The sequence below is a fragment of the Lepidochelys olivacea genome (assembly GCF_965140295.1).
Source record: "Lepidochelys olivacea isolate rLepOli2 genome assembly, chromosome: 14".
NCBI lineage: Eukaryota > Metazoa > Chordata > Testudines > Cheloniidae > Lepidochelys > Lepidochelys olivacea.
In genome coordinates this window covers 29,328,736-29,400,824 of record NC_140424.1, presented here as the reverse complement: position 1 = coordinate 29,400,824, position 72,089 = coordinate 29,328,736, and the positions used below count along the sequence as shown (strand labels likewise).

The 72,089-nt window shown below is 45.9% G+C and overlaps 1 protein-coding gene across 9 annotated transcripts; it reads right to left on the bottom strand.

Moving 5' to 3' along the window:
* Positions 1-30,522: 30,522 nt before the first annotated feature.
* On the bottom strand, positions 30,523-54,397 carry LOC311531242 (uncharacterized protein). Of its 9 annotated transcripts, XM_084648483.1 has the most exons (9): positions 53,988-54,397; positions 51,035-51,346; positions 50,839-50,958; positions 50,660-50,752; positions 50,483-50,580; positions 50,292-50,403; positions 40,024-40,196; positions 36,960-37,061; positions 30,523-32,450 (listed from the first exon to the last, which is right to left on the bottom strand). In XM_084648483.1, exons 6-9 carry the CDS (start codon positions 50,342-50,344, stop codon positions 31,426-31,428), a joined length of 1,353 nt encoding a protein of 450 aa, XP_084504609.1. In that variant the 5' UTR covers positions 50,345-50,403; positions 50,483-50,580; positions 50,660-50,752; positions 50,839-50,958; positions 51,035-51,346; positions 53,988-54,397; the 3' UTR covers positions 30,523-31,425. The 9 variants fall into 9 exon arrangements, with proteins under 9 accessions (XP_084504609.1, XP_084504608.1, XP_084504613.1 ...); XM_084648482.1 differs by lacking the exon at positions 51,035-51,346; XM_084648487.1 differs by lacking the exon at positions 51,035-51,346 and having other exon boundaries at positions 30,523-32,447.
* Between the last annotated feature and the right edge of the window lie 17,692 nt (positions 54,398-72,089).

Genomic DNA, 72,089 nt, shown 5'->3' with positions numbered 1-72,089 from the left:
GCCGTGGTATGGCATCTGCACAGGTAACTCATGAAAAAAGGCGCGAAATGATTGTCTGCCCTTGCTTTCACGGAGGGAGGGAGGGAACAGGGGCCTGACGATATGTACCCAGAACCACCCGCAACAATGTTTTAGCCCCATCAGGCATTGGGATCTGAACCCAGAATTCCAATGGGCAGCGGAGACTGCGGGAACTGTGGGATAGCTACCCACAGTGCAACGCTCCGGAAGTCGATGCTTGCCTCGGTACTGTGGAAGCGCTCCGCCGAGTTAATGCACTTAATGCACTTAGAGCATTTTCTGTGGGGACACACACACTCGAATATATAAAACCGATTTCTAAAAAACCGACTTCTATAAATTCGACCTAATTTCGTAGTGTAGACATACCCTCAGAGTGTCCCAGCACTCTATTCTCCAGTATTTTATCCAGTCTGAGTTTCCAGTATCCCAAGCCCATGGGGAGAGGCTTCTCCAGCCCCAGAGCTCTTTTTGTTTTATAGATTCTTATATTCATGTTAAGGCCAAACAATGAATGACTGCTGCATCCAGCTCACTGACTTGTGCCTGAGCAGATCTTTCAGAAAGCGTTGTCCAGTCACAATTTAGACTCCAAGTGGTGGAAAATCTACCACATCCCTTGGGAAGCTGGTCCAATAGTTAAATACGCTAAATAATTATTTCCTGAGATTCAATCCACATTTTCACTTATTGTCATTGCATTCATCATCATTATTTAGGGGTGTGGTGGGTAAATTTTTTTCCCTCTGGTGTCCTCAGCTTTCAGGTATTTGCAGTATGTTCTCAAATCTCCCATGAGGTTTCTCTAGACTAGCAAGTGCGTTCCCCTATTTTAACTTGAGTTAATTTATTGCTATTTAGCTCAAGTTAACACACACACACTATTGTAAATGTTCATCTAGACACTTCACAAACATTTGTTCCAGGATAAAACAAACAATTTGTGGTTTACCCCAGAGCTCAGCCACAAATGTCTTGTCTAGACAATGATTTAAGATATGGGGTGACACATTTCACAACTCGGGTGTAAACGTGGATTTCAATAGGAGTTCAGTGCCTAACCTGCTTAGGTGCTTTTGCAAATTCCACTGGGGCTGGGAGTCACAAGGGGGACCTGTGTGCTGCAACACCCTGCATAGTGGAGCCGGATTTTTAAACACTCTGCTGCCTAGTGGAATACACAACCCTGAGTTAGGTGCCTAAAAATTGGATTACAAAAGCCAGTGAGCAGAGAGGGAGGGGCTATCTAGGCTGGCCAATGGGAAATGTTGAGGAGAGGGGTGTGTGGCCTAAAAAAGGTTCCTAAAAAGGGAGTTTGGGACCTAGGTCTGGGATGGAGTGAGGCACCTTTCTCTGTATCCTTCAGAGACACAAGTTCAAATCCATGCTCTACATCAGGCAGATCATGCAGGGTCATGTGCCCTCCCACCCCATATTTGCTGCTCAGCCATGCTCAGTAACACTGCTGAAGCCAGCTGCCTTCACTCTGCCCCGCCCCCCACTATCGGCAGGCACTGGTCCTCTCACTTCCCTGACTCTTTCCTCCTGCTCCCACTCAGTTCACAACTGCCGTGCAACAGACAAAACATGAGGAAACATGAACAGCGTGCCAATGCCCCACATCTCATGCTGAAGCTGATTGGTTTGTCATAAACAGGTTATGAAATCTTACCCCCACCTGTGCCTGAGGCAAAGAAGCATTTCTGTGGCTCCTCCAGAGCATTTGCAAAGCCTCATTCAGTGGTTTCATTCCAGGTGGTGAACTGCCTGGTCAATCACAGCTGCCTCGCTGCTGATGTGAGTGAAATTGCTGGATTCACTGTGGACAAAAGGTTCCATACATAGCCAATCAGACCAGCTTGTCTGTGATCTTTCAGGCAGGGCAATGTGTGATGGGAACAACTCTAGGGCCTGACCTATGCTGAAAAACTAGGTCAACATCGCTATGGTGCTCAGGGGTGTCCAAAATTCACACTCCTGCATGACGTAGCTATGGATTTCCTAACCCTACTGTAGACTCAACTAGGTTGATGGGAAAATGGTTCTGCTAGCCTAGCTATCGCTGCTTGGGAAGGTCGATCATGTACAACAACAGAAAAAACCCTTCAGCCATTGTAGAAAATATCTACACTATGGTGCTACAGAGGCATAGCTACAGTGCTGTAGAGCCCAAAGTGTAGACATGGCCTAAGACTCCTCTACTTCAGTTTCATCACGTTACTTATGGAGGTTCTGGATATGTTGGGGGAACTTCATGCCACACACTTTCATTTGGCTCCATGTCGTGTCTGGCTGCTGAAGACAAGTGTGGAAGTCCTGGGTCCTTTGACACCAGTGCTCTGGATCTGCACTGGCTGCCCACAGCCTTTCATGTGGAGTTTTAGATTCTGGTTTTGACACCGAGAGCCCTAAATGGCCTGAGACCGTCCTGCTTGAGAGACATTTCACTTCCCTTGCCATAATACTGCTCCGCTAGAGGTGAGTGAGGTCACTTGAGTTAGAGCCCCCTCCCCCCCTTGACATAAAAAAGGGGCTGCCGGCAGGGTGTTCATGGGTCTGAAATTGCCCGAATCTGTTGACCTTCTGGTCACACTGCAAAGCCTGTCTGTTTGGGCTGGCACTTGCAGACTAGTGGGGTGGGTTTGGGGGAGTGATGGGGCGATTTTGATTTGTAATATGTGTGGGGAGGAAAAATATGCTACAGTGTGGTGTGATGATTTTTATATTGCAGCCTCTAAAGGTTGGTGAGGATGGGGGTCTGCTTTACTGTTTTACATAAAGCCAAATAAATGGATACAATAGATGCCCATGAAATAATGAAACATCACAACCCGGTCAGTTAGGCTACGGGTGTTCTAGTGATGTGATTGCTTGGTCATCACATTTTTATCAGTGAGCCTGTGGGGTCTGATCACTGAGAACAGCCCAGTTTCATTTCTTGCTGGCTGTAGGAACATTTGCTCAGTGCAAATTTTCAAATGAATGGGCATTCAATATAGTTTTATCACTAAACCTTGTAAACCTTGTACTTTAGATATGGATGAAACTTTATGGGCATCATGAACTCTGGAAGCCAGGACTGTGCTCTCTTAACCAGGACTATAGTTGTTCCTCATTGCCCCAAAAGACAGAGTAAAAGGTAGTCTACCTAGAAAAGTCACAACAGCATAGCTGTGTCTCTGAGGGATGTGAAAATCCACACCCTAGAGAGGTGTAGTTAAACCGACCTAATCCCCAGTGTAGACAGCGGTAGGTTGATGGAAAAATTCTTCTGTCAACCTAGGTAACACTTTTTGGGGAGGTTGGTTAACTACGCTGATGGGTAATAAGTGTCTACCCTAATGCACTTCAACAGTGCAGGTGCAGCTGTGTCCCTGTAATGGTTTAAGAGTAGACATAGCGTTAAATAGAGAACCATGGAGTAAAGAGAGTTCTGTGTGGGGCTTGTTATCCCTCTTCCAGCACAGGCAATGGGGAAATACCTAATTAAATAGATTTAGAAAACATGCTGCTTTCATTCACATCCCTCTTTAAAATCCACTTCTTCTGTAAGGCCCTTGACATGAGATTATCACTTAAAGAATAAACCACATACCCACGCCTTGTTATGACTCTCCTGTGTCTTTTAGACTGCAGTTACCATTGTGTAATGGTTTGAATCTGCAAGTGACCTATGCCCCATGCTGCAAAGGCAGAAGAAAATCCACCAGGGGTTCTGCCAATCTGATCTCGGAGAAAAAATTTTCCTTACCCCAAATATGGCAATCAGACCCACGAGCCAGACACCTGGGACAGAATTCTCTTTAGTAAATCAGAGCCCTCCTCATTTAGTGTCCCATCACTGGCTGTTGGAGATATTTTCTGCTAGCAGTCACAGATCGGCTACATGCCATTGTAGGCAGTATCAGGATACCATCATCTTCATAAACTTCTCAAGCTCAGCCTTGAAGCTAATTAGATTCCTTTTCTCCCTCCCACCTCCTCCCCACCTCCCCTTGGAAGGCTGTTCCAAAACTTCACTCCTCTGATGGTTAGAAACCTTCATCTGATTTCAAGCCTAAAGTTGTTGATGGTCAGTTTATATTCATTTGTTCTTGTGTCCACATTGGTGTTTAACTTAAATAACTCCTCTCCCTCCCTGGTATTTATCCCTCGGATGTATTTATAGACAGCAATCATATCTCCCCTCAGCCTTCATTTGGTTAAGCTAAACAAGCCAAGCTCCTTGTGTCTCCTCTCATGAGGTAGGTTTTCTATTCCTCTGATCACTCTAGTAACCCTTCTCCAGTTTAAACTCATCTTTAACATAGGAGACTAGAATTGCACACAATATTCCAGATATGGGCTCACCAGTGTCTTGTATAATGGTACTAACACTTCCCTGTCTCTATTGGAAATACCTTGGCTGATGCATTCTAGGACTGCATTAGCCTTTTTCACGGCTGCATCACATTGACGGCTCATAGTCATCATGTGATCAACCAGTACACCCAGGTTTTTCTCCTCCTTTGTCACTTCCAACTGATAAATCCTGAGTTTATAGCAAAAATTCTTGTTGTTAATCCCTAAATGCACAACCTTGCACTTTGCACTATTAAATTTAATCCCATTTCTATTACTCCAGTTTACAAAGTCATCCAGATCTTCTTGTATGATATTCCGGTCCTCCTCCATATTGGCAATACCTCCCAACTTTGTCATCTGCAAATTTTATTAGCACACAACCACTTTTTGTGCCATGGTCAGTAATAAAAATGTTAAATAAGATTGGTCCCAAGACTGATCCCTGAGGAACTCCACTAGTAATTTCTCTCCAGCCTAACAGTTCATCTTTCAGTGTGGCCCATTGTCGCCTCTCCTTTAACCAGTTATTTATCCACCTTTCAATTCTCATATTAATTCCCATCTTCTCCAATTTAATAATTTTCCAAGTGGAACTGTATTAGATGCATTACTGAAATCCAGGTAGTTTAGATCTACTGCATTTCCTTTATCTAAAATATGTTATCTTCTTAAAGAAGAAGATCAGGTTGGTCTTGTATGATCTACCTTTTGAAAAAACATGTTATACTTCATCCCAATTACTGTTAACCTCTATGTCTTTAACTGCTTTCTCTTTCAAATTTGTTCAAAGACCTTGCATAAAATTGAGGTCAAACAACAGGCCTGTAGTTTCCTGGATAACTTTTTTTCCTTTTCTTAAAAATATATTAGCAATTCTCCAGTCGTAGGGCCTGACCCCCAGTTTACATATTAATTAAAAATCCTTGCTATTGGGTTTGCAATTTCGTGTGCCAGTTTCTTTAATATTCTTGCATGGAGATTATCTGGGCCTCCTAATTTAGTCCCATTAAGATGTTTGAGTTTCACTTCCACCTCGGATGGGGTAATTTCTACCTCCATATCCTTGTTTCCATTAGCCACCCTGCCACTACCTCTAAGCTCTTCATTAGCCTCATTAAAAACTGAGACAGTATTTGTTTAGGTGTTGGGCCATGCCTAAATTATCTTTAATCTCCACCCAGTCCTCAGTGGTTAGTGATCTCACTTCTTCTTTTCTTGTTTTCTTTTTATTTATATGGCTATAGAACCTTTTACTGTTGATTTTAATTCCCTTCAGAAGGTCCAACTCTGTCTGCTTGGCTTTTGGCATCTCAAAAATTAAGGAAATTAGTTAGGGAAGTGGATTGGACTGAAGAATTTATGGATCTAAAGGTAGAGGAGGCCTGGGATTATTTTAAATCAAAGCTGCAGAAGCTATCAGAAGCCTGCATCCCAAGAAAGGGGAAAAAATTCATAGGCAGGAGTTGTAGACCAAGCTGGATGAGCAAGCATCTCAGAGAGGTGATTAAGAAAAAGCAGAAAACATACAGGGAGTGGAAGAAGGGAGGGATCAGCAAGGAAAGCTACCTTACTGAGGTCAGAACATGTAGGGATAAAGTGAGACAGGCTAAAAGTTAAGTAGAGTTGGACCTTGCAAAGGGAATTAAAACCAATAGTAAAAGGTTCTATAGCCATATAAATAAGACAAAAACAAAGAAAGAAGAAGTGGGACCGCTAAACACTGAGGATGGAGTGCAGGTCAAGGATAATCTAGGCATGGCCCAATATCTAAACAAATACTTTGCCTCAGTCTTTAATAAGGCTAATGAGGATCTTAGGGATAATGGTAGCATGACAAATGGGAATGAGGATATGGAGGTAGATATTACCATATCTGAGGTAGAAGTGAAACTCAAACAGCTTAATAGGACTAAATCGGGGGTCCCAGATAATCTTCATCCAAGAATATTAAAGGAATTGGCACATGAAATTGCAAGCCCATTAGCAAGAATTTTTAATGTATCTGTGAACTCAGGGGTTGTACTGTATGATTGGAGAATTGCTAACATAGTTCCTATTTTTAAGAAAGGGAAAAAAAGTGATCTGGGTAACTACAGGCCTGTTAGTTTGACATCTGTAGTATGCAAGGTCTTGGAAAAAATTTTGAAGGAGAAGGTAGTTAAGGACATTGAAGTCAATGGTAAATGGGACAAAATACAACATGGTTTTACAAAAGGTAGATCGTGCCAAACCAACCTGATCTCCTTCTTTGAGAAAGTAACAGATTTTTTAGACAAAGGAAACGCAGTGGATCTAATTTACCTAGATTTCAGTAAGGCGTTTGATACCGTGCCACATGGGGAATTATTAGTTAAATTGGATAAGATGGGGATCAATAGGAAAATTGAAAGGTGGATAAGGAATTGGTTAAAGGGGAGACTACAATGGGTCCTACTGAAAGGTGAACTGTCAGGCTGGAGGGAGGTTACCAGTGGAGTTCCTCGAGGATCGGTTTTGGGACCAATCTTATTTAATCTTCTTATTACTGACCTCGGCACAAAAAGTGGGAGTGTGCTAATAAAGTTTGCAGATGATACAAAGCTGGGAGGTATTGCCAATTTAAAGAAGGACAGGGATATCCTACAGGAGCATCCGGATGACCTTGTAAACTGGAGTAATAGTAATAGGATGAAATTTAATAGTGAGAAGTGTAAGGTCATGCATTTAGGGATTAATAACAAGAATTTTAGTTATAAACTGGGGACGCATCAATTAGAAGTAACAGAGGAGGAGAAGGACCTCGGAGTATTGGTTGATCACAGGATTACTATGAGCTGCCAATGTGATATGGCCGTGAAAAAAGCTAATGCGGTCTTGGGATGCATCGGGCGAGGTATTTCCAGTAGAGATAAGGAGGTGTTAGTACCGTTATACAAGGCTCTGGTGAGACCTCACCTGGAATACTGTGTGCAGTTCTGGTCTCCCATGTTTAAGAAGGATGAATTCAAACTGGAACAGGTACAGAGAAGGGCTACTAGGATGATCCGAGGAATGGAAAACTTGTCATATGAAAGGAGACTCAAGGAGCTTGGCTTGTTTAGCCTAACTAAAAGAAGGTTGAGGGGAGATATGATTGCTCTCTATAAATATATCAGAGGGATAAATACCGGAGAGGGAGAGGAATTATTTAAGCTCAGTTCCAATGTGGACACAAGAACAAATAGATATAAACTGGCCACCAGGAAATTTAGACTAGAAATTAGATGAAGGTTTCTAACCATCAGAGGAGTGAAGTTTTGGAATAGCCTTCCAAGGGAAGCAGTGGGGGCAAAAGATCTATCTGGCTTTAAGATTAAACTCGATAAGTTTATGGAGGAGATGGTATGATGGGATAACATGGTTTTTGGTAATTAAATATTCATGGTAAATAGGCCCAATGGCCTGTGATGGGATATTAGATGGGGTGGGATCTGAGTTACCCAGGAAAGAATTTTCTGTAGTATCTGGCTGATGAATCTTGCCCATATGCTCAGGGTTTACCTGATTGCCATATTTGGGGTCGGGAAGGAATTTTCCTCCAGGGCAGATTGGAAGAGGCCCTGGAGGTTTTTCGCCTTCCTCTGTAGCATGGGGCACGGGTCACTTGCTGGAGGATTCTCTACTCCTTGAAGTCTTTAAACCACGATTTGAGGACTTCAATAGCACAGACATAGGTGAGAGGTTTTTTGCAGGAGTGGTGGGTGAAATTCTGTGGCCTGCGTTGTGCAGGAGGTCAGACTAGATGATCATAATGGTCCCTTCTGACCTAAATATCTATGAATCTCTCACTTTATCCCTGTTACCCGCACACTCTAGGGGCGCCCACCTTTACCCAGTTTCTAGGGATCAAGGCATAACCCTCTTAATTTAGGCACCCACCCTTACTCCATTCCTATGGCTCAGGGTGTAACCTTACACTGTATGGGTTTGTGGGGTCTTTTACCAGTGAAAGAGCATTACATGGTAATATCCTTATCTCTATTTATTAACAATCACCAAAACAGAATGCACATGCTAAGCATACAGTGCTCACCACTCCCAATAAGGCAAACAAACTTTTCCTGCTAGCAAGTCATAATCAGGTGTGACAAAGTTCCTCCTCTGCCTTGGGGGGTCCTGCGCTTATTGTTGGATTTGCTCGCCTCAGAGATTCATGGCAGCCCTCAGTTTGGCCACTTTTGCTAGTGGCTCAAACTTGCCGTTCACTCAGCTAACCTAATCACTGGCCAGCATGGGGAAAGGGAGGAGAACAATCCCTGCAGTCTCTGCAGACTCACCTAGTGGGTCTGGTGTCAGGCCAGGGACCTTCCCCTCGGGTGAGATCCACAATCCAGGTCAACTCCTCCTGTATCCAATAGGGAGTTGGGGGGATGGGGTGAACCTGGGCCCACCCTCTACTCCAGGTTCCAGCCCAGATCCCTGTGGATCACAGCTATCTACAGTGTTTCCCGTAACAGCTGTGCGACAGCTACAACTCCCTGGGCTACTTCCCCATGGCCTCCTCCCAACATCTTCTTTATCCTTACCGCAGGACCTTCCTCCTGATGCCTGATAATTCTTGTACTCCTCCAGCAGTACACCTTCTCACTCTCAGCTCCTTGCACACCTCTTGCTCCCAGCTCCTCGCACGCACCTCACTAACTGAAGTGAGGTCCTTTTTAAACCAGGTTCCCTGATTAGCCTGCCTGTCCTAATTGATTCTAGTAGCTTCCTGATTGTCCTGGAATTGCCCCTGTTTCCTTACCCAGGGAAAAGGGACCTGCTCCACGCCACATCCCCTGTGTCTCCTCCCTTGCCTGCAGCCTAGTGGGGAGGAGTGGTCGACCTGTCCCCTCCTTTCCCCTCCTCCCTCTGGTGTTTCCCCTCCCTCCCTGCTCATTATGGCGGGGGACACGGCGGGTGAGTCTCCTCAGGCGGATCCCACTGCCCTTTCCCCGCCTGTCCCTGCATTGTCCCCGCTAGCCTCTACCTCAACCGCTGCTGCCAGACCACCTGCTATTGCCCCCGCTGGGGCGCCGGCAGCAGCGGACACAGGGGTGACCTCTGCTGCTGCCACTTCCCTCGCCCCTTCCTATTCTGGGGGAGCCCCCGAGCCGGCAGGAAGGGCCAGGGCAAAAAGAAGGGGAAAGGCCCCGCCAAAAAGACCAGGCCCTCCATGGCAGGGGCTGCCCCCACTGCCACAGCCCTGCCACCGGCCGCGGCATCCCTCCCCGCTGCTCCCTCCACCAGCTCTGCGGGTGCCATTCCCCTGGCCCCCAGGGTGTATGCCCAGGTGGCGACAGCCCCCCCACCTGCCACTACATCATCTCCTCTGACCACCACCTCTGCTACCATCTATAGCAGCTGGGGCCCCTTCCCCACCTTGACCAGGAAGCACAGCATCTGTTGCCTCCTGGTGCCTGCCTCACCCCATGGAGAAACCTATGTGCGGGCATTGGCAAGGGTGGTGGGGCCCACGGCCATCATGGCAGCCTCAAAAATGTACAGAAAGGTCATGTTCTTCCTAGCATCGGAGGCCACCGCCCAGGAGGTGGTAGAGAAGGGCCTGGCAGTGTGTGTGTGTGTGGGGGGTGTTCATCCCCCTAGAAACGCTAGAGGAGCTAGGCGTCCGAATAGTCCTGACCTCTGTCCCTCCCTTCCTTCCCAGTGTCACCCTGTTACCCACCCTCTCTACCCTGGGGAAGCCCACCTCCATTGTCAGCCCTCTCCCACTGGCCTGCAAAGACCCCACCCTCCGTCACGTCCTCTCGTTCCGCCGGCAGGTGCAGCTTCAACTGCCGCTGGTGGCACGTGACAGAGAGGCGCTCGAGGGGTCCTTCCTGGTTCCCTACCAGGGGGCCCGCTACCAGGTGCATTATTCAACTGGGGAGGCCCGGTGCTACCTCTGCCGGGCAATGGGGCCCATCTGGAGGGACTGCCCCTTGGCCCAGCATGGAGGCGCATCCTGGACCCCCGAACCCTGGCAGGGCACCGGCCCTGTCATCACCGGTGCCCCGGCTGCCCGGCACCCAGAACCGCCTCTCCTCCTCTCCAGCTCACCACTGCTCCCGCTTGGGCCAAAGGGCACCTCACCCGGTATGCCCAGACGAGCAGGAGAGCCCCACCTCTGCTGCCTGCAATCAGGCGGGGCCTGTGGAGGAAGGTGCGGTGGGAATACCGCCGGGCATAGGAGAAGGCCCACCCCAGGGGGAATCTTCCCTCCCTCATGCTGCCCCACTGTTACCTCCCCGAGTCCCTGAGCCATCGCCCCTGCCCCCCAACCCGACCACTGCTAGCCAGCCCCCAGATGATGCCATGGAAGGCTGGGTCCTAGTACAGGGGAAGTGGGGCAAGTTGAAGGCTTGAGCTCCCCTCCTTCCATCAGATGCGGAGGCTCCCCGGAAGACCAGGAAGGGGAGCACCAACACCAAGCCTTCTGCTTTGCCCACGGGTGTGTTCCATCCACCGGTGCCGGCTGGAGAAGACGTGGCAGCACTGGGGAGAAGCGCTGCCCCTCCATAGAGCTGGGGTCTGCGGCGGGCCGTGTGGCGCCGACCGATTGGGCGCCACGTCGGGGGTCCACCCCTTGCCTGCCCATCTCAGTGGGGCTGTGCCAGGAGCCCCTCTGGAGGAAGGCTGGGGGCCAGTGACCCCAGGCCCCCATATGCTGAGAGAAGAGCTGTGGGAGTGTCTTGAAGACGTCCATGGCTCCCGTAACAAGGTGCAGCTCGCTCTCCAGCGATGGGGGGATTTTCATCAAATCCTTTGGGCTGCGAGGGCCCTTATGGAGGAGGGTAAAAGGACCGGGAAGCAGGCCACCACAGCCTATCAGAGGGTCCATGGCTTCCGTGACTCCTTGCTTACCTAGGGGGTAGATCATGGTTTGCTGTGCGGCCCAATGGGGACAGTGAGCATCCCTGCCGGCGAGGATCCTCCCAGCCCTCCTCATGGCACCCATTATCTTTGCAGCATTGAACACCTGAGACTGTAGGATGGGTTTCCCCAGGTGCCAGGTGCTCTCCTTCCTTTGGGGGCGGGGGGTACTCTGTGGTTTTCCTGCAGGACACCCATATGGATCCAGCCGCTGAAGACAGCTGGCGGCTGGAGTGGGGGGATAGGGTCTACTTTAGCCATCTCACAGTTTGTACAGCTGGAGTGGCGACGCTGTTCTCCTACAGCCCGAGCTGCTGGAGGTCACCGAGGCTGTGCCAGGCCACCTGCTGCATCTCCGGGTCCGCATGGAGGGGCTCATGGTCAACCTCGTTAACATTTATGCCCTGACATCGGGCCTGGAGCGGCTGCGTTTCGATCAGCAGGTGTCCGCCTTCCTTGACTCCTTGGATCCTCGCGAATGCCTGGTCCTGGGCGGGGACTTCAACACCATCCTTGAGGAGCGGGACCGCTCAGGGACCGAGCAGTGCCTGGCCGCCGCGAACATCCTCCAGGAGATTGTAGACCATCACTCCCTGTTGGACGTCTGGCGTGACCACCACCCGGACGATGTCTCGATGTTCACTTTTGTCCAGGTGGAGGCCCATCGGTCACACCACTCCTGGTTGGACAGCAGATACTTGTCGCACTTCCACCTTTCACAGGTCTGTTCCTCCAACATCCAGCCGGCCCCATTTTCAGATCACCATCTAGCCACCGTGATGACCTCTCTCTGTGCGGAGAGGCCGGGGCCGGCCTATTGGCATTTCAACAACAGCTTGTTGGAGGATGTGGGCTTTGTGGCATCCTTCTGGGAGTTCTGGCTGGCCTGGTGAGGGCAGAGGCCTCGGCACCGCGGTGGTGGGACGTGGGAAAGGTGCACACCCGGTTCTTCTGCTGTGACTACACCCAGGGCGCCAGCCAACGGAGGGATGCAGCGATAGATCAGTTGGAACGGGAGGTATTAGAGTTGGAGAGGTGTCTGGCTGCCAGCCCCGAGGATCCATCCCTCTGCGAAGCGTGCCGGGAAAAGCGGGAAGAGCTCCGGGCCCTTGAAGATCATTGGGCCTGGGGTGCCTTTGTTCGATCCAGCATCTGCTTCCTTCAAGAGATGGATCGTGGCTCCCGCTTCTTCTATGCCCTGGAGAAAAGGAGGGGGGCCAAGAAGCACGTCACCTGCCTTCTGGCAGAGGATGGAAACCCCCTCACAAATCCGGTGGAGATATGCGGGAGGGCCAGAACCTTCTACGCAGGCCTTTTCTCCCCAGATCTGACTGATCCTAATACTTGCAGAATGCTCTGGGATGGGCTCCCGATGGTCAGCGTGGGTAACCAAGACCAGCTAGAGCTGCCTCTCACTCTGGCTGAGTTCTCGGAAGCCCTCCGCCGCAAGCCCACCAATAAATCTCTGGGCATGGATGGGCTGACCGTGGAGTTCTACCGCGTGTTCTGGGACATTCTCGGCCCAGACCTAGTCACTGCCTGGGCCGAGTCCTTATAGAGCTGGGTCCTCCCTCTCGTGCAGGTGAGCCGTGCTCGCCTTATTGCTGAAGAAGGGCATCCGTCTTGCTCCTCAGCACAGATTACAAAGTCATAGCGAAGGCCATCTAGCTGCAGCTGGGGTCCGTGCTGGTGGACATGGTCCACCCAGACCAGACCTACTCCATCCTGGGTAGTACCATATTTGATAATCTGTATCTGGTCTGGTATCTCTAGGAGCTCGGGTGTAGGGATGGTCTGTCATTCACCTTCCTGTCCCTGGATCAGGAGAGGGCATTCGACAGGGTGGACCACGGGTATCTCCTCAGCACTCTGCAAGTGTTAGGCTTCAGACCCCACTTTGTAGGTTTTCTCCAGGTGCTGTATGTCTCCACAGAGTGTTTGGTCAGGCTCAACTGGACCCTGACCAAATCGGTCACCTTTGGGCAGGTAGTATGGCAGGCGTGCCCCCTCTCGGGCCAGCTGTATGCTCTGGAGATCGAGCCCTTCCTCTGTCTCCTCCATCAGAGGTTGACGGGTTGGTGCTGTGAGAGCCAGAGCTGCGGGTGGTCCTGTCGGTGTATGCCGACGACGTGCTCCTCGTGGTCCAGGACCCGGGCAACTTGGCACAGGTTGAGGCTTGCCAGGCCGTCTACTTGGCCGCCTCCTCTGCCCGGGCCAACTGGGTCAAGAGCTCTGGCGTGGTGGTCGGGGATGGGTGGCAGGCGAGCTCCCTCCCACCCGTGCTTCAGGCCATCCGGTAGAGCGCAAGTCTGCTGCTCTATCTTGGCGTTTACCTTTCTGCCATGCATCCATCTCCGCCGGAGAACTGATATGGTTTAGAAGGCAGGGTGACAGAGCGGCTCCAGAAATGGACAGGACTACTCTGGTGCTTCTCTCTTTGAGGGAGGGCACTGGTGCTTAATCAACTAGTCCCGTCCATGCTCTGGTACTGGCTCAACACCTCTGTCCCAGCCCTGGGTTTCCTGGCCAACTGCCGGATGGTGATTCTGGAGTTTTTTTGGCCAGGAGTGCACTGGGTCTCTGCAGGGGTCCTCCACCTGCCCCTGGAGGAGGAGGGCAGTGCCTGAAGTGCCTACGGCACTCAGGTCCATGTCTTCCGCCTCCAGACTCTGCAGAGGCTCCTTTATGGTGCAGGTAGTCCGGCATGGAGAGTACTGGTACACGCCTTCCTGCACTGCTTCCGAGGGCTCCGATACGACCGGCAGCTCCGATACGACCGGAAGCTCCTTTATCTCCATCCAAGAGGTCTTCCGCAAGACCTCTCCGGGCTGCTAGTCTTCTACCAGGACCTCCTCTGGACCTGGAAACTGTTCTCTGTGACCAGGTCCGTGGCAGTCACCTTAGGCTGGGGGGGTTGACCTTTAGCAGTGGGCAGGCTTCCACCTGCCCACTTCCTGGATCCCAATAGGATTACTCTCCTGTAGCCATCTGGCCTGACCCTGTCACACAGGTCATCCAGAAACTCCAGCTTTGCATCATATAGTTGGCAGGGTGTTGAGGTCTGGCAGCTCTGATATTGGGCTGTGTCCTGGTGCTGGTTCCAAAGAACTGCCTTTTGGACCCCAGTTTATATAGTGAAACTTGAGTCCTGCTTAGCTATTCCTTAACCAATCATTTTACTAAAGTATTACAAAATAATTCTTTGACCAATCCTAACATAATGAGAAACAATTCTTTACTCAATCGTACCCCACCACCTTAGTTGATTTACACCTTCTTACATAACTAATTTTGGAAGACAGAAACAATTACAGAACCCGACAAAAAACATACCAATAAACAATAGAAAAGTGGGGACCATAAAGACAAAACAATAAAGAAGTAGAGATTTCACACCCACAACTGTTGATAGGTGATGCCTTGCCAGACGGAATGCCATCAAAGTTTTCTTTAAAAATCTTAATATCTGCTTCTTTATCTGGTGATGGGTACTGTTAGGGCAGGATCCCCTTCTTAAGAGCCCGATATTACATTATCTTCATGTAATTGAGATGGAATGTGCAGATGTGACTTTCTGCTTCTCGGCTCATGTCTACTGCTCTCCTAATATGGCTGCAGGAAAAGGCCTCAGACTTTACATCCTGGCACTTTCTGACCTCCAAGAGGTAGTTTTCCTTGCATATCCCTCCCATCTTCTCTTCCTTGTTTGCTTTCTGCTTCTCTTCATCACCTGTTTGAGATGTTTGCTCATTCAGCTTGGTCTGCAGCCCTTCCCTATGAATATTTCCCCTTGCTTGGGACGCAGGCTTCAGAGAGCTTTTGCAACTTTGACTTAAAATAATTCCAAGCCTCCTCCACATTCAGAACTTGAGTTCTTCAGTCCAGTCCAATTTTCTAACTAATTTCCTTAAATTTTTAAACTGAGCCCTTTTGAAATCAATGACCCTAGTTACAAATCTATTTTTGTTTATCCTTCCATTTATTTTAAACTGAACTAGCTCATGATCACTCAAACCAAGCTTATCTCCTACAACCAGCTCTTGTATGAGGTCCTCACTACTCACCAATACCAAATATAAAATGGTATCACCTCTTGTTGGTTCAGCAACTATTTGGTGAAGAAATCTGTCAAATATCAAATCCAGGAAAATCTAGGCCCAACTATTATTAGTAGCACTTGTCCACCAATCTATATCCAGGAAGTTAGTCTCCCATAATTAACATAATTCCCAGTAGTATTTAATTCATATGAGAATCTGTCACCCAGAGATTTTAACCCAAATTAGTGGTAACTTAACTGTTTAATTCCAGGTGGTGTTAGCAATCAATGACAACATAGCATTTCTGGCTGATGAAAATGTATACAAATAAGCGTGCTCTTATCTAAAACTATTATTTATTAGATTTAAACATACAGAGACATAAGCAATAGGTTTAGGACATCCCAAATAATTACCTAAAATCTGAGATGGTATTGAGTAATTAGCAGCAGGTCAGCAATGGCCAGTCATTTCCGCATTGGGGAGTAAGGTGTCAGGAAACAAGTCTCTCAGGATAGCTTCAGAGAATTGCTCCAAAGTACACTCTATTATCTAGTCTTTTTATAACTAACTTTTACAAAACATACAGCTCATAGTGACCCCTACTAGGTCATCACTTCTCCAATCTTAAATAAACTACTCATCAATAAAATATTCCTAACAACCTTAACCATAATAAACTTCTATATCAAAGGTGCCCAAACTCAAGGTCTCCATCCACTTATTTTCTTTCAGTCTCATAATTTGTTGACTCTTTTCTCCCCTCCTCCATTCTGATTAGCAAAAACTGCAGGTCTGCAGCTAGTATTTGACCTTGCCTCCAAAAGCCCTGCTTGTCCAAATTAACCCTTAACTTGTGGTGTTCTATTTTATTAATTAATGGTGCCTCATACATATAATATGGCTGCGATTAGCTTGATCAATTTCTGGGGTAACAAAGCAATTACTTTATAATGCAATCTAATTAATTTTCTTTCTCCCAATTATCAAGTTTGATAATTGTTTGGTTCTTCTGGTCATTTTACTTTGAAAATTGCCTGGCATCCAACTCCTTTTTACCCGACACTCCTGTCATTCTGGGAGACAGCTTCCGAACCATTTTTCTGGATACTTGAGCTGTTTAACTATCCTCTAAGCCAGGAGTTCTCAAACTTCATTGCACTACGACCCCCCTTGTGTCAATAAAGTTACGACATGACCCTGGGTGGGGGCAGAGCCCAAGCCCTGCCACTCCAGGTAGGGGGAGAAGGGGCCAGAGCCTGAGCCCTGCTGCCCTGGGTTGGGGTGGAGCTCGGGCTTCAGCTTCAGCCAGGGGTCCCAGCAAGTCTAATGCTGGCCCTAGCGACCCCATTAAAATGGGGTCATGACTCACTTTGGGGTCCCAACCCACAGTTTGAGAACTGCTGCCATAAGCAACTGCAGATTGTCAGTAGAATGGGGGTTTGGAAGACTGAAGGGAAGGAGGAGAAGTTTCCTGACAAGGCTGGAGGCTGCTGAGCAATATCTGAATCTTGTGATAGGTGCTTGATATGTTTTGAAAAACACCTGTGAGAACCAGGGGGAGATCCTCAGTGATGGCTTAGGGGGAGCTGGGAGGGACTTTCTGTATGTTGTGAATGGCCAGACAAGGGGCCTCTACAAGGTACCTCAACTGGTTAGGGATGTGGGGCCGGTCAGGGATGTGTTGGGCTCCTACTTTGACGTCAGAGTGTAGTGTCTGAAAATGAATATCCTGTAACCAAGGACATGAATGCCATGTGTTTGTGTAAAGAAATTATTAATAATTAATGTTATTAGGGGGGTCTGTAGCTCATTAAATTTTTAAGATGAATTGTACATGATAAAACCTTTATTGATTTATTATAACTCAGGGCAAATTTAAAACCAATGGATGTGTGGCACAACACACCCAAAGTGCTGAGCGCACACATGGCTGTACTGATGGGCTCACAAAAATATGTAGGTGAAAACTATTCTCCTTGTCTTGGTGAGTGGAATGGAGTGGGCAGAGCAAAACGGGATCCTCCACATAGCATGACCTCACAGACACTGAACAAGTGAGGTTATACCACATCGAGGACACCATTTTGCTCTACAATATGGAATCCTCCATGTATCCTTGTGTGCACTGTACATCTGAGGTCACACCGTGTGGAGCAAAATGGCATCCTCCACACAGTAGGGATTGCTGTGACCCTCCACATGCTGATGGCACAACCCCGGCTGCTTGTGCATCACTCAACACCATATACGCAGCTTCTGCTTCTGCTGCGAGGTAGAGAGCCAATCAGAGGACCCATATCCCCTTTACCAGCCTGCTCCTGACATTGCCCTCTCGAATGTTAACAAAAAGGTGTTGGAGTCATCCTTCAGGCCTATTTTACACAGTCCCTTACCCACTTCCTGGTTATCACAGTCCCCTGCCAGGGGACTCATCTGTTCTTCCATGAGCTGTTGCTGCAACTATACCTGAAATGTAATAAATTGTTGTAGGAGCTGTTGTTCTTCTTGCCAGAATAGCCAGGTGTGACATACTTCCCCAGGGTACAACCTGGAACTGGGGTACCGCTGAGCCCTCTGTCTCACCAACCTGGGCCCCCTCTCACACTGATGTTGTGAAGAGCTGCAGACCCCCTTCTGATCCTTCACTTACACAAACATTTACAGACAGGGACATACCCAGGTGCAGTTACATGAATGCTTCTAACCACACGTGAACCAACAATAGAGAGGCTCTAGCCAGTTTCCCAAGCCTAGAACCCCAGAACTGTACTGACTTGCCCTGGTCAAAAGCCTGACCAGTGTACATTTTTAACCCCATCCACCCTTCCCTCAATGTGAAGAGGACCATGCACCAGCCCCTGTTCCGGAGCAGATTTCCCTTTGCACTTCAAACAACACACTGTTTTAGGTAAAAAATATAAAACAGATTTATTAACTACAGAAAGATAGATTTTAAGTGATTATAAGTTTTAAGTGTACAGATCAAAGTAGATTACCTAAGAAATCAAACAAAACTACAATTCAAGTTCTATAAACTAAACAAGATTTGAATCAAGCAGTGTTTCACCCTGATGGTACAAACAGTCCACCAGTCTTCCATACACAGGCTGGAATTCCTTCTTTCTCAGCTGGCACCCTCTCCCCAGCTCATTCCTTTGTTTCTAGATGTCTTTCCAGGTGTTGAGTTGTGGGGGGAGTGAGGCCAAATGATGATGTCACTTCCCCCTTTTATAGAATCATAGAATCATAGAATAACAGAGTTGGAAGGGACCTCTGGAGGCCATCTAGTCCAATCCCCTGCCCAGAGCAGGACCAATCCCAACTAAATCATCCCAGCCAGGGCTTTGTCAAGCCTGACCTTAAAAACTTCCAAGGAAGGGGATTCCACCACCTCCCTAGGTAATGCATTCCAGTGTTTCACCACCCTCCTAGTGAAAAAGTTTTTCCTAATATCCAACCTAAATCTCCCCCACTGCAACTTGAGACCATTACTGCTTGTCCTGTCATCTGCTATCACTGAGAATAGTCTAGATCCATCCTCTTTGGATCCACCTTTCAGGTAGTTAAAAGCAGCTATCAAATCCCCCCTCATTCTTCTCTTCCGTAGACTAAAGAATCCCAGTTCCCTCAGCCTCTCCTCATAAGTCATGTGTTCCAGACCCCTAATCATTTTTGTTGCCCTTCGCTGGACTCTCTCCAATTTCTCCACATCCTTCTTGTAGTGTGGGGCCCAAAACTGGACACAGTACTCCAGATGAGGCTTCACCAATGTTGAATAGAGGGGAATGATTACATCCCTCGATCTGTTGGCAATGCCCCTACTTATACATCCCAAAATGCCATTGGCCTTCTTGGCAACAAGGGCACACTGTTGACTCATATCCAGCTTCTCATCCACTGTCACCCTTAGGTCCTTCTCTGCAGAACTGCTGCCTAGCCATTCAGTCCCTAGTCTGTAGCGGTGCATTGGATTCTTCCGTCCCAAGTGCAGGACTCTGCACTTGTCCTTGTTGAACCTCATCAGATTTCTTTTGACCAATCCTCCAATTTGTCTAGGTCCCTCTGTATCCTATCCCTCCCCTCCAGCATATCTACCACTCCTCCCAGTTTAGTGTCATCCGCAAACTTGCTGAGGGTGCAATCCACACCATCCTCCAGATCATTAATAAAGATATTGAACAAAACCGGCCCCAGGACCGACCCTTGGGGCACTAGATACCGGCTGCCAACTAGACATGGAGCCATTGGTAACTTCCCGTTGAGCCCGACAATCTAGCCAACTTTCTACCCACCTTATAGTGCATCCATCCAGCCCATACTTCTTTAACTTGCTGACAAGAATACTGTGGGAGACCGTGTCAAAAGCTTTGCTAAAGTCGAGGAATAACACGTCCACTGCTTTCCCTTCATCCACAGAACCAGTTATCTCATCATAGAAGGCAATTAGATTAGTCAGGCATGACTTGCCCTTGGTGAATCCATGCTGACTGTTCCTGATCACTTTCCTCTCCTCTAAGTGCTTCAGAATTGATTCCTAGAGGACATGCTCCATGATTTTTCCGGGGACTGAGGTGAGGCTGACAGGCCTGTAGTTCCCAGGATCCTCCTTCTTCCCTTTTTTAAAGATTGGCACTACATTAGCCTTTTTCCAGTCTTCCAGGACGTCCCCCGTTTGCCATGAGTTTTCAAAGATAATGGCCAATGGCTCTGCAATCACATCTGCCAATTCCTTTAATACTCTCGGATGCAACGCATCTGGCCCCATGGACTTGTGCACGTCCAGTTTTCTAAATAGTCCCAAACCACTTCTTCCTTCACAGAGGGCTGGCCACCTCCTCCCCATGCTTTGCTGCCCAGTGCAGTAGTCTGGGAGCTCACCTTGTTCGTGAAGACAGAGGCAAAAAAAACATTGAGTACATTAGCTTTTTCCACATCCTCTGTCACTAGCTTGCCTCCCTCATTCAGTAAGGGGCCCACACTTTCCTTGGCTTTCTTCTTATTGCCAACATACCTGAAGAAACCCTTCTTGTTACTTTTAACATCCCTCGCTAGCTGCAACTGCAGGTCTGATTTAGCCTTCCTGATTTCATTCCTACATACATGAGCAATATTTATATACTCATCCCAGGTCATTTGTCCAATCTTCCACTTATTGTAAGCCTCTTTTTGTGTTTAAGATCAGCAAGGATTTCACTGTTAAGCCAAGCTGGTCGCCTGCCATATTTACTATTCTTTCAACACATCGGGATGGTTTGTCCCTGTAACCTCAATAAGGATTCTTTAAAATACAGCCAGCTCTCCTGGACTCCTTTCCTCCTCATGTTATTCTCCTAGGGGATCTTGCCCATCAGTAGCTTCTTCCATGTAGAGGGAACTTCATTGTTCCAGCCAAAGTCCCCAGCACAGTTTGTGGAAAAGTATAGGCATAAGATGGAGTCCAGTATCACACGATCTGGTCACATGCCCTTGCATGCTTCAATGAGTCATAGCAGCCATTATTCATATATTGGCTGCCACATCCACAGGAAAATTCCTCAGGTGAAGATAAGCTTCTTCCATTGCCCATTATGTTCACTAATAGGCCATTAACTAAAGACTATTCACAATGTGCTGGCTAGGCTGGATGTAAACTACTTTGTGGGAGTTAACAGAGGAGCAAACACATTTGAAATACAGGTACATACTTAATATTCATTACTTCAGATGCAAATATGATACATGCATAGAAATAGGAGAATCATATTCAGCCAACGATAACTTTTCAGTTGACACCTCACATGACATATTTTGTACAAGATACATCATAATCATATCACCATGGTGAAAATGGGAGTTCCAGGGCATTGCTTTGGGGTACAGAATGTCACACAAGGATGGTATCATTTGTCACTGGGTCTTCTGAAACTCTTGGAGGGTTTTCTGCAACTCCTTTTGCTGTTCTGCTACCCAGAACATCAGTTTCTCCCTGCTGCCTGGTCTGGCACTCCTTCTCATCAGCTCCCCTCTCTAGTCTTTCTCATCCACCACAGCATGCAACATACTGGGCAAGCCCTTTCTTGTAACAGGGTCAGGTTCCCTCATCCTGCTCTGCTTGTTGATAACAGCCCTCACACACTCCTATGGCAACGTCAACACCATGTTCTTTATTTACAATGTCCCATACGAGTGCTTGTCTCCCACACCATAAGGCTTTTACCATCCCTCCAGACACAGGATGCCAGGGAGTGTGGTGGGGTGGGAGGAAATCTCATCTCTTTGGGTATGTCTACACTGGCAGAGTTACAGTGCTGGCATTTACAGCACCGCCCAGAGTGTGCTGAAGGGAAACTGCTGTTGTGTATTCACACTGTCAGCTACCTGCACAATAGTGTGTTCACGCTTGTGGCACTTGCAGAGGTATTCGGAGTGGTGCACACTGGGCAGCTATCCCACAGAGCACCTTTTTCTTTTCTGCTGCTAAGAGTTGTGGGAAGGCGGAGGGGGTCACAGGGCATCCTGGGTCCTGTCCCAATGACCTGTGGTGCATTGCTTCGCATCTCAGCAATCCTTGTGCTTCTGTCTGCATTTGGCGCCATCTTTCAATGGTTTGTGTACTGTGTGCTCTGCCTCTTCAGTCTGCAGGAATGGATCCTGCACTGTTGACCAATATGCTGCTTGCTCTGACTAACACGTCATGAGTGGCAGTGGAATTAGTCCTTAAACTACAAAGACAAGAGGAGTGTGACATTGATTTTGCCATGCATAGTAGCTACGACAAGATATTAATTGTGGCGTTCGTGGAGGTGCTGACCACAGCGGAACACTGCTTTTGGGCTCAGGAAACAAGCACTGAGTTTTAGGATCACATTGTGATGCACATCTAGGATGACGAGCAGTGGCTGCAGAACTTTCAGATGAGGAAAGCCACATTCATAGGACTGTGTGATGAGCTCGCCCCAGCCCTGCGGCACAAGGACACGAGAATGAGAGCTGCCTTGTTGTTGAAGAAGCGCATGGTGATTGCACTGTGGAAGCTGGCTACTCCAGACTGCTACCGATCAGTCGCTAACCAGTTTGGAGTGGGAAAGTCAATCGTTGGACTCATATTGACGGAAGTATGCAAGGCTATTAATCGCACCCTGCTCCAAAAGACCATGACTCTGGGCAACGTGCATGATATTGTGGATGGCTTTGCACAAATGGGCTTCCCTAACTGCGGAGGGGCGATAGACGACATGCATATTCCAATTCTGACACCAGACCATCTAGCCACAAAGTACATTAATCAGAAGGGGTATTTCTCAATGGTTTTCCAGTGATGATATGGATCACTGTGGGTGTTTCACGGACATTAACACAGGCTGGTCCAGAAAGGTGCATGACGCATGCATCTTTCAGAACACTGGCCTGTTCAGGTAGCTGCAAGCAAGGACTTTCTTCCCAGACCAGAAGATCACTGTAGGGGGAGTTGAAATGCCCATTATGATCCTGGGAAACCCCGCCTACCCCTTAATGCTGTGGTTTATGAAGCCATATATGGGGCACCTTAACAGCAACAAGGAGCGGTTCAACAACAGGCTGAGCAAGTGCAGAATGACTGTTGAGTGTGCTTTTGGCCGTTTAAAGGCCCGCTGGCACTGCCTATATGGGAGGCTGGACCTGGCTGATGACACTATTCCTATGCATGCTGTATGCTCCATAATATTTGTGAAGGGAAGGGTGAAAGCTTCACTTAGGGCTGGAACACTGAGGGTCAGTGCCTGGAGGCTGCATTTGAAGAGACCGGGGGGCACAGCGCGGGGCCATAAGGATCAGGAGGCAGCAATTTGAAGCTGAAAGCTACTAATATTTGTTGCTCTGCTCGGGAGAGCAGTGCTTATAATGCTAGCAGGTGGTTGTGATTGGTGCAGATGATGCACTATGAAGGTGTAAGAAAATTGCCTGTTGCTTTGCAGGGCTCTGTTTGCTTTCAATGAATGGAATAAAGATGGCTTTCAGACCAAAACAATTCTTTTATTTAAAAACAACTGGACGAGAGAGACAAACAAAAAACCACATCAGCACTGAGGGGGATGGGGGAAGGGAGGGTCCCAGGAGGAGGTGGGGTCCCGGGACGGTTAAAGATTTGTGTATGTCCAGGTATTATATCCAACCTTCTTCTCTGGAGTACGGGGCAGTGGGTACTGTACTTTAGCAGGGCTAAACAGCAGCTGCAGGGGAGGGCGGGCGTGGAGCTGCTCAGTTTGCAGTGCTGGTAGTGCCTGGAGCATGTCCACTGGGTGCTCCATAACATTTAAGAGCTGCTCCGTGGCTTCCTCTGTGTTCTCCTTTCAGTCCCTCCTCTCGCTGTCCCATCGCTCCTTCAATTCTTGTTTTTCAGTCACGGAGTGCATCATAACATCACACAGAAAGTGCTCCTTAGTTCTTCTTGGCCGCTTTCTAATTCTGTGCAGCTGTTCAGCCGCCGATAACAAAGAGGGAGGCTGGGCTCCCAAGGTCATACCAGTGAAGGTCAAAATGCAACAATTTACAGAAGCAGTGTTGTTTGCAACACAGAGACCACTAATTTAAAACACATCCACTATTCACGTACCTGTTACTAACTGGCTCACCCCATGCAAGCACACATGAGCCAAAAGACCCCTAAAATGGTAACCACAGGGGCAGGGGAAATCAGTGTTCCAGGACCGTACTGTACATTGAGCACATGGCTCTTGGGGAGAGCCAGCACTGTAGGGGGAGCATTATAATCTTTGTAGTCCTCTTTGCATTGTGCTCTTTGTAGTCCTGTCCCCACATTTTCCACAGACTATGTTCATTATGGAAGATAGCTCACTGCTGAGGGAGAGCAGGGAATGTCTTCTCCAGGACTACAGCTTCCACCCTGGCTCTTATGGGGCTCGCCCATTTGCAGCAATGGTCCTGCTCATCCCCCCCAGTGATGGCAGAGTGGTGTGGGAAAGTTACCCTTAATTGCTCAAGAAACAAAGCAGCTCTGCTAAAGAACCTGCAGCAGCAGATTGCCTAGTATCTCCATGAGAGTTTCCTGGAGATCTCTGAGGCAGATTCCCATGAAGTGAGGGAGTCAATCAACACCCTGTTCCACCGCTCAGACTAGGCATGTGGTGGTAGGCGCATCATACAGACACAAGCCTGCTTTCTGCAGCCCTCCCGCCCCCAACAACTTGCTTCATCGATTCCCAAAATCAAAGCCAGGGGCCTCCTCTCCTGTTTACATTTCACCAAGATCCGACAGCTGTGACTGGCTAGCCTCCTCCATGGTAGAGAAGAGCTCCTGGCTGCATGCATCTCTGACCTCTGAGTCATCCTCTGCCTCATCCTCTGCCTCTGGGTTCCCCTCCCGCTCCACATCCTCATCCAAGATTTCCTCCTCCTGGCTCGGTCCACTCTCGACTGGCATGCAAGCTAACGAAGTGTCCACATTGCCTTTGCAGTGGAGGTGGGGTCACCACCTAGTATCACGTCCAGCTCTTTGTAGAACTGGCAGCTCGTGGGTGCAGCACCAGAGTGGCAGTTTGCCTCCCGTGCCTTGTGGTAGGCGTTCTGCAGCTCCTTCACTTTGACCCTGCACTGCGGTGTGTCTCAGTCATGGCCCCTTTCTGTCATGCATCGTGAAATCTGTCTGTAGGTATAATTCCTACGGCTGGAGCGCAGCTGGCACTGGACAGCCTCCTCTCCTGAAATATTGATGAGGTCCAGCAGCTCGGCATTGCTCCAAGTGGAGAATCGCCTGGTGCGTGAAGCAGGCATGGCCACCTGGAAAGATGCGCTGAGACCACTGCACGCATCACTGAGCAAACAGGAAAGGGACTTTCAAAATTCCTAAGGAATTTAAGGGGGTGGAGATCATGGTTGGTTACCTGAGGGCAGGGCAGTAGAGTTCAAACCGATGACCAGAGAGGCCAGTCGCAGAGCTGTAATCGACCAGGGTGTCTACACTGGCATCGCAGCGCTGCAGCCCCAGCGCAGAAAGCTGTGCGCCTCTCGTTGGGGTGGGTTTTTTGCAGTTCTGCAACTGTATAGTTTCTGTTCATTAAGTGGCTCAGCAGTGTGTACACCTAGGGAGTTAGAGTGCAGACAGCTGCTTTACTACTAAGCAGGGGCCAGGCAGCTGGAAGAGAGTCAGCCTTGGCTGGTTTGGGACTCATGGGGAGGACCAAAGCCCTGGCCCTGGGCTCCCCTCCCCGCAAGATGGTCTTGGCTGAAAGTCACTGATTTCTGTGCTAACAAGTTCTGCCCTATGCTGTGTTCCTGTCAACTAATAAACCTTCTCTTTTACCGGCTGGCTGAGAGTCATGTCTGACTGAGGAGTTGGGGTGCAGGGCCTGCTGGCTTCCCCAGGAACCCCACCCGGGCAGACTCACTGCAGGAAGTGCACAGTGTGAAAGGGGATGCTGAATGCTCCGAGGTCAGACCCAGGAAGGTGGAAGCTTCTTGCCCTGGAGACAGTATGCTCAGAGAGAGGAGGCTCCCCCAGAGTCCTGACTGGCTTCGTATGGAGTAGTTCCAGAGCATTGACCTGGTGGCTCTGTGACAGGGGCATATCACCAAGGAAGTATACATGGGAATAGTGTGAGCATGTAGGGACAAAATCAGGAAAGCCAAGGCAAGGAATGAATTACAACTGGTAAGAAATGTTAGAGACAATAAGACGAGGTTCTTCAAATATGTCAGGCAAAAAAGAAAGATTAGGGATGTTGTGGGTCCACTGCTCAGTGGAGAAGGTGAGCTAGTAACAAAAGATGATAAGAAAGCAGAGCTGCTCAATGTCTACTTGCTTCAGTCTTCACACAAAAACCATGTAACTGGACAACTAGCAATGGTAATTTAGACAAAGGGGAAGGGCTGCAGTTCAGGATAAGTAAAGAACACATCAGCAATCTTCTATTTTTCAATTTATCTAATGTTTTATCCCACTTTAATTAATCCTTTTTGGAAGTGCCATTATTCTGTTCCACAATGAGGTCTATTAGTAAACGGTTCCTATTTTGGATTAATCATACCACTTCTGGCAGTCATCCCATTGCTATTCCATGCTGCATTGCTGCATGTCCAGATTAGCCTGTGTATTTCTAGGGCCACCATGACCAGCTACCATCACCCCATTTAAATGCTTGCTCACAGCCTTATGCACCTCTTTATCAGTTCTACTCATGGGAAGCTGACACAACTGGAGTCCCATGCCCATTACAGCAGATACGCATCATGTTTCTGTTTGATCCCATCTGGTGATCGTGCACTGCCTTGCTCCCTAGAGAGATGAGCACACTCAGTTCCATCTGAACAAGAGTGACTGGACTGTCAGGATCTATAAGGGACTGGCAGAGCACATACAGGAGAAGGGTCACTCCTGGGATATGGCTCGGTGCTGCACCAAAGCAAAGATGCTCTGTCTGAGCTACAAAAACACAAGGGATGCAAACAGGACCTCCAGCAATGCTCCCAATGACTGCCCTACTATGAAGATCTGGGCTGGACTTTTGAAATGAGGCCACCACTGAATGCCAGCATGGGACTCTGGGCACTTTGGAGTCAACCCCACAAGAAAATTAGATGACCCCAGATTCTGACTAGGAGAAGATTTTCTTAAAGAGCCAGTGCATCTTTGGCATGCCCGAGCCAGAGATCCAGGGGCTAGAGAGCCCCCAAACTCCAGAAGGAGACCCATCCTGAGACTGTTGTGGATGGGAGCTCTACTAGACAGTGTTATGTGCTGTATTTCAGTACAACTATATAGGGAGATTTAAACAACTTTGTTCCGGTACTGGCTGGACAGATGAGAGTTATGACTCTTTCTCTCTCTCTCTCTCTGACTGCTCTGCCTTCCCTTCCCCCCATCTTGAGTGCTAAAAAAATGGCACCCATGCCAGAAAACTTTAAACTCTAAAGGATTTATTTCCCTGAACTATCAAACCCCTCAACCAGTGGCCAAACGTGCCATACCCTCAATCTGCTTTCCCATTATGCTTAATGCTCACCCTTCCTCCCAGACCCCTGCAGCCCTCCCTCCATCTTCAGTGAAGATGACGGCACTGTAATGGTTGAAAAAATGTAACATGTTGCAGGGTGGGATCTGAGTTACTACAGAAAATTCTTTCCTGGGTATCTGGCTGGTGAATCTGGCCCACATGCTCAGGGTTTAGCTGATCGCCATATTTGGGGTCGGGAAGGAATTTTCCTCCAGGGCAGATTGGAAGAGGCCCTGGAGGTTTTTTGCCTTCCTCTGTAGCATGGAGAACAGATCACTTGCTGGAGGATTCTCTGCTCCTTGAAGTCTTTAAACCACGATTTGAGGACTTCAATAGCTTAGACATAGGTGAGAGGTTTTTCGCAGGAGTGGGTGGGTGAGATTCTGTGGCCTGCATTGTGCAGGCAGATCATAATGGTCCCTTCTGACCTTGGTATCTATGAATCTATGTTTATTGTAGCAGAAGATACAGAAAGAGAAAAAGGAATAGAGAAAGTCATGTGGCTCACAGAGTGACCAGTGCCCCGAGCTTTCAGCTACCTTTCCTTTTTCAAACTCATATTGTACGAGGATAATGGCACAATTAATTAGATGGAATTATGAATTAATTGCTTCTCACCTAACTAGCTCAGGAAAACGAGGAACTAATGTGCTTAATCTGGAGCAAGGGAGATTTAGGTTAGATATTAGGGAAAACTTTCTAAATATAAAGGTAGTTGAGCTCTGAAATAGGCTTCCAAGGGAGGTAGTGGAATCCTCATTGCTAGAGGTTTTTAAGAACAGGTTGTGCAAATTCTTATCAGGTATGATTTACTGTCTCAGTGCAGGAGGCTGTACTTGATGACTTCTTCAGGTCCCTTCCAGTCCTACTGTTTTATGATTCTATGAATGGACTAGTGTTATAAAACTGAATATAAAATTCAAACAGCTATGAGAATTAATCAGAATGGTATTCCATTAAATATTCATAAACCACATCAAGAGATTGTTTGCCCTAATTAAGAATAACTAGTAACTAAAAATTATTAACATAATTTAAAAGTTAAACTTAAAGCAATAGTATCAGATAACCAAGTATAAACTTAGTAAAGCAAATAAATTACAACAATTATACTTCAACTTGATATTCAAACTTTTAAACTAACACTGAATAAAACTAGATAGGTTGGGTAGGAGAATATAACTGAAAGTATTGTCAATGTAACAAAAACAAGCAAAACTGTTGCTACTACTTTTACTTCCGTCTCAAAAACGGTAGCATTTTGAGGCTAAGTGAGATTTTTAAGGCGAAGCCAGAGTATATGATTACTACAGCTTGAAATTCAGCAGAGTTTAGACAAACATCTCTAGCTGGAAATGACTACAATTACGTAGAAAAGCGGGGGTACAAGAATCACCCAATGTGATTATTATACGACAGTGAAGAGCAGAGAGGATTACTTTTGATTAGTGAAGTTAATAGGCAATTTTACAAGTGTGAAAGTTCAGAAAGTAGTTTGATTAACCATGGTATTCAAATTACAGCTAATCAAGCAGGCTGAGGGAGTGTTCTTAGAGTTAACAAGCAGCTAGCAGGAAGATCCTGGTGATTGAATTAATTGGCAGAAAAGAGAGATTATTAAACATAATTCTGTATACCAGTGAGTAAACACTGTAGTGTTCAAGTATAGAAAGAGAATTACCACAAAGTACCCTACTTATGGTATTTTAAATACACAAAGATAAACTAGTTAAGCTACCACCCCAAGGGTGAAATGAGGCTAGTATAGGAGTATAAGGTATTAACATATTTGATAACTCTTGTAGTTAAAAACACACCACACAATTAAAAATAGAATAAAAGTATTCTAGAGGTTAGAACATAAATATTGTAGAAAGATGCTGAAGTTGGAAGGTAGCTTTTCTCAATCTCACATAGAGTGTAATGTTATAAGGGAGAGAGATCTAAGGCCTGATCTACATTATTAGGTTGGTATGACTACATCACTCATTGGTCTGAAAAATCCCTCCCCTCTCAGCTACACATTTAAACTGATCTAACCCCCCGGTGTAGAAAGTGCTAGGTTGATGGGTGAAATCTCCCATTGACCTGGCTACTGCCTCTCCAAGAGGTGGAGTACCTATGCCATGAGGAGAAACTCTCTCATCGACGGAGGCCGTGTTTTCACTGAAGCACTACAATATTTTTCATAGTTGGGTGGAAGTTGTTAGCCTTATATGACTGGTATTTTCCAAGTAAGAGTTCCTACTGTCCCAAGAGTCTGGATTTATGGAATAAATCTGAACTCCAATGGGTTCAGTGTTCTAAGGAAACAATAATTATGCTCTGAAAGAACAAATTCTGACTTCATTCAAAGTGCATAAATTCCCTATGTAATTTTAGCAACAAGCATGGATTTCCTAAATCCTTCTGCACTTTTCACCAGGTGGAATTTCTCACCCTGCCTTCTGTTGTTCATTGTGAAGTCTCCTTCATGGTGGGACATAGGATTCTGTCTTCAAAGAAATGTAAAGAGTCAATGGAAAAAGGGAACTGGACTCACAGTCACCCACCTTATGGAGTGGTTGCCCTAACCATAATGCTGCTGAGTCATTCCAACTCTCTCTCTCTCTCTAGCCAAAGGACTCTTTTAGTATTTATATAAAGTGGAATTGTTTCATAAGGAGATACTGAGGGATCTATCAGAATATCCCATAGTTTCGTGGCCAGGGCACTCACGAGAGGTGACAGATACCTGCTCAGATACCTTTGTTTCATTAGATGGAGGGGGGACTTGAAATGGGGGAGGTCTCCCACATCCTGGGCAAGTGCCGTAATGACGGGGCTAAACGTTATGAGTGAGATCCTCCTTTCCCACACCAGCTGTTTTGTGTGGAGGTAGGCAGCCTCTGAACATACCTATTGGCTTGGATGCCATCAGCAGAGGAGTGTCTAACTTCTCCACTTCATGAATCAGAAGCAGAGATAGGTGCCTATCTCCATGAAATGGGCGGGGCTTAGGACATACCCTTCTCATTGGCATCTCCTACCGATTAGCTTAGGCAGCTCCCCACCTAGTGCAAAGGCTTTTGTGAATCACATTCTAAGATGCATTCTCTTCCCCTTCATTGTATAGGGAGCCTGGATATCTAACTTGGGCTTTGTGGATCCCAGGGTTGTTCCTGTGAACAACCTAAAAGTTAGGCATTGTAATTATCTGAGTGTCACAATGCATAAATCCCATGTTGGATTTGGGCCTAAAACACTATCAAGAATAAATGAGAAGTCATAACATATAACATAAAGATTGTTCTACATTTATAACAACTGAATGGAGCATGATCAGTGTTCAGAGCTTCTGAAGAAGTTACAATCTAATCCCATCCTAGCCTCTTGCTCTGTACATCTCTGTCCCAACAAAGTGATTTCATTTTCTGTTTTAATAACTACACATTGCATATCCTCACTACATGGCTACTCCAGCCTAGCCTGATCCTCTGAAATTCATGGGAATTGGCAAAGGTCATCCCTAACCAGGGCATTTCTATGATGTGTGTCCTGTGTGGAATTTCTTATGAGGTTTAGGCTCTGCCAGGAGCATTTCCCACAGTCGGGCCACTTATAGGTTCTCTCTTGCCTGTGGGTTCTCTGATGTGCTAGAAGATGTGAGCTCAGCTTTTCCCACACTCCCTGCATTTGTAGGGTTTCTCTCCCATGTAGATTCTCTACTGTTGACTAAGAGTTGAGCTTCAACTGAAGATTTTCCTTCAGTCAGAGAAGATATAGGGCTTCTCTCCTGTGTGGATTGCATGATGTGTAATAAGCGCTGAGCTCTGACTGAAGCTTTTCCCACCGTCCATACACTTGTAGGGTCTCTCTCCACTGTGGATTCTCTGTTGTGTAGTAGGGGCTGAGTCATTCTGAAACTTTTCCTACACTTGGGACATTGAAAGAGTTTCTTCTCCATGAGATTCTTTGGTGAATAATAAGGTTTGACCTCTCTGAAGCTTTTCCTGCACTCAGGGCATTCATAGGGTCTCTCTTTTGTATGGGTTCTCTGATGGGATAGATGTTGTGAGCTTTGACTGAAGCTTTTCCCACACTCACTGCATTTGCAGTGTCTCCCCCTATGTTGATTCTCTGGTGATTAGTGAAATCTGCATTCTGAAGCTTTTCCCACAGTTGGGGTAGTTATATCATTACTTTCCTGTGTGAATTCTCTGATGTTTAATAAGGGATGAGTTGTGACTGAAGCGTTTCCCGCAGCTGGGGCAATTATAGGGTTTCTCTCCTGTGTGGATTCTCTGATGTCTAATAAGGTGTGAGCTCTGACTGAAGCTTTTCCCGCACTGGAGGCATTCGTAAGGTCTCTCTCCCGTGTGGGTTCTCTGATGTGATAGCAGGTGTGAGCTCACACTGAAGCTTTTCCCACACTCATTGCATTTGTAGGGTTTCTCTCCTGTGTGGATTCTCTGGTGAGTAATAAGAGTTGAGCTCCTACTGAAGTTTTTCCCACACACAGGGCACTCATAGGGTCTCTCTCCCGTGTGGGTTCTTTGATGTGATAGAAGCTGTGAACTTTGACTGAAACTCCTCCTGCACTTGGAGCATTCAAAGGGTCTCTCTCCTGTGTGGGTTCTCTGATGTGACAGAAGGTGAGAGCTCACACTGAATCTTTTCCCGCACTCACTGCATTTGTAGGGTTTCTCTCCCGTGTGGATTCTGTGATGTTGAATAAGGGTTGAACTGCAGTTGAAGCTTTTCCCACAGTCAGGGCAATTATAGGGCTTCTCTCCTGTGTGAATTGTATGATGTGTAATAAGGGCTGAACTCTGTCTGAAGCTTTTCCCACAGTGCAGACACTTATAAGGTCTCTCTCCTGTGTGGATTCTCTGGTGAATAATAAGGACTGATTTCCAAGGGAAGCTTTTCCCACAATCACCACAAGTGTAGGGTCTCTCTATAGTGGGGTTTCTCTGTTCAACAGTTTCTTTGATTTTCTTGACCCATCTGCTTCTGTGACTGGATTTAGCCCATCTCTCCCCTGAGTGGTTTTCTTGCTGCCTCTCTGGCCTGTGCTGGCTCTCACAGAAGTCTGGCTCCTCAGGACTCTGGGAAACGTCCTTTTCAGCTCTTCCGGATACCATCCCATGTAGATCCACTTGCTCAGGACCTTCTTGCTGAGGATTCTCTTCCTCATTCTCACTCATCATGCCATCACCTTCTGAAATAGAGAGAGAATCCAGACAGGAAGCAGTCTCAGTGCTGGGGGGAAGGGAACGACAGTAAGGGGAACAGGAAAGGGGATCAAAACCAAATAATTGCTAGGGAGATTAAAATATCAGCAGCTGAATCCTACTAACTCCCTGTGATCCTAAGAGCAACTCAATGCCAGAAGGCTAGGGGCTTCCTGTAGCAGTGAGTTTCAGCTGGCCTGGCCATCTCAGTGGACAACAACTCACTATTGTTATCACTTAACGTTATCCTGGTTAATGTTATTTCATTGTTACATCACTGATCTATTTGGGAACATGCTCATTTAAAGTTGTGTGATGCTTCCGTATAACGTTGTTTGGCAGCTGCCAGCTTTGTCCACTGCTTGCAGGAAGAGCAGCCCGTTGGAGCGAGCTGGGGGGCGCTTGGAACCAGGGTGAGCAGACAGCGCCCCTATCAGCTCCCCTAAGTTCCCTATGCTGCAGCCACCCAGCAGGCTATCAATTGCCAGGCAGTTCAGGTGTCCCTGCCCCCACTGCGGTGTGCTGCTTCTGCCCTCTGCCTTGGAGCTGCTCCCAGGAGCCTCCTGCTTGCTGTGCAGGGGGTGGGGGGGGAAGAGGGGTGCTGATGTCAGGGTGTCCCCCTCCCCCCGCTCCTGTACCTCATCTCCACAGAGCGGGGGGGGGAGGGGCAGGAGACAGGGCTCAGGATGGAGGGAGCTTGCTGGCAACTTCTGTCTCAACTTGCTGATCTACTTAAAAAGGCAGTGTACTTAGAGTGGAGTCAGCGTACTTAAAGGGGCAATACACGTTTCTCTCTTGCTCTCTCTCTCACACTCACACATACACACACATGGTGTGTGTCTCTGTCTCACACACACATGCACCCCCCGGCACTTTGGAAAGTGGAGGGAGTGGTGTGCTCCAGTGGGACAGTGTGGGTTCATAATCACCTTCAGTTTCCACAGGGAATGTTTGCAGCCACTGCCACGTGTCTATTGTGTCTCCTCCCTCCATTTGTGCTGCCTTGTAGAGTGTGAGGCTACATTAACAACGTGTTAACCCTTGAGGGCTCAGCCGAGTGCTAGTTCATCATTTAGCAGCAAGGCATTCCCTGGGACAGGTCCGTCCTTAGGATTTATGGGGCCCTGTGCAGTCTTATTAAACTGGTGCCCCTATGCCCGATGGCAGCCCGGGCTCGTAGCCCGGAGTGGGGGGGTAGGGACGAGTCAGCAAAGGATACGGAGCCGCCCGGCCCACCTCATGGCAGCAGAGAGCCACAGTTCCCCGCAGAGACCCCCGTACCCTCTCCCTCACGCAGAATGCACGGCGCTGGTGCATTCAGTTCTGTGAATACGGTCCCTTCCTAAGGAGACTGCAGCATGTGTTGGGCGTGCAGGAGCTGACCCGCTCTTACCTGCTGTCATGGGCAGTGGGTGAAGCTGCCGCTTGGGGAGGCTAGCTTCCCAGCCCACCTCTTCTGCCTGTGGCCCCGCCCATACTCCAGCCCTACTCCACCCCAGGCCATGCCCCCACTCCATCCAGGCACCACCCTCTCCCCACTATCTCCCTCCTCTCTTCCCTCCCCTTCCCTGCTCACCCCCTTCCAGACAAATCCCTGAACCCAAATGAAGCAAATGACATTTGAAAAAAACACTCTTTTGCAATTTCTTTCTAAAGAAAATGGAACACGTTTTCCACTGCAAGCCAGATGGTGAAGACTCGACATGCAGAAGGTACCTAACTAAAAGCACTAAATTTGAGAATAAAAAATGTCAGTCACAGGTTTTTTGATATACCCTGAAGTCTGTCAGAGATTTATTTGCAAAAACTTTGTAATAAAGGCAAGTCAGCTGTCCTGCTGAATGCAACATTAAATATTATGGAATACATGATGCAGCTCTTCTCTGTTTCACATTTTCTTAATCACTATTTCTAAGCTGATTTTATATTTTAAATGTAGTCTTAAGCCTTCATAATTATTCCAGATCACTACATATTTAACTCACTGAAACAAAGACATTATTTTAAATTAATCAGTCACAGGGGTTTAGTGTGTTCATAACAATGTTCATTGCTTTTAGAAAAAGGGAACACTAATTTATTTTGTGTGATCTCCATAACCATAGACATGTTTATGAAATTTCACCAACTTTAAAAAATATGTTTCCAAAGATTTTAGGCATAACAAAGCATTTTATATCTTACTAAGGTACTTATTTTGCTGGAGGGTCTCTTAAAACTAGTTCATCAAATAGTCAGAAGTAAAGAAAGGGAAACTTGTTTGTCCAGCTATCTGGAAGGAAAAGGGTGTTGTCCCTTTAAGGGCTCTCTTCAACGGGGGCATGAAGGGAGAAAGCGATGGACAGAAAGGACAGGAAGACTTTGGAAGCAAGTTTTTTGCACTATAGTAATTAAAATTAAAATGTATATTTTAGATAAGGGTGCTCTTTTGAAGGATTTATTTAAAAAACTATGTGTCTGAAGATCCAAGCATTTATGGCTAAAGATGAATACTCAGATTGTGCATCTAAAAATCTATGCAAGGATTTTTTAGAGATGTGATTTTACAATCTTCAGCAACACACTAATGAAATATTTGTAAAGCAAATTTTTAACTAAGGTTCTGTAGACTAATATATTCTGAGTAAATATTGCAGTAATGCACAACTGTTTTTGTCAGTAAATTCAGAAACTGACAGTATATACCTGGGGGTTGGCAAATGCCTATTAAATGGCTTAATTACCACTTGAATGGCTTTTTGAACAGTTTCAATGAACAGTTTCACTGAACAGTTTCAGTGTTGTGCTAATAGGTCTGGCAGGCTGGAAGGCTTTTTCACTTTTAAGTTAACAGATCCCTTCTGGAGGAAGACTCATGCTGCAGCCAGCTGTGGTGGGTGCCTGCAGGAAGGGTCAGAACAGGGATAGAAAGAGGCGGGAGGGTGTACACTAAGACCCATGGGTGCCCCAAATTTTTGGGTGCCCTACGCAACCGCGTATGCTGTGTATGCCTAAGGACGGCCCTGCCCTGGGAAATATCCCACCCTCTTCCACCCTCTGACTCGACCATCTCAACCAAGCTTTACAGTCATCATTGCTGTGTACAGTATTAAATTGTTTGTTTAAATTTATACTGTAAATATATACAAAATGTCTTTTGTCTGGCAAAAAACATTTCCCTGGAACCTAGCCCCCCCTATTTACATTAATTCTTATGGGGAAATTGAATTCACTTAACATCGTTTTGCTTAAAGTCACATTTTTCAGGACTATAAGTACAATGTTAAGCGAGGAGCTACTGTAATCTGTATCTAAAAGGTGTCATGTAATATGGCACTGGAAAATTAACAACTCGCTGATCATTAATATTCTTGTGTGATGTATGTACCACGAAGGACATGCTAGATATGCACTGGAAATATATGACTAAAATATGTTTAATCTGAGCATGTAGAGGGAGTTGACGAGCAGGTTTTCTCCACACAAAGAGGCCAACACTTCAAACCAGTTATGGCCAAATACAATGAGCTATTCGTTTGAATTGGAAGTTGCAGGAAGATAATTTGCATTGTAAAAATCACCAGCTGGGGATGGAGAGAAGACAGCATGGCATCCAGTCCCAGCAGGGAAAGGAACTTTGTCTGGGCTTAATTTTCAAGGAATTTTGTAGGTTTACTGGACTATAAAAAGAAAAGGTATATAATCCCATAGTTATCCATTCCTGTGCAGATACGAAGGCCAGTGCTCTTATATATCTGGGAAAAGTGGATCCTTCAACAAAGGAGGTTGAAGTCTCTGGGAACTGAATATAGGTGAGAAACCTGCTTAGATAAAAACTGTAAACTGCTGAAGTTAAACTTTAGTCTTAGAAAGCACATTTTTAAGTTTGTTTGTTTGTAACAATTTCTATCTTTATCCCTTGTACTTGAACTAACTTCAATCCTAACTCTTTAATCAAATAAACTTTTTTACTTTTTATCTAAACCAGCTCAGTGCTTGGATTGAGATAGGAGGGTTTGTCAAACACCAGTGAAATTAATGAGCTGCAGTATATTGCCTCTTTAAAGGAGCAACAAACTTAACTTCTGTGAGCATTCCAGGAGCAGTCTGGGCACTGCAAGGAGACAGTTTTCAGGGAATTCAGAACTGCAGGGGTGTTGGTTTCACTTTGCAAACAATAACTGGACAGCGGAAGCCAGGCTGTGACCTACAGGATTGTCTGTTGGCTGTTGGTGTTTGGGCTATGAGCCACAGTAGCAGAGCATTTAAGGCATCATAGTTGTAGGACAGGCAGTGAGATAACTCCTTAATGGTCTGGGTTGAACCCCAAAATGTCACAGCCTCCCAAACCCCTCCCCAGAGGAGAGAGAGGAGGGGACGCATTCTTCCTCCACATCCTCTGAATATAGAGGAAGGTAGGGGCTGAAGGGTCAGACAGGCTTGATGAAAATTCAGATGTGATGCCTGGCAGGAGGATACAATAATTGGTCTCTTAGTCAGTTTAGCTGAATCCTCACCTGTGTGGACATTCCTCAGGCTCTCCCCTTCCTTGTAGCCCTGGAGATCAGGGACCCATGGCTCCTCCCCTCGTTCCAGCCGGGAGATCATGTCAGGTTTTGCTTGGGGAGCAAGGAAACAAGTGCTGATCGTGTTTATTAAAATGAAACTGTTATTCCTTCCAAACTGAGGATCTGAATAGCCCACCGAGATAGGCTCCTTCCTCTCTCCTCCCACCCTATAGGGACTGGGCTATAAATCATAAAAGATCCCATGCCACACTGCTCTGCAGCAACAGTTTATCCATTCTACCTAAGGAATGGCCCTGCCTTATTCCCATGGGGACCTGAGGAGAGTTGCTACACTCTGAAGGTATCTGGGATACAACTAAAGTCTTAATCACTGCCAATTCCCACCCCCACCCCCCGCCACACACACATAACTCATATCCCTTCACAAAGCAAGCCACAATTGGAAGATGTTACATAGACTGTGAACTTTTTGAGGTAGGGGCTGTCTTCCACTATGTGTCCATGTACCACCTGGCTCAGAAAGGCTCTGATCACTGACTGCGGCTTCTAGGTGCTTCCCCAATGCAAGTTCTTCAGAAATAAACAGAGGAAACACCACCCATGGCCTGGAAAGAAGATCAATAGACAGCTGCCCCCAGTGCAGTGCAGAGAGCAAAGAACCTCCTCTCATGAGTCATGATAGACTAGGACTAGGGCAGATCCACATGTTGGTCACTCAGCCCTTCCCCATCACCCATGAGACCTGCTCTGCTCCCATAGCTGCCCATCTGGCAGACATCAAAGGACTGGTGCTGGATCTCATCCCCTCAACCTGTTCCATACACCACAGACCCAGAGAAACCAGCTCCGGAGGTGGAGTAGCCATTCTCTCCCACCTGGCCTGAAACTGCAGAATCATAGAAATGTAGGGATGGAAGGAAACTTGAGAAGTAATTAAGTCCAGTCCTCTGAACTTATGGCAGGACCAAGTATACCTAGACCATCCCTGACAGGTGTTTGTCCAACCTTATCTTAAAACCCTACAATGATGGGGATTCCATTAGCCTCCATTAGTAAGCTGTTCCAGTGCTTAACTAACCTGTTCCAGTGCTTAACTATCCGTATAGTTGGAAAGTGTTTTCCTGATATCTGACCTAAATCTCCCTTGCTGCAGATTAAGCCTATTATTTCTTATCCTACCTTCAGTGGACATGGAGAACAATGGATCCTCATCCTCATTACAACAACTCTTATCATATTTGAAGATTGTTATCAGGTCCTCCCTCAGTCTTCTTTTTTCCAACACTAGACACATCCATTTTTTTTAAACCTGACTTCACAAGTCATGTTCTCTAAACCTTTTATCATTTTCAATGCTCTGCTCTGGATTTACTCCAATTTGTCCACATCTTTCTTAAATTGTGGTGCCCAAAACTAGTTAACACAGTACTCTAGTGTCATCAGTGCTGAGTTGAGTGGGACAATTACCTCCAGTGTTTTACATGCAAGAGTCCTGTTAATACACCCCAGAATGGCATTAGCCTTTTTTTTCAACTGCATCACATTGTTGATTCACATTCAATTTGTGATTCACTATCATGCCAAGATTATTTTCTCAGTACTACTCCCTAGCCAGTTATTTCTCATTGTGTATTAGTACTTTTCACTTGTCTTTACTAAATTTAATCTTGCTCATTTCAGGTAATTTCTGCAATTTGTCAAGACTGTTTTGGTTTCTAATCCTGTCCTTGCAACCCCTCCCAGCTTGGTGTCTTCCACAAATTTTATTAGCATACTCGCCACTTGACTCCATCAGGTCATTAATGAAAACATTGACTAGTACTGGACCCAGGACAGATCACTGTGAACCCCCACAAAGTATGTCTTCCTCATTTAACAGCAATCTGTAGGTAACTATTATTTGAGTAAAGTTTTTGAACTAGTTGTGCACCTGCTTTATAGCAATTCCATCTAGACCACATTTCCATAGTTTGCTTATGAGAGCGTAATGTGGGACTGTGGTGGAGAAGACAGATCTCCTTTCTTTGATTCCAGAACCCAACCACTGGGACACCCTTCCTAGGCACCAGACATTCACATAGTAAGACACAGTCGCTGTCCCAAAGTCTAAAATGAAAAGATAGACAGTGGATTATTATCTCCATTTTACACAGGGGGAACTGAAGACCAGAGAGAATAAACCTAGGACTGTTAAAAGAGCCCAGGCCCCCAAGTCAACAGGGTTGGATGTGTAACTCCCTGGGTCCCTTAGAAAGCCACAGTCTGAGTGATTTACAAGAGCTCAGACAGGGAGGCTATAGCAGAGCCTGGAACTTAATCCAGGTCCCAGTGTAGTGTCTGAAACACAAGAGCAGCTCTCCTCACTTTTTCTACTTTGCTGACATACACCACAGAACACTTCCAGACCATAAAGCACTTCACAAACCCTCATTCAGCCCCACAACGCAGCCCCTCTCACTCTGAGAAACCAGCACTTCACAGAGACCAACCACGGCCAGCAAGAGACACCATCCTCCTTCCAGGGATTCAGCACATTGGCACGAGTGGTAGCCCATGAGGCATGAACAGCAGCACTCTGACACTCATCCATGCCCTTCATGATTGGTAGAAGAGTCAGGAACATCTGAAGCCTCCCACCAACACAGCTGGCTGAGGCAGAACATGGGCAAGATGAAGGTGAAGGGTGTTTGAAAATGTGGCCACTGGGGATTTAGGCAGAGCTGAGTCATGAGAAACTTGGCCATCTCTGAGATGGCAGATGGGTCAGAGGCCCCAGAGGATGTGACTAGCCTTGGGAACGGTCAGTAGAGTGTGACTTTGTCTTGAAAACATTGGTTAAGGGAAGAGCAGCATCATTATGGCCCTGAAACTCCTGTCCTATGAGAGGGGATGTGGAGGGGACAGTCACTCACACACAGGATTTGGGTACTATAGGGGCTGATTCCCCTGTAATCTGGGAGACCAATGAAGAGCCCTGCACAGAAGTAAACCCAGATGCTTCAGAGACACTTGCCCAACAGCTTCTCTTACCCAAGAAGACAGGAATCCTTACCCAGCGAGGTCACAGTCTCATAATTCTCCTGCATGACGTCCCTGTACAGGGCTCTCTCACCCAGGTCCAGCAAAGCCCACTCTTCCTTTGTGAAATACACAGCCACATCCTCAAAGGTTACCAACTCCACTCCAGCCATTTCCTTTCCCCGTCTCTCAAGGGAATGAGACAACCTGAAGCAAAATGTGGATGTTATTCTGCAGCCTGTCCGGGTTAGAAGGGTGACTGGGGATGTTTTGGAAGGGGATTTTGTCCGTTTCACGCTCCTGTTCCCCACATGTTCTTTCCCCGCAGGCAGATGTTCTGGACTCTGTGAGTCTGGGGAAATGTTTTTAATAGCTTTATTCAAACAATAGCATTTTAAATCCATATTCACTTTTCTCGAAAAGTGGCCAGAGTTTCAAAAATGCTGAGCCTGCAACACTGAGGTTCAGGTCTGAGTGCCCAGAGCTACTGAAATCAGTCCACTTACTCTGGTGCCTGAATATCATCACTTTATTATACCATGGACCCAGCCCCCTCCCACCAAGACTAACCCCAGAGACTAGAGATTACGTGAATTCAAGGTGACCAGAAAGACATGTTAAAAAAATTGGGACATGCCTGATTTTCCCCTTTTACAACCCGCACCACCATGTGGTCATGGTCTGGCACATCACCAGGGTACAATTTTAAACTGCGATCGGAAGGTAAGCTTTTACCACATTTCTTTAAAATTATATATACTATGACAGCCACAGGCATAGACGACTGGTATCTACTAATAGTGGGAAGGGCACCATTTACAGGTTTGCCACCCCACCCCCAACAGCTTGAGTCATGCCTCCCCAGGCACAACCCCCCACCCTTACTCTTAGTGGTCCCTCCCTGAAGCTCCCAGGCTGGGAGGTGCAGGGAGCAGCTGCTGCTTTAGCCCCTTGGAGAGAGGCAGCAGCAAAAGCATGGACTCTCCTTTCAGCTCTCAGCTGTTTTGCTGCTGCCTCTCCCCAGGGCCACAGCTTGCAGCTGGCCAATCCCAGGAGCTGCCACACAGGGAAGTTACTGACTGGGGGAAATCTGGGGGAATCAAAAAACTTGCCTGGTCCATGTTTGGGTAGTAGAGGGGCCAGACAGTGTTCCCTGGGTAAGTTGTGGGTATAGGTATTAACAATAAGCCCCAAGGGTCTTCCAGACATAGATCCCTTTAGGAGCAGGTCACGGGGAAAATATCTAAAAAGAAGCATCCTATGATAAAATATGTGTTAACTGCACAGTGTTCAAAATCCAGTAGAGTCAGATAGGATGTTCCTTCTGTGTTAAACTTGAGAAGGTTTATCAGAAGGTTTATCAGAAACCCCATACACTATCATACTGACTGTAGAGGGCAGTGCTCTCTACAAAACAAAGCTGCTCTCAGGTTTCCAAATTCAATCAAAAAGAAAAGGAGTACTTGTGGCACCTTAGAGACTAACCAATTTATTATAATAAATAATTATTATTTATTATTATTTATTTATTATTTTATCGGATGCATCCGATGAAGTGAGCTGTAGCTCACGAAAGCTCATGCTCAAATAAATTGGTTAGTCTCTAAGGTGCCACAAGTACTCCTTTTCTTTTTGCGAATACAGACTAACACGGCTGTTACTCTGAAACCTGTCAAATTCAATCAGAGAATAATGATCAGTGCATTCCTGGTCTGGGGTCAGGTTACAGGCATATAGCATGTAGGCCTGAGCAAATTCACCACAATCGATCAAGTGTGCTCAGTCTTTTACATCTTTCTCAGTTGCCTGCATGAGATCCAAGTACTCCCTCATCAGGGATTTCCCTATACCTCCCCCATAGGGCTATTTACCCCCCCGCCCAAATTCCCCCCCCCCCCGGGTCAGTTTTGTGAACTAATTACATGCAAGTGTTGCCAATTTAGTGATTGTTTGGAAATTTGAATGGAAATTGAAACATTAATACACACTTTAAAAGCATACAAAGTGTATGATAAAATACGTGTATCTGAAAAAGTATAATGGATTTGAAAAGTATGAACATAGACTAGCTTCCTTATACAGCTGTTGCTTTTATGACCATGTCAGTGCATTCATCTCGGTGATGTTGGCCAACCTAATAATTTCAAATTATGATTTGTAAGCAAAGACTAAATGAGCTCTCCCTGACAGCTAGTGATGAGCTGGGGGGAAAGGCTTCAGGACCAGACTGTATTTACATTCACACCTAATCTACCTCGGTATCCAGCAAACAGAGCTGTGTTGCCCAAGTGATAGATTTTGGCTGCGGTTGGGTTACAAATCACTTGAATGCAGGGGTAAAGAAATGTTCTTATTCTTATTGTATGAGTAAAGGGCAGTAGAACTGTACTTAGCCTCTGGGGATTGGTCCTGCTTTGAGCAGGGGGTTGGACTAGATGACCTGAGGTCCCTTCCAACCCTGATATTCTATGATTCTATGATGACTGAGGACATCGAGAGAGAGGGTGGGGACAGGTGTTTTGCTTGATGGTCTGCCTGAGTCACAAGTACTATTAAACCTGCCCCTCTCCACTGTTTAAAGACAGAGCTGATTATGCTCCATAGATAGTCTTTTGTTGTGTTAAGTGACCACTACAGCTGAAATCACTGAGAATCAGGTCTAAATGCTTAGACCTGCTGTGGAACAGTGTTTCTGTGGCAGGCCTAATCTGCACTAGCAGCGAGGTTCCCCCACTGAGAGCTCAGCTGAAATCACTGAGAGCTGGGTGGAACCTCAAGAGACCAAGTCGCAGCGGTCACAGTGGCAGGTGGCAGCAGAAGATGACGGCGCAGGGCCATTGGCAACAGAGCGATGGAGTGAACGGTGGCGCAATGAAAAACAGTGGCCAGAGCAAACAGTGAGCAGCTGGAGGAACGAGCAAGGTGCCTTCTTGCTCCCCACCTGGGAGGTGAACTCATGTGAAAGCACCTCTGACCTCTGAGTCTCCACTGACCAAGGACAACACCAGTGAGTGTTAATGAGGCTGTTAAGAATGCTGGAGACACAACAGAGTTCATGTGAACAAACATGGCTGTGGCATCATACTTTCTATTTAGGCAAGAGATACCGCACATTACAAACTGGAGGCCAATGTTAAGTGCATTGTCACTTGTTCATCCTGAAGTTGAACACTGGTTCTGAACAAGACCAGCAAATGCTCACTATCTTTCTGCAAGAAACTCAACTGACTGGCTAGACACATGTGGTGCAACAGTGAAAGACTCAACAGTTAAAGAAGTGAAGAACTCTCTCACCACATTCAAAAAATTTGCATACATGGCTGATGAATGCACCGATGCAAATGGGCATCAAGTATTAAGTCATTGTGTACGTTATCTTGATGTCAGTGGCAGGCCAGGAGATGCATTTCTAGATGTTCAAGTTATAGAAGACAGATTGGCTTCATCTGTGACAACCCACATCTTAGAAGAGTTAAATGCTTGTCAGTTGGACTCCAAACAGATGGCTGCTTGTGCATTTGATGGAGCTGCAAACGTCTCTGGAAGATATGGTGGACACATTTGCTCAGAGAAAAGTGTAACTCTAGTCTCTCCTAGACACTGCAGAGGCCATCTACTCCCACTAGCGCTAGTACGAGCTGCAGACTCTTCAAAAGACATTAAAAAAGCTATACATTTAATGTCTTCATTATATTCTTTTTTCAGCAAGAGTCCAAAAAGACTGAATATCTTGGAAAATATAGAAGAGACACTGGGACTGAAGTTTAAATTAGTCCAACCTGGGAAAAACCTCTGGCTTTCTCATGAGCGATACTTGGCTGTTGTCTTAAAATTATTCCAGCCATTATTACTGGCTTTGGAGAGTATCTACCAAGATGGGATGGATCTAAGTAGTGAGGCTGATGGATTACTTTTGCTACTACATTCAGAGAAGACTATTGCCATTCTCTCTCATCTAAGTCTACTGTTGGAAACCACTTGAGTCATTAAACAATGCCATCCAGGCATCTGCTACAACAGTAGTAGACCTTTGTCTAGCAAAGCTTGTTCAGAAACTACATTTGGATCAATCAGAAAGCTATCCTTTGAAAAAGTACTGGAAGAAGCAAATACTTCAGCCCAGAAGTTGACTAATGAAGGCATTTATATTGAATCCTTAAGTGAAGAGGACAAGAAGTGTTTGTTAAGACAACTGAAAAAGTACACAGACTTGATTCTTAAACATCTACAACAGTGACTTCTAGATTCTACTCAACCTCTACGTAGCTTTCACAGATCCCTGTCTTATAAAACACAGACAGTTGAGTGGAGTGAGGCACTACCAGCAATGAGGCTCCCATGTGCTCAGGACAGAATAGAGAATTTGAACACAGACTGGAATATCATACGATGAATGAAAAAAGATTTGACTTCAACTTCTTTTTTATCATCACTAGTGGCTCGACCTGGTCTTTATGCTATGTTTCCTGGGCTGAAAGAAGTAGGAATTTATCTCTTGCTACTTCCAGTCACATCAGCTACCGTTGAGCGTTTTTTTTAATCATTGAATAGAATTTTGTGTTTTGAAAGAAGTCGCCTTCTGCCTGATCATGTGAATGAACTAATGAGCATATCAATGGAAGGAACGGAAGTACCGGACACACGAGAAGCTACCAAAGATGAATGCATTGCATTCAAGAAGTTCATTAACAGAGTTGTGCAAAATAATAACAAAAAACCAAGAAGGATGTAGACTTAGTGCTTCATAGAAGGCTTGAGTAGCCAACTTTAATTTGTGTGATGATTTTAAAACATGAGTTAAATCTCATAAAATGGTCATGAAACATTTTTCAGTTTTTACTATGGTGCCATACAGCCCACCTTCACCCTCATGGTCTCACTCCTCATCGGTCCTGACCCTTCCCCCACCCCCTGTAAATTTGAACACACACCCCTAATTTCAATTCCCGGGGAAAACACTGTCCCTCATGCATTTCCATTTCTCAGAATCAGTTTGTAGAGGTTTAACTTGCACCTGCTCACCATCCACATATAAGGCCACAAAATTAATGTCATAATGTTTAAAGTTGAAAGCACTGTTAAAGTAATTACTACTGAAGGCATCATGATCTATAAAGCCAATAACGAACTGGTAACTGCCCCAGAAAGAGGTTTTCCTGGTTACTGACATGACTGCAGTCAGAATGCTGAACACCTTCATCAATGATCTGGAGGATGGTGTGGATTGCACTCTCAGCAAATTTGCGGATGATACTAAACTGGGAGGAGTGGTAGATACGCTGGAGGGGAGGGATAGGATACAGAAGGACCTAGACAAATTGGAGGATTGGGCCAAAAGAAATCTGATGAGGTTCAATAAGGATAAGTGCAGGGTCCTGCACTTAGGACGGAAGAACCCAATGCACAGCTACAGACTAGGGACCGAATGGCTAGGCAGCAGTTCTGCGGAAAAGGACCTAGGGGTGACAGTGGATGAGAAGCTGGATATGAGTCAGCAGTGTGCCCTTGTTGCCAAGAAGGCCAATGGCATTTTGGGATGTATAAGTAGGGGCATAGCGAGCAGATTGAGGGACGTGATCGTTCCCCTCTATTCGACATTGGTGAGGCCTCATCTGGAGTACTGTGTCCAGTTTTGGGCCCCACACTTCAAGAAGGATGTGGATAAATTGGAGAGAGTCCAGCGAAGGGCAACAAAAATGATTGGGGACTGGAACACATGAGTTATGAGGAGAGGCTGAGGGAGCTGGGCTTGTTTAGCCTGCAGAAGAGAAGAATGAGGGGGGATTTGATAGCTGCTTTAAACTACCTGAAAGGGGGTTCCAAAGAGGATGGCTCTAGACTGTTCACAATGGTAGCAGATGACAGAACGAGGAGTAATGGTCTCAAGTTGCAGTGGGGGAGGTTTAGATTGGATATTAGGAAAAACTTTTTCACTAAGAGGGTGGTGAAACACTGGAATGCGTTACCTAGGGAGGTGGTAGAATCTCCTTCCTTAGAGGTTTTTAAGGTCAGGCTTGACAAAGCCCTGGCTGGGATGATTTAACTGGGAATTGGTCCTGCTTCGAGCAGGGGGTTGGACTAGATGACCTTCTGGGGTCCCTTCCAACTCTGATATTCTATGATTCTATGCCCACCCAGTGCACACGGTACTTAGCATTGGTGGTTGTTACAGCCTCTGCCTGGCCCAAACAAACCTCTGAGTAACTTTCACCTGTTTCACAAAACAGGACGCTGAAATAATGTGCACTTTATAATTCTGAGTGGCATTCCCACTCATCAGGGAAAAAGTTTCTTTGCTACATGTAAGTTTAATTTTCAAGTCTATGTCCTTCAGCAGCAATTTTTTTTGAAAAAACAAATCACTGTGTAAAGGTCCCAGCAAATCCAGCTTTCTGCTGATGGCTGTTAGGTCGGCCCTGAGTATAAAACCTGTTACCCACACTGTCCAAAACGGTGCTATTGTGGGCCCCTGCTGTGTCTCTCTGAAACCTATCTGTGGAAACTAGGATATGCTAGGGTATGATTGCTGTAGTTCAGAATCAATTCTATCAAGATTCTGTAATAGTAACAATTGTTGCTCTGGCTGATAAGACAGACACCTAAAGTGACATCCAGCTGGTTAAGGGTGGTGATGGGGTAATTTGTTAGGATGACACTGGCATCTTTGTTAGCGTCTGCCCCATGTTCTTTCAGAACCTTGTGGCACAGGTACAGCAATGTGCTGTGAGGTCTAGGTAATGAGTCCCAGGCCTCAAAATAAAATTAAAAAATTCTAGAGGGGGATTCACAGTTAAGGCAGCCAAAGGTGGCACCTTGGCATAAAAGCTATTCTCAACGCTGGTTTGAGCAGGGCTAATTGAAACAGATTCAGTTCTGATTTGGGACAATTCTTCAGAATTGCTATGAATGAAAGCCATTTTGTGTTTTACAATACATCCCTGTTACCATGGGTGATGCTCAGCTTCCTCTTCTTAGGGAGTCTTTTAGGCTTATGGCTGCAGCATCTTTTAACAGCTTTTATTTTCTTTTTTAAAGGGCAGGGAGACTCTGTAAATGGAAGGCCTGATGCCACTCTTTTTCTCCTTATCACTGCAAGACCAGAACATTCTTGTTTTACGTGCATGCTCACTTCATTCATAACAGCGCTAGATACTCGATTTACTACATCATTGTTGTAATTTTAACAGCTATTTTCATGTAGGGCTTACTGATTTCTAGACCCTTTCTCAAAATTGTTACTGTTTTTCTAAAAAGACTGTAAAAACATCCTTCCTAAACCATCCTCATACATAGCAGGTAATCCAGGATAACCCAGCAAGGCATAACCAACCTGAGCCTTGTAATAGTTCCTATACAGAGAGGGATCCCCCTAATTTTGTGTAGTCAACATCCTTCAACTTTCCTGGGGTGTACATGCAGTTTAATAATCACCTTCCCAAAACAAAATGAAACGTGTTTAGTCCATTCTGTCTTTACTTCAGTAGGGATGGTTCTCATGTGCTGCTTACTCATGGAAACTTAATAGGATTTGTCACCCGTGATAGTGATAAATTTGTTGGTGCTGTCATGGCTAGCAACACAGCACAGCGACGGAAGAGAGTAGTCCCCCACTAACCGCTGTTACACTATATCCATGTACATGTATGAAGAATTAACCCCCACCACCACTCTAATGTCAGCATGGTGAGGGGCTATAATGCAAGAATACTCCCAGTCCTATCACCAATCCCCCTCTCCCCATCCCAGGTATGGAAAAAATACTTTTCTTCATTTGTTTTTAACCAAGTCCTTCTGGTCACGGCCTCATCAATGTCACTGAGTTCTGGTTTCTTGGGATCGCTGTTAATAGTTTTGTTCATGTTCTCTAATAAATGCTGGGTGTTTTAATAATAGCAATATAAAAAAGGCTGGTACTATCAGACTATCACAAATGGTAAAGCAAAAGAAATTATGGCCCATAAGTGACCATAATGGATTTTTGATAAACCAATATCCCAATTACCAGAAGAACAGCATACTGGGTCAATCAGACCAATGGTCCATCTAGCCCAGCATCCTGTCTTCAGAGAGTGGCCAGTGCCAGGTGCCCCAGACGGAATGAACAGAACAGGCAATCATCAAGTGATCCATCCCCTGTCGCCCATTCCTGGCTAACAGTCATTAATGGACCTATCCTCCATGAACTTATCTAGTTCTTTTTTGAACGCGGTTATAGTCTTGGCCTTCACAATATCCTCTGGCAATGAGTTCCACAGGTGACTCTGCATTGCATGAAGTACTTTCTTTTGTTTGTTTTAAACCTATTGCCTATTAAATCACATTTAAAGTATAAAGCTGGAAGTAGTATTTTGAGGAAAGGTCCCCATAGATGCATTTCTAGGTAAGATGACATAAAACCCACCTTCAGTCAGTTTCCTCCTTATCACAGGTCTTGAACTTGAGACATTTTGACCCAATTGTTAAATTTTCCAGGCCAGCTTTCCATTTCACCAGAAAATACTTTTTCTCTCCCCCGTCTTTTTTTGATAGAATCTTTTCTATTTTGTAAACACAGGCCCGGCTAATGTTTACTTTTTGTAATTCTTCAGGGCAAACAGAGCCTACAACTTCCTCTTCTCTGTAATCTTTTAATGTGTACACAGTTTGCTGCCCTTATGATGAAATACCAGACACAAATATTTTAATTGGTAAAGGTTTGCGGATATCCCTTTTCAAAAGCTCCTTTTAATTTAGAAACCTTATGGGATCTCTTTTCTGAAAAAGAGAGTGTGGCACCTTTATTATAAAGCTATTCCCATAGACCATTTCTGACAGGCTGAATGAGTTAGTATGAGTAATGTCAATCAGTTCTGATAACTTCTGTTGTAACAGTAGTTGAAGGCCTGCAGGACACATCGATGTATGAAAAGGTGCTATAGGCATTAAAATACCTCCACGTCTTTGATTTTAAACTTCTCCATTTAAACCCTCACCTTGACTTTCTTATTGGTAAAAATATCACATACACCTTGTTATTTTAACAAAGTCTTTAAAGTTTTGTTAAAAGTAGATGAGGAAAAGAGTTCTTAAATTTCTGAGGCACCCCACCTTGGCTGAAAAGAGCTTTAAAACACCTTCATCACTATTTAAGGCTACAACCCAGTTTTATTTAGACAAAATATCTATCACTGTTAACATTTCTTTATGACTATCATTGAGGTTCAATTTGGGAATCACAATGATCAAATGAGCCTGGCATTGTGCATCCACATCAGACAACCATTTTATTTCTTTTAAACTTGATTCTTGCTGGCTTGTGCTGCATGTGAGTATCTTGGTCTACAAGCCAAGATGCAATCTGCTTTCTGCTCAGAGTTTTACCACATTTGTTAGCAGCCTGAAATAAGGGAATGTGTGTGTGGGGAAAATCATACCTCCTAAACTCCCAACCTCCCTAGGAGAGTAATACATTTTCTTTTACAAGTCTGTGACATTCTGAGTATGTGTTCCAGATCTGAGGAATAGCTGTGTAGCTCAAAAGCTTGTCTCTCTCACCAACAGAAGTTGGCCCAATAACAGACATTACCTCACGCACCTTGCCTCTTTACCAAGCCCATCATTTCTGACTCCATGACTTAAGTATATGTAAGAAAACATTAACAAAAAAATACAGAGCAAGGCATCATATTTTACCATTAGATTCTTAAAAGCAGAGTTACATACAGTCAAGTGAAGCAACTATGCACAGCTGGTAACATCTTTCTATTTAAGATTAGTTTTGTAGCACCTATAAACATCCGTTGTGTTCTTGTTTCTGAAAGAACAAATTTGTACATCTTCATCAATATTCAGTTGTATTCTTTTTGACCCCTTAGGGAGAAGTTCTGTCATGTAAGAAGTTTTATAAGCCTTTCTTAACAACCCTTTGACATATCATCAGGCCAGTTTTCACTGGCACCTTATTTCCAATGCCTGCCACCAGTGACAATCTGCTGAAGTTTCTATCTCCCTTATCATTTTAACAATGGCAGTTACAGTTTGCGTGGTCAAGTTAAGCTCCTTCAGTTTTCAGCCTGTGGCCATAATTCTATTTAAGAGCCATGCCATATTCAATTTAGAAGAAATGCATCTGACCTGGTGAAACATTTCTGTGCACCCTCAAAGGATACAATTATGGCTGTGCGAGTGGGTTCATCTATCACACAGGCTTCACAATTATCGAAGAGCTGACCCTTAAGTGGTGGTAATTGGCTTTGTCTACAACAACCCTAACAATATCAGTCATAACACCTTCTTTACAACTCAGTCAGTCAGCCCCCTTACTTTGTATCGGCTTTTTTTGGTAAGTTTCCTTTTTGCAAAAGCAGAATGTGCATATCAGATTTATTCTTCCAGAAGGCTGGCTCTCTTTATCCAACTAATCTGCTGAAGATATCTGTCAAAAGCAGAGAAAATAATAGGTTTTTAATTTTGTTGTAGTAATTTACAAATTAAAAAGGCAAAAATTGTACTACCTAGATCATCCCCTCTTCTGTTTCTGAAATGTCATTATTCCTAATGGCCATGCTGTTGGGCATTGTCTGTCTCTCCACCTCATCTATGATCCCGGTTACTACGAACAAACATATACATGTATTTAAACCCTTATAATTTTGCATGAATTTCTTGTAAAATGCCATAAGGGGTCTTACCTCATCTTGCAATTCTGGCTCAGACTGCTCTGCTTCTGATGGGAACTCGCTACGTACCCTGGATGTAATCCTGTATGACTCTGGCTTAGTTATCTGTCAAAAACAACAATAAGCACATTTTAAAAGTACAACTGTAATTTTTTTTTCAAAAGCTGTGAAAAAACTTCCAGTTGTTTTACCATGATGATATTGCCATTTAACCAGCAATCATCAGTTACTGCCTGACTCTCGGCCTCACTATCATCCAACGATACCATGGCTGCCAAGTCCATGTATACAGGTTCTTCTTCCTCCCCTTCCTACAAAAAGCATAAACACATTAAGCCTCTTATAATTTTGCAGCAATTTGTTATAAAATAATACAGGCTATCTCACCTTGGACCTTAACTCTGCCTGCATCATAGCCAGCAAGAAATGCCTCTGCATTCTATCTTGAAGTACTTTTACATCTTTTGCCTCATTTACAACAGGCGATGGCCCCATGGAGTCTCCCTGGTTCTTTAGTTCAATTTCTGGATAGAACGTGGGGTTCAGTATCAGTGATGCCTCTTCAGGGAAATAAGGTTAGGCAGGCTGTCTCTTCTGAACACATGCAGGTGCCCCCAGAGGCAATTCAAGCTTCTTGGCATCTGTAGGCATCTTGTAAAAGGCCATGATTGGAACATACAGGTTCCCAGTCTAAATTCCCTTGCAAAAAAGTAGGTATTTTATACACACACCAGTCAAACAATCGTTGCTTGGGGTTTTCCAAATGATTCAGTCCTCAGGAGGCCATTCCTGACTGGCTCAACAAAAGTGACTTAAACCGTGCAATGGAGAATAGCCATGCCCCACCATTAATGTGGCACATTACAATTGGTTCAGGGAATGCATTCATTTTAATATTCTATGACTTGTCTAAAGAATATCTTCTAATTTGCTCAGCCTCGAGCCATGGCTTGTCTGAGGCTGCTGTTCTGGAATTACTGGCATTTGATTAGTGACTGCCCTTGGGGTGAGGTGCTTTTCTCTTTCTTGATTTTTTGAACACTCTCTCACACACTTGTAATAATAGTCTTCATTTTCTCTCCCTGCCATTTGGTCAGAGAGCGACATTTTCCTTTCTTGCTGTTTTACAACTCTCTCTTTTTGTCCACTTTATTTTGCTCTCTCCTTCTGCCTTTTTTCCCCCTTTCCATGTAACTAACTCTCTCTCACATTTTTGATAATCCACTTTATATTCTCTTGGTCTTTCTCTTCCCCCCCTTATTTCTGAATATTATCCTGCTCTGTTTTTCTACAGCCGCCTTTCCACGTAGCAAACTCACTCTCAGAGATAATCTGCTTTATTTCATAAATTATTTTAAAATGACTTAACACTTATTGATGCTACTGGACTATTGAAATGAACTTAACAGCAGCTTTAAATGTAAATAAACAAAAAATCCCACACACACTATTTATACATTTCGTCCTGATGCACCCGTTTTTTTTTTTCAAAATGGCCACCAGGTCAAACGTGTGCATGTCCAAATAGGAGTCTGGGGTGGGATATAAAGCAAAAAGGGGTCATGGAAGCCTCTCAAAAGTTATATGATGAGTAAAGGTTTTAAACTACTTAGCCTCCCTGCATTTAGGTTAAATGTAAACCAGCCTGAATAAGCTGGCTGGCAGAACTGAGTGCTGTAAGCAGAGGAAGCAATCTCCTGTTTTGGTTGGTTTGGGGGTTTTGTTTATTAGTTTTTTTATCTCTCCTGGGTTCAAGGAAACAGGACACTGTAAATAAATAAGACAGCTATAAAGGTCCCAGAGTCCACTGTCAAGTTCTCCTCCCAACTGGAGCAGCCCTCAGTCCCTGAACTTTGACCACCTGCTCAGGTCAAAAGGAGTACCACTGTCTTGTATGAAATCCCTCTCAAAGGCAATTTTTGCTAAAACACACACATATAATATTGACAACCTCAAGAATTCAAATTTAACCCAGAAGAGTTATGATTTTTAAAAACTACATTTGGGATTCTTTTTATTTATCTTTTTGATGCTGAGCCTTTAGGGGGCACTAGCTTCATATTTTCAAGCTCTCTTTCCCTCCACAACCATGACGGATAGAATCTCTTATTATTATTCTGTGATTCAAAAGCAGTCTCTTGATTCCAGAAGCTTTGTTTTCAGAATAAAAAACCAACAACTATTGCCACACTCATGATAAAATCATCAAAGTCGGTAAAAATGGGTGCATGTATTTGACTACTGCCTAGACACACATTGATACCAATGAGAACACTCACGCTCCATAAAGTTAAGGACTTGTTTACTTTTTTTTTTTTCCTCTGGGTAGAGGAATTTGTTTGCAAGCGGAAACTGCAACCACTGATTGGCTGTGACCTCTCCCAAAGAATGCATGTCTAAAATATTTATACATTGCTTTAACAGTTAATACCATTTTGCACTTCCAATTATATTGAAATGACCTCACCCATTTTTACCTAAAAAAATAAACCAAAATTCTATAACTAATTCTCCCATCCTGCTAACACTGAGGCACAGGCTTTCATACTTCATTAGCCACATCAATGATCATTTATCTCCTGAAAATTTTAAATTTCTAATTGAATGTTCTATTTTCATAGCAAGGTTTTCCCAGGATCATCCGTTTTTGAAGTAGCTTTCCGGGAAATCTGTGACGGTGCTCAATACACACTCTCAGATGTCCAAGTTTAAGGACTCAGGATCATCCTTGATGGGCTGATTTTTTTGTACCTCATAAGTGGCAGCCCCCTTTCACAGCCTTTTCCTCTCTGCTAAATATTTTTGTTCTGATACATTTCAGTGACATCCTTCATGCTGACACTTTTTTTTTTTTAAGAACAAAAAAAGTAAAGGATTCTTTTGAAATGAGTATTGTTACTCTTTTGCACTGGTCTCAGAAATTCCTCATGCCAATGCCATATCATAGAATTTAAGGAGATATGTCTGCAATGATTCTAACCAATGAGGTTTACAGGTTAGAGACAAGGTGGGTGAAGGAGTATCTTTTATTGGACCAACTTCTATTCACCAAATAAAAGATATTAGCTCACCCACCTTGTCTCTCCAATATCCTGGGACTGACAGGGCTACAAACACCCTGCACGCAGCTTTACACTGGCACATTCCCACAACACTGACTATTAACATTTTTCTAAGGTTATTGTTAATAATATTACTGCCCACCTTTCCCTCAACCTCAGAGCTCCCCACCCAGGTGCTCCCCTTCTCACAGCCCCTCCCGCCCCCCTCCAAATACCCTGGTTTTGTTTATTGGGGGCGGGGGGTCAATTTGAAATTTTGGTGCAAGTGCAACTCTTACTTCTCTGTTCCCGGGGCGGCCGCTCTCCCGGCGCAGGCTCGGCTCCTGCAGGCGCTCAGGGGGGCAGAGCCTGGGTGGAGGGGCGCAGTCAAGGAGGGCAGCAGCTCTGGGACTCGCAGACCCCCGCCGGGAGCAGAGCTGGGGCGAGGGGGGGCCGTTGGTGCAGAGTCACTTTCCCCCCCGGCCCCGGCCCTTTCCCCGGGTCTCTCCCCTCACCTGCAGGCTCCGGCTCAGGGGCTGGTGTCGGCAGAGCCCGGGGCTGCCCAGGGGCTGGTTCCAGCCCCCGCAGAAAGTCCCCCCGGCTGGGCCCCGAGGGGCGCTAGGAAAGGCTCTCCCCGCACACACCCCGCTGGGGAGCAGCAGTAGATTAATCCCGGGGTCACAATGGAGCCTGGAGGCGGCCAGCAGCAGCGTCTGACCCAGGAAGCTCAACCCACAATCTGCTGAGGAGCGGTAACAGCTGCTGAAGCCTCTGCGCTTTACCACCAGACTCTGCTCCTTGCAATAGGGAGAGATGTAAAGGACGGGGGTGTCGGAGAGGAGGCACGGGCACAGTGTGAGCAGGGGAAGGAGAGGGGCAGACAGAGTGACGCAGCTGGGGTTAAAAAAGGGGGAGATGATCTCAACCCCCTCTGCCCCAGAGCTGGGTGTTACAGGTGCTGTGTGTGCACCCCAATGCTTAGACAAGGCAGAAATGGTGTACTAAATTGCTAAAGGAGACTGGAGTCCGTGAAATATTTTAGACTCGCTCATAAAGATCATGGGGTTTTTAATCACATATATGCTGGTGTTGAAAAGAATTCCATGTCAGTTTACGAACATGTAACATGCAGATGCAGACAGCCTCAGAGCAGTTCCCTACCTTGGCTTATCTGCTGTTCTGACTGCCTGAATTGGGCTTCCTTTCCTGTAATCCACTGCAAATGTGGTTTTCACTCCTTTTAATTATTTATTTAAAATATATACTTATGACTCTTATTGCTTTAATACTCCATCATTTACTTTAGTTTACGTTGTGCAGATGGATGTCATTTTGCTACCTTGCTTTTATAGTGTCAATGCTCCAGGCGAAGCTAGAGTACCTCTCTAGGGCGCAAACCTGGGCAAATGATATGGAGGTCCAGAGTTGCCCATGCATCAGGACCCCCCTATTGGTATCACTGGTAAAATCCAGAGGAGAGGAAGAACCAATATATCTGGTAACCGATCCACTGCAGGAGTTGCCAGAAAGATATTAAGATGTTAGTGCCTGGCCACCTTTGGGGTTCCACTCCGGATTTTCTGTCCGAGTTTACTCTCATATCCTTACATCTTCCCGAATTCACCCACAAGGCAGTGGGGCTTTTCTCTCAGGGGTTGCTCCCTTTGCGTTATGCTGTCCTGGACGACCCACAAAGCAGTGGATTTGATGAGCCGCAGGTAATACTGTCTACTCTCATTATGGTAGTAGGCATAGCCTGATCTGAAACAACAGATATTTAGAATCTTTTACAAGTAACTTATTTTGGCCTGACAAAATTTCAGTAGGTGGTCTAAGGTTCACATTCCAGCTCATCTGGCTCCTTCTGGCTGCCTGGCACTAGGCAGGCCATTTCTCATGATGGAGACAATGAAGACCCATTAGTGTCATGGCAGATCCCGCAGTGCAAGCAGAGGATGGTAGCAGCCATGATGGAGTGAGTGTGTGATGAGTTTTCCCCAGGATGCCACCTGGAACTGGGGTAACACGGCCCCCCCCCGATCCACCAGCCTGGGCTCCCTCTCACACTGTACTGCTGTTACAAATTACATACACATAGGGACAACCCAGCTGCAGTTACAAGCAGGCTCTCTGACCAGCTCCTGCATGGGAAAGCTACTCCCAGCTCCTCAGGCATGCACCCCCTCTGGTGTATAAACCCAAAATTATACTGTCTTGCGCTGCACAGGGAACTGTACAGTGTACGCTCATAAAATTCGCCCCTGCCCTCAATGTGGAGAGGAATATGCAACAGCCTGCTGCCCCTGAGTTATGATTCCCACACACTGGTTTAGATAAAGCAAAAACAAGTTTATTAACTACAAAAGATAGATTGAAAGTGATTATAAGGGATAGCAATCAAATCAAAGCAGATTACCTAGCAAGTAAACAAAACATGCAAACTAAGCTTAATATACTAAATAGATTGGATATGAATAGAAGATTCTCACCCTAAGAGATGATACAAGCAGGCTGCAGATTCTTAAGGGGCAAGCTACACTTGCTTTACAGCTTGGAATCCCCAGGTGTTCCATTCAAAGGCTAAAAATCCCTTTAGATTGGGTCCAGCACTTTTCCCAGTTCAGTCTTTGTTTCTCAGGTGTTTCCAGGAGGCTTCTTGTGTGGGGAGTGAAGAACACCAGATGATTATATAGCTTTTGCATATGGCAGGAACCCTTTGTTCCCAAAGCTTGGTTCCCAGGCCGATCTGTGGAAAAACACTGATGTCCCAAGATGGAGTCTAGAGACGTATGGTCACATCACATGTCTTTCAGAGTCATAGCAGCCATTATTCACAGACTGTCTGTAGCATTCTCAGGAAGGCTTCCCAAGTGGGAGATAAGCTCCTACTAAGGCTTATTTGTTTTCTTAATGGCTCATTGTCCTGAACAGGCCCTTCCCCACCCACTACCTAAACTGAATACATCTTGTCTAGTGGGTGGGGAAGGGTGTACCCAGGTGTAACTACATTTGAAATACAGATACATAGTCAATATTCATAACTTCACATACACGTCTACAAATAGGATAATCATATTCTGCAAATCATAACTTTTCCAATGACATCTCACATGACTTATCTTGCATAGAATGCATCATAATTATGTCAGAATCATAACAATAGTATCACTGCAAAGAATATGGGGCGCAGTGTCACAGAGTGCTCTGTCCAGTTCACTCACCCTGTCTAGCTATGCAGTGACCCCCACTGTAAGCAACATATACAAAGTGGTGGAACCCTTGACCCATTTAAAGTAACCAATTAGTCTACTTTTTTGCTGATCTTAATTGAAAAGATCTCTATCACCTTGGCTTCTACCTGCTCACTAAACACATGTGATGTGAACCTTATTCTTTATGATCTGGGGGTCCCCCAAGAAAATTTACCTTAGAAATTCAGTACTGTGACAGGATTCCCGGGATGCAGCCTGGGACTGTCGGACGGCTGTGCCGCCCCTGAACTCTCTCCAGCCTGGGCTGTCTCTTACAATGCCTTGCTAATGACCAGCAGCAACCCCTCCAGGTGCTGTTATTACTCAGCACAACCACATGTGGAGACCCCACACCCAGCTAGATTGCATGAATGCTCCCAGATCAGCTCATGAATCACACAGAGAAAGGCACCAGAGACAAATCACCCCAGCTCCCAGCACTGTACCTTGGGAATATATCATCTAATTTATTAATTGGTTCACCACTTCACCAATGGAAAGTGGATATACACCAGCCTTTGATACTTGAGCAATTTACCATTCACTTCAGGCAAACTCACTGGTAAAGATAAACAGTAAAACAAATCTATTGACTATAAAAGATAGATTTTAAGTGGTATTAAGTGATAGGCAAAAAGTCAGAGTTAGTTACCAAAAGAAATAAAATATAACCACACAGTCTAAACTCTCAACCCCGTTAGACTGGGAAACATCTAGATCAGGCAGTTTACTCACCCCACTAGATATTGCAGTCCATTGTATATAGATTTCACCTTTGAAATCTGGGCCAGTCCCCATAGTTGGAGTCTCAAGTCTTCAGCATCCTTGTTGCTTGCAGTGTAGGTAGGTGAAGGAGAAAGTCTCAGCATGTGGCCACTGTGTTCTGTTTTATACCCTCAGACCCATGTGTTTGGGGAGCACAAATCCAGGCATGTCTGAGGACCTCACTCGCTGAGTCTCCAGGGCCAGGCTGAGTAATTCCCCTGGTGTGGTCTCATGTAGGTGAGTCATTGAATTGTAACTCTCTTGCTGGACAATGGCTGGTGATTTCTGCTCAACAGCAGCCACCCGGGTGTTGGTTACCTCCCTTATCAGTGTCTCTGTAGAGTCAGTATCTCGGCTCCTCTCAAACCCACAGCATTTTTAGTGACAACTGTATAACAAAAAGAAAGCAGCTGTTCTATCTCGGGGCCTCTCCTTCTGCCCCTCCACCACCACGAACATGATACAGTTCTGTGGTGACCTAGAATCCTATTTTCGACGTCTCCGACTCAAGGAATATTTCCAAAATACCTCTGAACAGCATACTAATCCACAGAGGTCTCCCTACCAACACTACAGAAAGAGGGATTCTAGGTGGACTCCTCCTGAAGGTCGAAACAGCAGACTGGACTTCTACATAGAGTGCTTCCGCCGACGTGCACGGGCTGAAATTGTGGAAAAGCAGCATCACTTGCCCCATAACCTCAGCCATGCGGAACGCAATGCCATCCACAGCCTCAGAAACAACTCTGACATCATAATCAAAAAGGCTGACAAAGGAGGTGCTGTTGTCATCATGAATAGGTCGGAATATGAACAAGAGGCTGCTCGGCAGCTCTCCAACACGAGTTTCTACAAGCCATTACCCTCTGATCCCACTGAGAGTTACCAAAAGCAACTACAGCATTTGCTCAAGAAACTTCCTGAAAAAGCACAAGATCAAATCCGCACAGACACACCCCTGGAACCCCGACCTGGGATATTCTATCTACTACCCAAGATCCATAAACCTGGAAATCCTGGGCGCCCCATCATCTCAGGCATTGGCACCCTGACAGCAGGATTGTCTGGCTATGTAGACTCCCTCCTCAGGCCCTACGCTACCAGCACTCCCAGCTACCTTCGAGACACCACTGACTTCCTGAGGAAACTTCAATCCATCGGTGATCTTCCTGATAACACCATCCTGGCCACTATGGATGTAGAAGCCCTCTACACCAACATTCCACACAAAGATAGACTACAAGCCGTCAAGAACACTATCCCCGATAATGTCACGGCTAACCTGGTGGCTGAACTTTGTGACTTTGTCCTTACCCATAACTATTTCACATTTGGGGACAATGTATACCTTCAGATCAGCGGCACTGCTATGGGTACCCGCATGGCCCCACAGTATGCCAACATTTTTATGGCTGATTTAGAACAACGCTTCCTCAGCTCTCGTCCCCTAAAACCCCTACTCTACTTGCGCTATACTGATGAAATCTTCATCATCTGGACCCATGGAAAAGAAGCCCTTGAGGAATTCCACCATGATTTCAACAATTTCCATCCCACCACCAACCTCAGCCTGGTCCAGTCCACACAAGAGATCCACTTCCTGGACACTACAGTGCTAATAAACAATCGTCACATAAACACCATCCTATACCGGAAACCTACTGACCGCTATTCCTACCTGCATGCCTCCAGCTTTCACCCTGACCACACCACACGATCCATCATCTACAGCCAAGCTCTGCGATACAACCGCATTTGCTCCAACCCCTCAGACAGAGACAAACACCTACAAGATCTCTGTCAAGCTTTCTTACAACTACAATACCCACCTGCAGAAGTAAAGAAACAGATTGATAGAGCCAGAAGAGTTCCCAGAAGTTACCTACTACAGGACAGGCCTAACAAAGAAAATAACAGAACGCCACTAGCCGTCACCTTCAGCCCCCAACTAAAACCCCTCCAACGCATTATTAAGGATCTACAACCTATCCTAAAGGATGACCCAACACTCTCACAAATCTTGGGAGACAGGCCAGTCCTTGCCTACAGACAGCCCCGCAACCTGAAGCAAATACTCACCAACAACCACATACCACACAACAGAACCACTAACCCAGGAACTTATCCTTGCAACAAAGCCCGTTGCCCACATATCTATTCAGGGGACACCATCACAGGGCCTAATAACATCAGCCACACTATCAGAGGCTCGTTCACCTGCACATCCACCAATGTGATATATGCCATCATGAGCCAGCAATGCCCCTCTGCCATGTACATTGGTCAAACTGGACAGTCTCTACGTAAAAGAATAAATGGACACAAATCAGATGTCAAGAATTATAACATTCATAAACCAGTCAGAGAACACTTCAATCTCTCTGGTCACGCAATCACAGACATGAAGGTCGCTATCTTAAAACAAAAAAACTTCAAATCCAGACTCCAGCGAGAAACTGCTGAATTGGAATTAATTTGCAAACTGGATACAATTAATTTAGGCTTAAATAGAGACTGGGAGTGGCTAAGTCATTATGCAAGGTAGCCTGTTTCCTCTTGTTTTTTCCTACCCCCCCCCCCCAGATGTTCTGGTTTAACTTGGATTTAAACTTGAAGAGTGGTCAGTTTGGATGAGCTATTACCAGCAGGAGAGTGAGTTTGTGTGTGTATGGGGGTGGGGGGAATGTGAGAAAACCTGGATTTGTGCAGGAAATAGCCCAACTTGATTGTCATGCACATTGTATAAAGAGTTGTCACTTTGGATGGGCTATCACCAGCAGGAGAGTGAATTTGTGTGGGGGGGTGGAGGGTGAGAAAACCTGGATTTGTGCTGGAAATGGCCCACCTGATGATCACTTTAGATAAGCTATTACCAGCAGGACAGTGGGGTGGGAGGAGGTATTGTTTCATATTCTCTGTGTATATATAAAGTCTGCTGCAGTTTCCACGATATGCATCTGATGAAGTGAGCTGTAGCTCACGAAAGCTTATGCTCTAATAAATTGGTTAGTCTCTAAGGTGCCACAAGTACTCCTTTTCTTTTTGCGAATACAGACTAACACGGCTGCTACTCTGAAAACTGTATAACATAATCTCATAACTTCATTATATATTTAGATGAAACAGTGACTTTCAGCAGCTCATAACCTTTCCCCAATACCATACAAGGCATGCTTTATATGTAATATCACAGCTATATACAGGAATATGAGGGCTACAGGGAGCTCCCCCAAGGTATAGAGTGTCACACCCAGCATTGCCCCTTACGCATTTGTCAAGTGAGGATGGCGATGCTGATGAGTCCATGACTGCAAAGTGGTGATCCTACAGTCCAGTAGGGTGTAATAAAAATGTTTTCAGCTCAATTAACATGCTGTGATGTCATTAATTGATTCCTCAACAAGCCACAGGCAGCCACAGAAAAGGCAGAATAAGTAGGCAAAGGAAAGCAAGATACTCTGTTACTGTCAGAGGGAGATGAGTGGTTCTAAAGTGGTGGTGTCAGGCCCAAGCTGATCTCCTTCAAGGTGGGACAACCTTGTCCACAATCAGTCAGGCCTTGTCTGCACGAGAACATTGCTCTGCCAAGTATTGTCAAAGTAAGCGATGCCACCCCTTTAATGTGGATGCACTTCTCTCATCTCAAGTTGCTTTATTTCAGTATATATGGTATATACAGAAAGGGGATTAACTACTGGGATGTAAGGCACCTTTATAGTGGTACAATGGAATCCATACTACGGCTTTCCCCATTCAAACTATTTCATTTTAAAATCACATCCCTAACTAAATTAGTGATACCATGACAACTTTCCAGTGCAGACCAGGCCTTGTCAGGCTGAGGCTGGGAAGCTGGAAACAGGGTCTTTTGACAGGCAAAGTTTCCCTTTCTCTCCCAGAAGCAGGATTAGCTGAGGTAGCATGAGACAAGCAGGCAGGTGCTACATCTAGGTTGGCTAAGGTGCAGTATCAGAGCCTGAAAGACAACCTTGATTGTCTAGACACCCAGAGACCCACAATTTAGAGCATAAGGTAAGAAACCCAAAATGTATTGATGATGGACACCAACAAACAGAACAACAACAACGACAGAAAAAGCAAAACCTTCATCTCATCCCTTCCCTCTCTCTCACTATTCATGTCTTGTCATTGGCTGTCAAGATAATCATGGAAGAATCCAGGAGTCCTTCCCAAAACACTAGCAATGATTGAGACTTTGACTTGTCTGAGAAATGTTCAGGTTGTATATAGTCTGTAAACTGTCCGTGCACCTATCAATAGAATCCTCTTTATCCAAACATCCAGTAAAGGCATCTGAGTACATCAGGCTCAAACAGTGTGACTGGTCTAGGTAATAATGACTCTCCAAGTTGTCCTAGGAATTCCCATAGGCCTTAAACCACTACAGACTCTTTGCTAAAGCAGACTCTGTTGCTGGGTAATTTCCACTGTCACATGACCTCCTGTTTCTAGCATGGAGCAGTTCCCGAGTCACCTGTATTCCAGGTTTGTAATATAACTACACACTATGGCCAGATTAGTTTGCAACACTGGAATCTCTTTTCAGTGCTGCACTCAATCACATTTGCATGAGGAGTTGAACAAAGCAGTTATTACGTTTAATTTTATCTACTAAGAAACATTTTTTAAAGTAGCAGAGAATGGGATTCTGCTGCTAAATCTGCAGCCAAGAAACTGCAGAAAACACGTGGCCCTGTCAGTAGGAAACAGTCTTTCTTTATCGGTGAAGTATGCTCAATTAATTTGGTCATGGAGTTCACTAGGCTTTATAGTGAATACATGTATACAAAAGGAGAACAGCAGGCCCATGACTGCACAAGTATGTAACTCTACTGGTAGTAATCAGTAACTCAGATATCTCACTAAATGCTTTAGATCTGTGAATTAATGGTGTCATAAATATAAAGGGAAGGGTAAACACCTTTAAAATCCCTCCTGGCCAGAGGAAAAACCCTTTCACCTGTAAAGGGTTAAGAAGCTAGGATAACCTTGCGGGCACCTGACCAAAATGACCAATGAGGAGACAAGATACTTTCAAAAGCTGGAGGGAGGGAGAAACAAAGTCTCTCTTTTTCTGTCTGTGTGATGCTTTTGCTGGGGACAGAACAGGAATGGAGTCTTAGAACTTAGTAAGTAAGCTAGCTAGATATGCGTTAGATTCTGATTTCTTTAAATGGCTGAGAAAATAAGCTGTGCTGAATGGAATGGATATTCCTGTTTTTGTGTCTTTTTGTAACTTAAGGTTTTGCCTAGAGGGATTCTCTATGTTTTGAATCTAATTACCCTGTAAGGTATTTACCATCCAGATTTTACAGAGGTGATTGTTTTACTTTTTCTTCTATTAAAATTCTTCTTTTAAGAACCTGATTGTTTTTTCATTGTTCTTAAGATCCAAGGGTTTGGGTCTGTGGTCACGTATGCAAATTGGTGAGGATTTTTATCAAGCCTTCCCTAGGAAAGGGGATGTAGGGTTTGGGGAGGATTTTGGGGGGAAAGACGTTTCCAAGCGGGCTCTTTCCCGGTTATATATCTGTTAGATGCTTGGTGGTGACAGCGATAAAGTCCAAGGGCAAAAGGTAAAATAGTTTGTACCTTGGGGAAGTTTTAACCTAAGCTGGTAAAAATAAGCTTAGGGGCTTTTCATGCAGTTCCCCACATCTGTACCCTAGAGTTCAGAGTGGGGAGGGAACCTTGACAAATGGTAATTACAGGGAACAAAAAGGAGAACCCCAGTGTAATTATAGTGGCTATTTTATGCAGCATAAAATAAATCATAGAGGCTGTGACCAAGTGCCTGGTATGGGTCACCACTGAGAATGCCACCTCCGGGCAGACTGCAAGAAACAGGGCAGAGAGAGTCCGCAAAACAGGTGATTTATTCTATAATTAGATTCACCAAGCCAGTAACAAAAGAGCTTCTGTAGCTCCACGCTGGTTAACAAGAAGCCAAACCCAGTCCCCCTTAGGCATTCCAGCTCTTGGCTCCCATCCAGACAAACTGGCCTAATATAGAGAGAGGTTCCAGAAAACCCAGTTCAGCATATCTGAGGTTCTACCAATCCCAAAGGATCAATATATCTCTCAGATCTTACCCAAATATCAAGTTGTCTGCCAATACTTAGTCAACTAACTAAAGATTTATTAATAAGATAAAAGAATAGAGTTATAAATGGTTAAAGGATCATATACATACAGATGTTTGCAATGTCCTTAGATCAGGTTTATAGCAGTGATGGAGTATTCTGCTGGTTAGCAAAAGTCTCTCTTGTAACTTCCAAAAGAGTGGAAGGCTCTCAGTCCATAGTTCAAATTGCTCCTTTTAGTTGTAAATCCACAATCCAAAGAATTGGAGCAGGAATGAAGCAAAATGGAGATGTCTCAGGCAGAGCCATCCCATCCATAGGATGGACCAGGGCAACCGCCCCGGGCTTTGGGGGGCCCCGCACTTCAGGGGGACACGGGGTCAAGGGAAGCCTGGGGGTTAGTGGGGAGCCTGGCACCGGCAGCAGTGAGCGACCCAGCCCCACCCCACCCCACTCTACTCTGCTCTGTCCCACTGGCTCCTGGCATCACTCAGGAGAGGGAACGGAAGCTGGAAAGATGCGGGTGGGGACTTGAGGGAAGAGGTAGAGTGGGGGTAGGGCCTGGGGCAGAGTGGGGGGTGTTGTCCTGGGCTCCATACCCCCCTAGGGATGGCCCTGGTCTCAGGTGTCCTTTATATCCTCTGCCATGTACATGGAAACTTACTCAAACAAAGCCCACAGCCACTGTGCATGGAAAGTTACTGACCCAAGATGGAGTCCAGGGTCACATGAGCATAGAAAGTTCCTGGGAAAAGATGGAGTCTTAGCTCACATGGCCTCATCACATGTCTTTACATGCTTTGTTGACTCACAGGGACAGCCATTGCCCATATTCTTTCTGAGCCATCCACAGAAAAGGATTACTGGGTAGAATGAGTTTCTTCAATGGTCCCTTGTGATAGTGGAGTGTCCTTAATGAGCCATCAATACATAGCTGTCTAGTCCTGATGTAAATCTGTCTAGGGTAGGGGGAAGTGATAATCACCCAGAAACAAAACATGTTTGAGATACAAATACATAACTTCAGATACAAGGATGATACATCAGATACGTCCGATGAAGTGAGCTGTAGCTCACGAAAGGTCATGCTCAAATAAATTGGTTAGTTTCTAAGGTGCCACAAGTCCTCTCTTTCTCTGCTGAATGGATTCTTTGATTTTCTTGACCCCTCTGCTCCTGTGAGTGGATTTACACCAGCTTTCCCCTGGCTAGTTTCCCTACTGTCTCTCTGGCCTGCGCTGACTCTCACAGGCTTCTCCCCCTTCAGGACTCTGGGAAACATCCCCTTTGGCTCTTCCTGATACCATCATCTGTGGTTCCACTTGCCCATGACCTTCCCGCTGCAGAGTCTCCTCGTTCTCACTCCCCATCCCATCACTCCCTGGGCCAGGGAGAGAGAATCCAGGCAGGAGTCACTCCCTGGGCCAGGGAGAGAGAATCCAGGCAGGAGTCACTCCTGGGCCAGGGAGAGAGAATCCAGGCAGGAGTCACTCCCTGGGCCAGGGAGAGAGAATCCAGGCAGGAGTCACTCCTGGGCCAGGGAGAGAGAATCCAGGCAGGAGTCACTCCTGGGCCAGGGAGAGAGAATCCAGGCAGGAGTCACTCCCTGGGCCAGGGAGAGAGAATCCAGGCAGGAGTCACTCCCTGGGCCAGGGAGAGAGAATCCAGGCAGGAGTCACTCCCTGGGCCAGGGAGGAAAGGAACCTCAGAAAAGGGGATAGCAAAGAGGGAATGAACAAAAGTAACTCCTGGGGAGATCGAAAAATGATTAGATGAATCCTCCCCCAGCACTACCCCAGAAGAGAAAAAGGAGGGGACCAATTCTGTCTCCACATCCAGTCCAAACACTCAGAGAAAAAGGGTGTTATTGCCAGGTATCAGTCAGGGTGGATGGAAAGCCATGATGTCAGTGATGAGGATATGACACCTGCTGGAGACAGTCCTGACCTGAGTGAGACAAGGTAGAACAAACCAAAATTACTTTTGGGGTGATATCAATCAATCAATCAATCAATCAATCAGGAGAAAAATTTCCTGCAAACCCTTTCTAGAGGAAATAAATGAATGAACCAATTCTTCCTCCTCATGCCATCCCTATATGGATGAAGGGAAGGGGTTACATGGTGTGACATTATCTGATTACAATATGACCATACAGAGCATTGTTGCAACCAGTGTTATATATTTGCAGCAAATATTGTACAAAGGTTGTAAAGTGAGGTGTCCATAAAAGGTTATGATTTTCTGGTTATGATTATGCTATCTGTATGCATCTATCATTTTTGTATTTGAAGTTATAAGTATTGGCTCTATACCTGGATTTCAAATGTTTGCTCCTGGGGTACCGCCCACAAGGTAGATAGCCAGAACATCTTGGAGGGACTATTCAAATTAAGTGGCTCATCAAGAAACACGTGGGTGACAATGGACCATGGGAGACACCCATCTACAGTGAGTGGACTGTCATGTAAACATGCTGTCTGGATTATAGGTAATGACTAGGCGAAATGCATGGACATGTGATTTGCCCATGTGACTCCAAACTCCATCTTGTTGCAGTAATTTTCCACAGTAAGAACAATGGATTTCCTTCCACATGGCAAAGGCTATAAAAGGCCTGGAAACCCCTCCATTTTGCCTCTATCCTGCTCTAGCCTCTTTCCAGCATAAGCCTCTGAACTACAGACTTATGCTAATGGGAGCATTCTAACCAATGGACTGAAGTCCTTCCAGTGATTTGGAAGCAACCAGAGACTTATCAAGCGAGCAGTTTATTCCATCACTGCTACAAGTCTGAAGCAAGAACTTCGCAATTATTGTATGCAATTGATTCCTTTAACCAATTTTAACTGTCATCTTTCTTTCTTTCTTTTTATGAATCCACTGTTTTTGGTGTGATATAAGAACTGGAATGCCTGAGGAAACTGCCTTTATGTCTTCTTGTTAGCCAGTGTAGTGAAACAGAAGTTTACTTTTGTTGCTGCTTTGGTACATCCTATGGGGGATTAGGCACCATTCTTGTGGGGTATCTGCCCTATTTCTCAGCAGTTCGTCCTGAATTTGGCATTCTCAGTTGCGACCTCCCCACTGGGGCACGGTTACACATGGTCAGACAAATTTTGGGAAAACCCATGAGTCACATCAGCCATGAGACTATAAAAACTGAGTCACTTTAGCCTACTCCTCACCTCTGTGAGTGTCTCTTAGGATCTCCCTTTCCTCATATCCCTGGAGATCAGGGACCCACGGCTCCTCCCAGGAAAAGGCCTGGGTAGGGACCGTCGAATAGTGGAAGTCAACGAATGGCTATGCAGGTGGTGTCGGAGAGAAGGCTTTGGATTCTTTGACCATGGGATGGTGTTCCATGAAGGAGGAGTGCTGGGCAGAGACGGGCTCCACCTTACAAAGAGAGGGAAGAGCATCTTTGCCAGCAGGCTGGCTAACCTAGTGAGGAGGGCTTTAAACTAGGTTCACCGGGGGAAGGAGACCAAAGCCCTGAGGTAAGTGGGAAAGTGGGATACCGGGAGGAAGCACAGGCAGGAATGTCTGTGAGGGGAGGGCTCCTGCCTCATACTGAGAATGAGGGGCGATCAGCAGGTTATCTCAAGTGCTTATATACAAATGCACAAAGCCTTGGAAACAAGCAGGGAGAACTGGAGGTCCTGGTGATGTCAAGGAATTATGACGTGATTGGAATAACAGAGACTTGGTGGGATAACTCGCATGACTGGAGTACTGTCATGGATGGTTATAAACTGTTCAGGAAGGACAGGCAGGGCAGAAAAGGTGGGGGAGTAGCACTGTATGTAAGGGAGCAGTATGACTGCTCAGAGCTCCGGTACGATACTGCAGAAAAACCTGAGTGTCTCTGGATTAAGTTTAGAAGTGTGAGCAACAGGAGTGATGTAGTGGTGGGAGTCTGCTATAGACCACCGGACCAGGGGGATGAGGTGGATGAGGCTTTCTTCCGGCAGCTCGCAGAAGCTACTAGATCGCATGCCCTGGTTCTCATGGGTGACTTTAATTTTCCTGATATCTGCTGGGAGAGCAATACAGCGGTGCATAGACAATCCAGGAAGTTTTTGGAAAGCGTAGGGGACAATTTCCTGGTGCAAGTGCTAGAGGAGCCAACTAGGGGGGGAACTTTTCTTGACCTGCTGCTCACAAACCAGGAAGAATTAGTAGGGGAAGCAAAAGTGGATGGGAATCTGGGAGGCAGTGACCATGAGTTGGTTGAGTTCAGGATCCTGACACAGGGAAGAAAGGTAAGCAGCAGGATTCGGACCCTGGACTTCAGGAAAGCAGACTTTGACTCCCTCAGGGAACGGATGGGTAGGATTCCCTGGGGGACTAACATGAAGGGGAAAGGAGTCCAGGAGAGCTGGCTGTATTTCAAGGAATCCCTGTTGAGGTTACAGGGACAAACCATCCCGATGTGTCGAAAGAATAGTAAATATGGCAGGCGACCAGCTTGGCTTAACGGTGAAATCCTAGCAGATCTTAAGCATAAAAAAGAAGTTTACAAGAAGTGGAAGGTTGGACATATGACCAGGGAAGAGTATAAAAATATTGCTCGGGCATGTAGGAATGAAATTAGGAGGGCCAAATCACACCTGGAGCTGCAGCTAGCCAGAGATGTTAAGAGTAACAAGAAGGGTTTCTTCAGGTATGTTGGCAACAAGAAGAAAACCAAGGAAAGTGTGGGCCCCTTAATGAATGAGGGAGGCAACCTAGTGACGGAGGATGTGGAAAAAGCTAATGTACTCAATGCTTTTTTTGCCTCTGTCTTCACGAACAAGGTCAGCTCCCAGACTGCTGTGCTGGGCATCACAACATGGGGAATAGATGGCCAGCCCTCTGTGGAGAAAGAGGTGGTTAGGGACTATTTAGAAAAACTGGACGTGCACAAGTCCATGGGGCCGGATGAGTTGCATCCGAGAGTGCTAAAGGAACTGGCGGCTGTGATTGCAGAGCCATTGGCCATTATCTTTGAAAACTCGTGGCGAACGGGGAAAGTCCCGGATGACTGGAAAAAGGCTAATGTAGTGCCAATCTTTAAAAAAGGGAAGAAGGAGGATCCTGGGAACTATAGGCCAGTAAGCCTCACTTCAGTCCCCGGAAAAATCATGGAGCAGGTCCTCAAAGAATCAATCCTGAAGCACTTACATGAGAGGAAAGTGATCAGGAACAGTCAGCATGGATTCACCAAGGGAAGGTCATGCCTGACTAATCTAATCGCCTTCTATGATGAGATTACTGGTTCTGTGGATGAAGGGAAAGCAGTGGATGTATTGTATCTTGACTTTAACAAAGCTTTTGACACCTTCTCCCACAGTATTCTTGTCAGCAAGTTAAGGAAGTATGAGCTTGATGAATGCACTATAAGGTGGGTAGAAAGTTGGCTGGATTGTCGGGCTCAACGGGTAGTGATCAATGGCTCCATGTCTAGTTGGCAGCCGGTGTCAAGTGGAGTGCCCCAGGGGTCGGTCCTGGGGCCGGTTTTGTTCAATTTCTTCATAAATGATCTGGAGGATGGTGTGGATTGCACTCTCAGCAAATTTGCGGATGATACTAAACTGGGAGGAGTGGTAGATACGCTGGAGGGCAGCGATAGGATTCAGAGGGACCTAGACAAATTGGAGGATTGGGCCAAAAGAAATCTGATGAGGTTCAATAAGGATAAGTGCAGGGTCCTGCACTTAGTACGGAAGAACCCAATGCACAGCTACAGACTAGGGACTGAATGGCTAGGCAGCAGTTCTGCGGAAAAGGACCTGGGGTGACAGTGGACGAGAAGCTGGATATGAGCCAGCAGTGTGCCCTTGTTGCCAAGAAGGCCAATGGCATTTTGGGATGTATAAGTAGGGGCATAACGAGCAGATCGAGGGACGTGATCGTCCCCCTCTATTCGACATTGGTGAGGCCTCATCTGGAGTAGTTCAGAGTAACAGCCGTGTTAGTCTGTATTCGCAAAAAGAAAAGGAGTACTTGTGGCATCTTAGAGACTAACCAATTTATTTGAGCATGAGCTTTCGTGAGCTACAGCTCACTTCATCGGATGCATACCGTGGAAACTGCAGCAGACTTTATATATACACAGAGAATATGAAACAATACCTCCTCCCACCCCACGGGCCTGCTGGTAATAGCTTATCTAAAGTGATCATCAGGTTGGGCCATTTCCAGCACAAATCCAGGTTTTCTCACCCTCCAGCCCCCCACACAAATTCACTCTCCTGCTAGTGATAGCCCATCCAAAGTGACAACTCTTTACACAATGTGCATGATAATCAAGTTGGGCCAGTTTTGGGCCCCACACTACAAGAAGGATGTGGATAAATTGGAGAGAGTCCAGCAAAGGGCAACAAAAATGATTAGGGGTTTGGAACACATGACTTATGAGGAGAGGCTGAGGGGACTGGGATTGTTTAGTCTGCAGAAGAGAAGAATGAGGGGGGATTTAATAGCTGCTTTCAACTACCTGAGAGGTAGTTCCCGAAAGGATGGTTCTAGACTATTCTCAGTGGTGGAAGAGGACAGAACAAGGAGTAATGGTCTCAAGTTGCAGTGGGGAAGGTTTAGGTTGGATATTAGGAAAAACTTTTTCACTAGGAGGGTGGTAAAACACTGGAATGCGTTGCCTAGGGAGGTGGTGGAATCTCCTTCCTTAGAAGTTTTTAAGGTCAGGCTTGACAAAGCCCTGGCTGGGATGATTTAATTGGGGATGGCTCCTGCTTTTGAGTAGGGGTTTGGACTAGATGACCTCCTGAGGTCCCTTCCAACCCTGATATTCTACGATTCCTCCCCTGGTTCCAGCTGGAAATCACATCGGGTTTGGAAATTGGAAATCCTGTGTTAAGGAAACAAGTGTTGATCTTGTTCATTAAGGTCAGTGATCTTACTACTTCCATATCCATGATGAGAGTAGCCCTCCCAGAGGGGGTCATTCCTCTCTCCTCCCCACCCTATAGGGGCTATAAATCATACAAGATCCCATGGTGCACTAGTCTGGAGCCAGGCTTCATCCACTCCTCCTAGGGAATGGTCCTGACTTATTCCCCTGGGGAGCTTAGCAGAGTTGCTACACAGTCTACGTATCTGGGGACAACTCAGTTTCCATCACTGCCAATTATTTTTCTGCTCCCCTCTGCCCTGCACATACATGCACCCACATCCATCCCCAACACAGGCCTGAACAGGAAGCTATTACTTAGAGTGTGAGTGCTTTCTCATGCCCATGTGCTGTGCTCTTGTGTTTGGGACAACAGCTGCATCATCTCCATCTCATCTTCAGTCCTGCTTCTCACCACTGGAGTAACTTCTCTGCAAACTGAAGCTTTGAACAAAGGACTGATGAACACATCCAAAGGTTGGATGGGTCTCAAAGGGACTTTACAAGCCAGCAAATTCACCAATGCTAAGAACCTGATATATGGACTCTGAAGTCATATGTATGTCTAAGGGGACTGTTGCCCCCTTACTAACATTCAGTGGGGGTGCTTTAGTTGCTAGCTCCCAGTACTAAAAAGGGGGAAGGGTTGATGGGGAATCAGGACCCTGAGACTGACAGCCTCCAGGAATAATGGGGAGAGGCCAATGCTCCAGGTCAGCCTGAATGACAGGGTGGGCAGGCTAATCAGGGAGGCAGGAGGCAAGGGAGGTGCCATCCTCCGTGTGAGCTGGATTTGCCTGGGTCAAACAGAGTGGGGCCGAGCTAAATTGAAAGCAGGGGGGCCAAGCTAAGCTGTGGAGCAGAGCTGTGCCAGATCCAGAGGGACCAGAAAAGCAGCCCAGAGAGAGCAGACCCTGTCCTGGGAGCAGAGCAGCAGCAGTGCAGAGACAGAGTGGTGCAGCTGGGGATGGAGCAGTCCGGAGCTGGGTGCGGTGAGCAGCTGGGGAGAGCGAGGGGGACCCTGGGCAGCGGGCCCAGCACAGGGAGACGCCTCAGCCAAGAGGCTCTGCAGGCCAGGCTTGGATCGTAACCCTGACAGGGCGGGGGAGACACTGGGCAGAAGGGTCCTACCACTTAGAGCCTGAGAGCGTGTGGCCACCACCAGAGTGAGTGTCCAACCCACAGCATCCCTGCAGCACAGCCAGGGCCTGAGAAGAAGGCCTGGGACTTACAAGGAACAGACTATGAAGTGCCCTGACATTCCAGAGACATTATTTGTGATGTTCCCTGCCACAGAGCGGGCTGATGTGTTTCCTTTAATCTTTCCCATTTTTCCTTATTCTTTTTAAATTTAATTGTTGAATAAATAACTTGCATTTGCTTTAACTT

What these genes read in the sequence shown, in the direction of transcription:
- LOC311531242 (XM_084648483.1), bottom strand. Translation starts at nt 50,344, where the DNA reads ATGCACATTCTGCTTTTGCAAAAAGGAAACTTACCAAAAAAAGCCGAT. An exon ending in CCAAAAAAAGCCGATACAAA is followed by an intron (nt 40,197 to 50,291) that starts GTAAGGGGGCTG and finishes ATTTTGCTTCAG; the next exon opens with GTTGTCTCATTCCCTTGAGA. An exon ending in TGAGACTGTGACCTCGCTGG is followed by an intron (nt 37,062 to 40,023) that starts GTAAGGATTCCT and finishes TTGCTCCCCAAG; the next exon opens with CAAAACCTGACATGATCTCC.